Source organism: Pinus tabuliformis, chromosome Q (assembly GCF_031772625.1).
Source record: "Pinus tabuliformis cultivar Carrire ecotype Pingquan chromosome Q, CPIR1, whole genome shotgun sequence".
Taxonomy (NCBI): Eukaryota; Viridiplantae; Streptophyta; class Pinopsida; order Pinales; family Pinaceae; genus Pinus; species Pinus tabuliformis.
In genome coordinates, this window is record NC_142296.1 from 1,330,504,744 (window position 1) to 1,330,576,832 (window position 72,089).

A 72,089-nucleotide genomic window follows, 5' to 3' on the forward strand; every position below is an offset into this window, starting at 1 on the left:
ACCAAGTTAACTTTTCCCAAATCAACATTACATGCATGTTTACAACAAAGCAATCAGCCCTTCAAGTCAATCACACACACATGTTCCGAAAACAAGGAAAACATCAACATCCCTGGTTCATGCACATCATCTCATGCATGCATTTCATCCTTCAACTTTCGCTTAAGCACATTGTACTTTCGAAGCTGAAATAAAATATAATGTTGCAGCAACAAAGTGATCTTCCTACTCATTTTCTCCATTCACCTTCTTGGTAGAAACCTGCAACTTGCATTCAATTACCACAGAAATGCAAATGGATGCATCATATCCATAGGCATGCAACTTTTAATTGGATAAGAATTCTAACCATTTCTTACCAATCCATTTCAAATGTCCTTCTTTTATCTGCACATCAGCATCGACATGTGGATCATCCTAAGACACATCATTCATGGAATCTTCCTTTCCATTTCTGCCATTCTCTCCTTCCACCTTTTCCTACAGCTTTTGTGGAAGCATTGCTGGATTTAAAGTCCAACACCTTTCAGCAAGATGCCCTTGCTTATGGCAGTAAGTGCAACACATGTGCATCCTCTTGATATCATGATTTGTCTTTTCTAATGTACCTTTGGCTTTTTGCTTCTTTTCCTTCAAAAGCTTCCTACATGTGGCCATTCTCTTCCAACATCTAGAAACAACATGGTTATCCAAACCACAAAAGGAACAAGCAACTCTTTTCCCATATCTATGTGAAAATTTATAATGCTTTGCAAAATCAAAAGGACTATGGTTAGAACCAGATTTATACCTGCCTCTTTCACCTTTATTGCCTTCATGAGGAGGTGAAGCAAATGAAGAAGTAGCTCCCTTTGAAATCCCATCAATCTATTCAAGGCTATTAGAGTTTCCACAACTCTTTGGTTCAAGCAAATGATGTGTCAAGCCATTGCATTCCTCCTAAACACAATCTTCACATTCTTGAGATAGAGGACTTGCAATGAAACTCCTTGGAACGGTTTCAATGGCCTTCGTGGCAACTTTGGAACTCTCTCCATAAGATTGTCCATAGCCAAGACCCAAATACTTAGGCCTTTCCTCAATCATGATTGGTTCAATGATACCTTGTGCATTTTTTCCCAAGCCCTTTCCTTCATATCCCATCTTGGACATTAGCTTGGAACCTATGTCTTTAGTATGTTTCTCAAAAGAACCAATACAAGCATTCTCAGAAGAATTTGAAGACAAACTGGAAGGGCTTACCCCTTCTTCAAGTTGATACTTGGCTAAGGCTTCTTTGGCAACAAAGAGTTGTGAGACCCACTCATGCATCATTTTCAGGTTCATATTTGCAATATAAAGTTTCTCCTCCATTTCCTGCAATTTGTCAGCAAGCAACTGCTGCTCTTCCTTCATGGAATTTAGATACTTTCTAAGTATGCTGCTCTTCCTTCCATCCTCATACATTTCTCTCACCATATCCATCATGGTGGACAATTCTTGCTTCATGTCTTCATCAAAGAGTCTTGTGAAGAGAGCAGAATTTGAGGACCCACTTGTAGAGGTTGTCATTATGCCAATGAACAAAAAAAACTTCAACAAGATAATTAATGAGCTTATTCAGCAACATTTTGCAACAAACCTCTTGTGCTCTGAAGATTGCCTTGAGGTCCTTTGGGATAGAAGAATGCCTTTAGCCCTTCTCCTTCTTGTCCTTCCTAAACTGAGCTATCAATATCTTTCCCTTCACCCCTGCAAACTCAGAAAATAGTCAGTCTGCAAAACAAGCATACAATCAGCCTCTTGCTGTTCAAACACCTTTCAGAGAAGCAGTCTTTGCTTTGTCAATCAAGCATTCTGATATAATCCTTCGTTGAAGGTTTGGTTAATCAATCTTAAGCTTTGATACCACCTGATTTGAAAATGGGGTTCTTAGGCTTCTTGTCTAGCTTACAAGAACCTCTCCCACTTCCAAAGCTTGAATTTTCCCAAGTCTTTAATGATTAACCAATGCAGAAATAAGAAATGCTTGAAAATATAGGCATATGCTTGTTTTTATTGTTGGTTGTTATATGCTTTAAAATCTGTTGTGTATGCTAATATTTATATGTGCTTGAACATAGACATAAATGCATATAATAGTGAATAATGCAGCAAAGAATCAAACACATAAGACAACAATGTAATGTGGAGTTCACCCTAATATCTTGGGCTACGTCTCCTTGAGCTCTAATCAACTCGATTAGACTCTTTGGGATTATGGCTGAATTCTTTTTACAAGTCCTTAACTCAACTCCATATGGTTTACAAATGAACCAATGGGCTCAGAATACCATCTTACCCTCGGTTGTCCTTTAGCTACAAACAGTTCTAGGCTTCTCTGGACTAATTCTTTCAATCAGTGCTCTGAAACTCCTTTGAGCTTCTAGCTTCTCTGACTCACTCAAAATGGTTTACTGTTTCTGGAATCCTTCTTCTGTCTTCAACTCAAACAACACCAGCAACAGCTCGAGTAGTCGGTCTCTTTGTTGTCTGATACTTCATCGAAGTATTCATGCGCTGCCTCTAACCTCTGGTGGCTTCGCTCTATCAAGCGTTCTGGCACACTGAGCTTCCCAATGGGTTCCTCAGTGCTCCAACTTTGCTCACACATTCACTTCACGTTGTGGACTACCCCTTTGGCAAATTCTCAGTGTCCAAGCCCCTCTGCACTTCTGGAGCTTCCTCTTTCTCCGCACTACCTGCTTATACCTCTTAATTGTGCTCTCAGACTCCACCAGCCCCTAGTTCTATCATGGAATGACTTTTTAAGCCCATCGGCACTTGTCTATTCGTTTCAACTCTCAAGCTCTCTGGCTCCTGGTCGCTATCCCTTCACCTTCCTTCTCGGGCGTTTAACAGTCATTGATAATGTCACAATGCATGGTGGACATTTGTTTTGCATGGAAGGGCAATCGGTGCTTTAAATTCTTTTGAAATAGTCGTTCTCTGATTACACAGAGAATACTGTTAAAACAAGGGACAATCCACATAAAAACACAATTCCGGGCTTGAAATTCCCATAACTGTGCTTTATTTTCCTATCGGGTCCGCCCGTAGGTCGCTATCATAAGTCGCAATGGCTCTAAGGCCTACCCCTTTGTATTTTGTAAATATATTAAAACATGGAAAATATCGCAAAAACTTGTGGAAATGGCTTTGGTCCAGATCTGAAATATTATGTATTTATATTTCGGAACCCTTTTGGGTCCAGTTCCGATCGCAGTTGCAAGTCGCATGGCCCGGGGTCCTTCCCTTTTGGGATCGCCGACAACGATCTGTCAATATCGGCGATCATAGTCACAAGTCGCATTGGCTCGGGGTCCTTCCCTTTTGGGATCGTCAACAACAATCCACCGATATTGGCGATCGCAGTCGCATATCGCATCGGCCTCGGCCTTTGTTAATTCCTCCCATGAATCTGTGCGATGTGATAAAGCGGCAATCGCTTATCGCAATCGTTGATGGCCCAAGGTCCTTCCCTTATAAATAATTGCGATGTGATATTTCCTCTTGACCAATCAAACAAGGCCATGTGACCCAATCTCGACCTGCCACATGTCAGCTATGGATTGGCCTGTGAGCCTATACTAAAATCAAAATTTTCAATATAGTTCAAAATTTAACGAAATTGCCTCCTTTTCTAAGGACATTGGGCAATTTTCATTTTACAATAACTCCTTCATACGGAGTCCATTTTCACCCATTCAAATTGCGTTGGATTCAGAATGAAGAGATATCTGCAATGAGACTATTTCGAAGAGCAGCCTGTGATTTTCATTTTCCTCTAATTTACAAAGGATTTGTGCCATTTGGCACCTTTTACCTCTTACATGAAGTCTTTTAGACTTAGAGGTTTATCCAAGATCCATTTTTGGATCAAATCTTCGTGAAAAACGCCTTGGTGGCGCAATGGTGGTAAGACACATGTGACACGGAAATGGTAAAGGGAGATCAACAATATCCCTTTGTCTCGATGAGGGGAGATAAATTTATTATCTTAAGTCTTGGCTTGGTGGTGTAAACCAAGCACCCTTTTCTTAAGGTGTGCTTGTGTGTGCGAGTGTATTTATTGATTAAGCCCAGATCGTGTTTGTAAAAAATAAAAAAACTTGTTGAAAATAAACTAAAATTAATAACGTAAAATGAACAGCAAAACAATTAACTAAACCCCACCCAAACTGGATTTGCAAACACTATGTTGGTTGGTGGCTAAATCGACGGAAAATACACTAAAACAGTCAAGAGATCTAAATGTCGATGTGACTGGGATCAGGTGACGGTAACAGCAAAAAACCAAAGGGGAAGATCGTTGCAAAAAGATATGGAGATGGGTGTAACACTAGGGCAATCGATGGGACCCTAAGGCCAATAACCAAACAAGCTTAAATGTGAAACTATGGATGGTGACAACCTATCTAAACATATTTGAAACAGAAGGGTACAAATCTGGAAAATGTTGCTAAAAGCGCTGCAGAAACTTAGGCTACTCACTTAGCTAAACTCCTAGAAAGGTGGAAGCGTACTAGAAGTCCTAGGGGAGGCTAAATTCAAATTCGACGTGTAAATAAGAGTGGATAAATGCCTAAGTGGGATGAGATAGAGGTCAGACAACCCAGCAAATAACTCTCTGCAAAACCCAGAAACAGATCTGAGAAAAACCCTAAAACCCAAAAATTGTAGGTATTAACCTATTTCCTGTATGGATCACATTTTTTGGGCTAATAAGTGCGCTCTGGCCTCCATATCGCACTTTTTGGGCCAAAAAGTGTGATTTCTGCTTCGTGGATCCCAGTCAGCAAATCTCAGAAAAAAGTGTCGCCTTTGTTGCAGCTGGTTCCTATGACCTGCGGAAAAGACCAGAAAGCTTGCAGAAGTCAAAAATTTAACAGATCTAGGGTTAAAAAACTAATAAACATTAAGAGAATGAAAAAAGAAGAAACCCTAAGCTGAAAACTAAAGGTCACCCAGGTTTCTGGATCTGATGTATAAACCTAGTGGAGTCGCCAATTTGGTTGTAGTGTTTTCTTCTCAAAGATGTACGAAAAGAACCCACTTAAGATTGTGGATGAAAAACAATCTCAACAATATAAATGGCTCCTAACATTGTAGATTTGCAGCAACTGATAGAAACAAAAACCGCCAAAGTTCGGATCTATGCCACAATCATAGTTAAACAACAAAAAGAAAGAGTAATAACTCCAATCATCCAATGGAAACCAGATATACAAAGAATAGTTTTATTATAACACCTATGAAGGGAACAAATAAATGTTACCAGTCCCCCTCTATGGGATGGGCTCTTGGCTATCCTCAAACGTATTTAGCTTGTGTAGAGTCTCTCTCCTCTATAATGTGTAAACCCAACAAAAATATGGTGTGCGACAATGAAAATAATCAGAGTTACAACAGTGAGTGCAACAATGAAAATAATCAAAAGTGAATAATGAATGGAAACCCCTTCTATTTATAACAAAATATTGAGTTATCCTTGAATAATGAGCAATAATAAAATATTATTGATCCCATTCTTGGAATAACCACCTGCAATATTTTATTATATTTGTTTAGGAGGGATAAAGTATTTAAAATTTTATTTAGAAATAATAAATAAATAAACGATTTGTTTATCATCTCAAGGAATTAGTTAAGGAATAATAAATAAATAAGGATTTATTTAATTATTCCTAAGGGATTTAGTCAAATTTAACAAAGAATAATAGTTAATTAGTGATTAATTAATTATCCTTAGAGAAATATAAGATAATTAATTATTTACTGTTTATTTTTCATGATTGGGTCAAATATGACAAGGAATAATAATTGAACAATGGTTTAATTAATTATTCCTAGAAGAAGATCAAATAAATGATGATTTATTTAATTATTCTTCATGGGTTTAACTATAAATTACTTAACAAAGGTGGTTTATTAAGTAATTTCTCACAGTGAAAGCAATTTTACTATGGTAAAATTGGCTTTACATGGTGTACTTCGGGCCATCTAGTAAATTAGGCTAGATGATCAATTTTTTGGTGATAACAGCCACCATTAACCAGTTGAGGATTCCTAGGCCTAACGAGGCTCCACCCTCTAGGATTTACCGTATATCCTGCCATTCATCGGTCAAGGATTCATAGGCCTAACGAGAGCATACACAATCGGGATTTACTGCAATCCCGTCTTCACCAGTCCATGGATTCCTAGGCCTTGTGTTTCTCCCCTAAGACCACCCCACCCAGTGTAGAAAGGCCATCCCGCAATCCAGCTCAACCAAAATAGGAGAACCCCATCACACCATGGCTATCCAGAAATGGAAAGGCAAGGCTAAAAACCACTGTTACACTTGGAAAGTCCCATGTCAATGACAACAAGAGAACCAAAAACACACATTCATGTACCACGCATGCCAAAACTGGCAAGGAAATCTTATATGTAACTTGATACCTGCAAGTAATCTCATTGTAGTCGCTTGAACCCCGCTCTTCCTAGCTTTATCCTTGCTTCCTCTTGCTTTCTTGTCCTTCCTTTGCCTACTTTCCTCCAATGCTAGAGTGATCCAAGAATACTCTAAGTGTCCATGAGTATGAGAGAGTAAAGAAAATAGAGAGAGCTCCAAAACTTAACTAACAAAAGGTTGTGAACTAATCCTCAGAAGTATTTTTATTAATGAGGCCTCTATTTTCTTCATTTTCCATTATTTTCCTTCATTTTCCTCCTCACATGCAACCTGTGACCTTTCACGTTCATTTTCTCCTAATTTCCATTATTTTCATAAATAAAATGTCAATTATTGTCACTTTGTCTTCCAAAGCCTTTGTCATTGCCTTTTCCAATTTCCTTAGCCATAATAAACCAAATGAACACCCACACTAGGATGTTTTTCTCAACATTCAACTTGGAATATGTGTCTCATGACCTTGGTTATTATTTCTCCTTTATTAATTTTATTACATGGAATTTTGACTCGGGTTGTTACAAACTCTATTTTTTAATTTAATTATTTAATGTATATTTACACTCAATTACATTAGATTATCATATGTATAGATGAAATCATTATCGATGATGAGATGTTAGAAATGTCGACACTAGCACATATGGGGACAAAAAATCTAACCATGTTATACAATATCGTGTTAGGCTCATTATTGATAAGTTCTTCAAAGATGAAAATGTTACAGTTCAAGCTCAAATTTTGAGAGGTCCCTTAACATCGAATAAATTAAAAGAAGCTACAAAACTATTGGGCATTCGAGAATCAACAAAAGATAAAAAGATGAAGTAAATTTTATTCAAAATATAAGTAGTGCTCCAAAATCAATTGGAAAATCTAGAAAGAAAGTGATCTAGATGCATGTAGAGCAATACAAATAGCAATGGTTTCATCAACTACTAAAGAAAATTGTTTGATAAAATTTATGGCAAAAGCATTAGGGACCTCATGAAAAATATTGCACACGCATAGGATATTTTGATTGCAAATAGATGCAAATGATGAGCTTGCTTGCTAGACAGTTATTTGTAGGCAACCATACAAAGATTTACTTGGAGAAAATGTTAAAAAAAAGGATATATGAATATTGTGTGAAAAAAATCACATGTTTCACCAAAAGAAAGGGATGTGATGCAGCGAAGAATAGCACGAAACCAGTGTGAGGAATAAACACATCTTGGACACCACTCAGGTGGAGTTGTTCAATAAGCTCAAATAAGAGAATCATGGAATTAATGTCTCAATCAATACTTTTTTGCATCAAAAACCATGGTATGTTAAGCCTATCATTGTACGTGACACTTGTTTTTGTCGTTATCATGTATAATTTCAATTATATTATGACACCTTTAATTTTGGTAAAACATTTTGGAAAAAATCACCTCCCCCTTCCACTCTCCATGATTGCATATCTCAAATTCTATGTGGAAGAGAAAATCATGAATTAGTTTACCAAAATAAATGTGTTGGTGATAAAAAATGTGATCATTGTGGAAATTTGACTTTGTTTTACAACAAATATCCTATTGATATGAATTATCAATTACTTTTAAACATAAAAGTGGAATGGGAGAGATATAAATATATCCATACATTGATTGGTGCAAGTGGTAGTACAAGTGCTAGAAGGATTGATTTACAAGAAGAAGAAATTTTGTGATAGAGTTTTTGAAGAAGTATGAGACATAAATTTATAAATACACCAAGCATTCTCATAGAGCTCAATGGTAGGATCTGCAATTCAAAAAATCCCGTGAAATTTTTCCACCAGGGACTATTTTGTCGATAGTTTATTTTGCAAAAAATTACACATGAACAAAATGAAATACAAAGTGAATATTATCATTCTAACCAAGTATTTATGCTTGTCCATGTTCTATATAGAAATGTTGAGTAAAATGTTTATCATATATAAATCACCAGTGAGAATCAACATGTTATTAAATAATATCATTTTTATATCAACAATGATCATACACATGATACATGTTTTGTAAAACATTGCTTTGATAAGATTTATGATTCATTGAAAGGTCATGGATTAAAATTCAATGAATAATGGATATGGTCAAATGGATGCACATGTCAATTCAAATATTCATGATCATTTTTTTGGTTGTGGCGTCTTCATATGAAAACTAACATTAAACATTATTGGGATTTCTTTGAGACCGGACATGGAAAAGTAGAACATGATGGCGCAGGGGCATGTACAAAATGAGCACTTCAAAGATATCAAATCGACCACTCTGCAAATTGGATTGTCTCAATTGATCAAGTTGTTCAATGGTGCATGTTTCACTAAGCCATGAGACTACCCATCAAGGGAGATACACAAGTATGTACATATATATTAATTTGTATATATTTTTAATATATGATGATTTTTATTAATTTTAAAAATTTTCTAATTTTAAAAATTATAGTTTAAATAACTCATCAATGATTATCTTTGATATATGAATTGTATTTTAAATAACATATTTGAATTTACTATGGGTTCATTTAGCATATTAGAGTCCAAGATGTAGATAGATAGATTACATACGAAGCTTAAACAGTAAAAGGGACTCGAAAACTGCATTCAATTAAATCAAAAGAGTATGAAATGTGTTTGCATTTGAGAAAAGAAAAGAATGTTGTTTTTTTCATGTTTGCATAAATGACACACAATTCAATGATGTTTGTGAAAACAATATGTATGTGAAAGCTTGGCAACATATAGAACTTAATAGAAAGGGGAAAATGTTGCTTGCGATCTTCAAAGAGATGGAATTAGAGGAGACTGTAGTGTTATTTGAAGGTTATAGATTTTATTATCTTGTTAGAGAAGGTAGCATTTCAATTACTTTCAAAGGATATGTGTGTGTGTGTGTGTGTGTGTGTGTGTAAAATCATTGTGTATAAATATAGATAATAGTTAAAATATATTTCTAAATATAATAAAATCAAGTATATGTTCATAACTAATTTCTTGTTAATTATGATATGAATTTGCACTTTTTTTTATTGTGCAGTATATGTTTTTGTTGTAATTGCACCCATTAACAACATAGAAAATTTCAAGTATTATTGGATGCGATGCACTGAACGAAAGATGAAGTTATTGGAGGACTATGATGATAACAGTTTTATATATGAAAGAGGGTCTATTATATTGAAAGGACATTTTTTCCAATAAACACATCAAACTGAGAGTCATGTTTACTTTCAAGACTATTAACTTGATGCCATAATTTTTCAATATAGTCACTTGGTGTGTGCAGTGTGCATAAAGTTGGTAGAAGTTCAACCAAGAAAAAAATCCAAATTTAAAAAATGGAGAATGTCCAAAGCTAACCATGAACATATCATTGAATATGGCATTCCATTAGAGCTTTTTTAATTGAACTGGCCAACAATATCTTCTCCTTGTATTCATCTATAAGAAAGAGTTCAAATAGATTGTTAGGCAAGTTCTTTTTGTGCACTCTTAAGTTTTCCATTCTAGCTACTACTAGGTATTACAGAATTTTTTTCATTAATGTGGTGTTGTTGTTGTTAAGTTAAAAGGAAATTCAAAGATCGCAAATACTACTATAATGTAAGTATGGAGCATCATAGTCTTCTTGTTTGTTGTTGATTATACACCTATCATGTTTGTAATGCATTTTTTTATGTCATGATTGCATATTTTCAAATATTTTAAGTGTTATCTTAGTAACATTATTTACTTTATTAAAATCACATTACCATCAATTTCAAATGTTTTGTATCTTTGGTACATCTTCATAGCTCAAAAAAATGCATTTTATTATGTGTTTGTCCTATACATGCAGTGCATGCATACACCATATGTATGTGCATTACATAATCTCCATTATATTAACCTATTAAAACTAACAATGCATGCTCCACACATAATATTTAATATTTGAAGATTCTATTTACAAAGACAAAACTTATGCCCGCATTGAAATTAATGTGCAACTTTCGATATTAGTGCAACTTCAGTTGATTCAAAATTGCAATTTTTAATTCTCAATCTCTAAGCTTTCTCAAATTTCATGAAAAATACAATAGTAAGAGACTTTAAGACAAAGAAGGTACTTTAACTTTAGAATGTATGTATTTAACAAACTTAATGGAACGTCATTTTGTACAAAACACATCTTTCACATAGAAATATTGAATTGGCATTACCCCATACAATAGATCACTACACATCCTATTAACATTTTTACAATGACTTATGTTAAATGATTGAAATTGACTAGTAGTTATTTTTGCTTCTCTATGTAATTGTTTTAACTTATCCTTTTTGACTTGGTACATGCCTTTCATCTGGTTGCACACAAGTTCAGAATTGGTGAAGACTACAATTCCATTGGATCCATACTCTGTAGTTGTTCCTAAGCCTTCTATAAGTGCAATATAATTTGCGTCATTGTTTGTTGTCTTTCCAGGTACATCCCTTTTCCTTTGGACTTTGTTCGTCTCAATATTGTATGGCACATATGTAATCACTGCTTGTCCTATTTTGGGATAACAAGTAACTTCATAATTTCCATTTTTCAACCATGTTTAATGGGTTTTTTTTATCCTTGTAAAAAATAAATTCGATAAAATGAATAATATATTTATTTTTTGCAAATGTCTGGGCCATAAAAAGTTTGGTAAGAACTTTGTGGGAGAATGATGAAAAATAAATATCTAAAATCAAATTCTATCATGGAATACATTCTAAGTATTGGGTAGATGTTTAACATGGCAAGTGGGGAGGAGTCCAATTTTACTTCTTTTTCGCAGCATTACCAATTGCCCATTGTGAGGAGAGCATTATCACTCTCCCAGTAGTGAGGAGAGCATGTGGTAACATAAATTTGAAAATTGGTATTGTGAGGAGGGTTGTTGTCTAAGTATGATGAAGATGTTATTACAATATGCTAAATTTAAAATTAATAAACTAATATTTACATTAAAAAATAAAAATACTAATAACAAAATAATCAATGTCAATTATAGATGAAGTATTTCAATTTCTACTTTAATTGTATATTAAGATTTTATAGAGAGAGATAACATACTAAGAGTAAAATAATTTTAATTCACATTTTAATATGAGAGATATGTAATTCCTTCACTATTTCATATGAAGTTGACAAATGACATGTAAGAATAATATTATTGAGAGATATGTAGTTCCTTCACTATCATTTTAATATGAGAGATATGTAATTCCTTCACTATTTCATATGAAGTTGACAAATGACATGTAAGAATAATATTATTGAGAGATATGTAATTCCTTCACTATTCCATATGAAGCTGACAAATGGGATGTAAGTATAATATTATTGATAATATGTGATGTGTAATTCATTTTAACTCTAGTTCACATGTAACATTTAAGAAGACTACAATTCCAATGGATAAAAAGTTACATTGATCTAGTAGAAAATGAAAATTCAGATTTAAAACATTACTAGAAAAAGAAACAATTCCATCTCTTTAGAAGAGATACACCAAAAGTATAAACCATTAAACAAGAAAGCTATGGCTAGAAAAGAACAGAAAATGAAAAATAAAAGACTTTAATCATTTAATTATAAAAATGAAATAAACTTGACATGAAAAACATTTTAAAATCAATTATCATGATAGGGAAAAGCATTCACTAAAAAATATAGTAATATTTTTTAAATTAACAATAAAGTTACATTGATCTAGTAGAAAATGAAAATTCAGATTTAAAGCACTACTAGAAAAAGGAACAATTCCATCTCTTTAGAAGAGATAGGCCAAAAATATAAAATATTAAATAGGAGAAAGTTATGGCCAGACAAAAACAGAAAATTAAAATTAAAACACTTTAACCATTTAATTATAAGAATGAAATAAACTTCACATGAAAAACATTTTAAAATCAATTATAAGAAAAATGATAAGGAAAAGCATTCACTAGAAAAATATAGTAATAAATTTTTAAAAAATTAACAATAAAGCTACATTGATAATAGAATATGAAATTTCAAATTTAAAGCATTACTGGAAAAAGGGACAATTCCATCTCTTTAAGAGAGACAGGTCAAAAGTTTAAAATATTAAATAGCATAAAATTATGGAGAGAAAATAATAGAAAATCAAAAACAAGTGCTACATAGTAGTTGTCCCTATAGCTTGCTAGAAATATAGTGAAACTATCAATATATTAAGAGAATTAGTTACTATTCTTTGTAAATGTAGTTGTAAAATATATCTTTGGGGCTCAAGCTTGACAACGGAAATACACGTTGATATTGCATTGGTTGAAAATCGAATCACGGTAGTCCAAATTACACTACAAACAAATTGTTTTGCAATATGCTCCTATAATTTAGACAACTAACATTATTTGTTAATTTTCATATTATGTCATTCGTTATTTGATGATGTGTATGATAATTTTATAATTACCTTATGTAAATGTGAAAAATAAATATGAATTTAAAAATGAAAAATTGGTGATCTTTGAATGATGTGTATGATAATTTTATAATTACCTTATGTAAATGTGAAAAATAAATATGAATTTAAAAATGAAAAATTGGTGATCTTTGAAATTCCATTAATTAACACAATAGAAATGATTGGAATATATTAACAGAATCTCTCATTATAACCATAAAATTTAAATTTAAATTAAAAAATAATAAAATAATGTATGAAACATGATTTTCATCCAAAATTTCATATCATTAAATTGATCTTAAATCCATATGAAAAAACCATAGCTATTTTTACATTTTATTTGTGGATTAAGTGAATTTTCCAAAAAAAAAAAAATGGTAGTGGTTAAGCGAAAAAAAAATAATAAATAAATGAATGGGTTGTTGTAATCACTGTCTTTCAACTCTCGAAACGAGTGCATTTTGCCAAATTGAAATGTTAAAATTTTATTATAAAAGAGCATCTGCAAACTCAAATAGAATCATAGGATATTCAACCAGGGTTCTTTGTTTTCTTAATTTCCAATGTTTTACCGGTTGGTAGGATCTCCTCAATAGTTCTTTTTGAATATGTTATCCATTAGATCCCATCCCACCATAGAATTGAAGGGGTTTAAAAAGTTTATTTAATTGTTCACTGTTTGAATGGTGGTTAATTTTAATTTTAATGTTTTTTTTTTTTTTTAATTATTAGTTTATCACAACTATTAATTGGGGCACCCAGCGTGCATGATATGACGGCTGGGGCTGATGGTTTTCGCTCCTCCAGCCGAGTTCGAACCCTGCGGAGGTCCCCTCTTCAGCGATATGTGACGGCTTTGCCGTATCTGCCAGTTTCGGCCTTATTGTATTCTGGCTTCGGCCGTATTCTAACTGGCTTCGGCCATATTGTAATCATGAGGGCTTCGGCCATATATGAATTTTCTCTCTAAAAAAAAAAAACTATTAATTGGGAAAAAATATATTTGAAATTGAATATCATGTAGATAGATTAGTCTGAAATTATTTAACAAAACAGAGTAACTTTACTGTTCATATTTTATAAGAATGGAAAGCTTAAAACAACATTAAAAAGGGGAAAAACACTATTCTTTTTTAACAAAATATTAAGTCATATATCAAATAAATTTTCAAACTTTAAAGTAAGGACATACAACATGTTAATATTATGCGAGAGAAAGTAAGATTTTAAATTTTACAATTTATAATTACGCAGATAGGCCTTCCTTTGAAAGGGACTTTCGTCGTCCCTTTGTTCCTCATGCTGACACGTAGCGGCAGCACAATCGGGAGTTCTGCAATCTCGTGCTGACAGGCGTCCACATATTCAGCGGGAAATCCTGCAATTTCTGTTCATTGTTATGATATTGTTATGTTTGTTAATTCATGAACCTGACATCTGTCCCATTCAGTTCTGATATTTCAGTCTTCCTGTTACGCTGGTCTTACTCTTGCCAGGTCGATCCCTACACTTTTCAAGCAGATCCCTGTACCTCTCCCCAACTCCGAAACACGCCTTTCATTTCTCCCTTGGCCGTTGGCGCTCTGCAACCTCGCTCTTCTGGTGCTCGAGGTGAAACCTACACTAGCACACCACAGGTATCTTTTTCCTCCTCGGACTTAGAAGCCGTTGCAAACCCTCCTTCAGTGTTACAAATCCTCTCTCTTGAGGTTTTCACCAGGAATTCTGTTTCTGTCTTGGATAAATCTTTCCCAATTTCACTTGGATCTTAGGTTCATTTAACAAAAGCGTAATCTTAGGTTCATTCAACAAAAGCGTAAGGTCTTCCAGGAAAGTTTTTCAACATTATCGCACACTACACACCAACCCTCGCAGGTAAGGCTCTTGTTGAATATATGATGTTTCTGTTATCATAGGTCCTTTGTTTTGCATGCTCATCATCGTATACAACTTCCTTTTCCCCTTCTTTGCAGGGGAAAGCTACAGGTCTATACTGTCGATGGCTTCCACAGTGCAACCGTGGCGGCAACAATTTCTCCTCACCCCGGAACTTCATTCACATTGAAGGTTGATAAATTAAGCGTGCTCAGTTCTCCAATTTCTTGGGGAAATTTCCCATTGAATTGATTGCAGGGGATCGTAACGGTAACAAAGCTACAACAATGGAAGAAGCTAGGAGGATTAGAGCCTGAAAGTTAATTGGTATGACTGCTAAGTTTTGTGATTTGGAGAGTGGCCAGAGGCTTTCCAAATCTGCTAAGTTTTGTGATTTGTAGAGTGACCAGAGGCTTTCCAAATTGGTGCCCAAAGATTATAATAGTTATAATAGTAGACTATTAGGTTCAAGATTACAACATTCGCAGGATTGGCGGGAATCCGTTTTTTTCATTTTATCAAGGAACAAAGATAGTATTGAGACCTATTTTTCCAGGTCTTGCATTTTAGTTTGAGAGACTTTTGTTTTTCTTCATCGTAATACAATATTCTTATAATAGAAATGGCAGCTTAACTGGCATGATCGTGTAAATGAAATAATGGCAGCTTAACTGGCATGATAGTATAAATGAAATACTATGTGTGGGGAGGTTTGGTGTAACTCAGATCGGCAGGAAAAACTTATGTATACACCTAAAAGTTATAACTGTGGTGATTCAAATTGACTTTTGTGAATAAAGTACAATATTGGCTCAGTTACAAATTCCTCTGGTGGAAAAAAATAAATAAATCTGACCGAAACAGATGTAATAAATATTATGTATCCAAAACAGCAAAACCTGGCCAAAGCAGAAAGGAACGATACGTATTATATTAGATATGAGGTGTCTTTTCTTACTTTGACTTCCACTTTTGCAAATACAGCTTATACATGAAGCACAACCCTGGATTTCCCAAAGAAGAAAATGTAAATGTTGTCGATAAATTATTCCAAGAACCTAGAAGTTTCTTAAAAAGCTGATTGTATGACACATTTATATAAATTAAAGATGGTATGTCATCCAACTCTGAAGAAATTACACATCGAAGTTAATTATTTGACAAATCAAGCATTTGACTTCATACTACACACGTTAAGTTGCATGCTTATATCTCAAATGGTTATTAACTTATTTTTAATATTTATTATTTTGACAGAGAGCAATTTAAGCTACTTCAAATATTCCTAGAAATGGTCTTTCAGGCTTCTTCTCACTACCATGCAATGGTATTACCTCTCGAAAACCAGAAATGGAGTCCATACTTTTCAGGTGTATTGTTGTTTCTCTGAAGATTCGAGTCTGGCAACTTTGTCACAGTGAAAAGAGGCAGTGTAATTTATGATTAGATGCAACTTGAATATCTTGGAACAGTTATTGAGTTTATATAGTATATTCCTTGTAAATTAGTTTGAGGATAAATGCCACACATTGAGCTCTAAGAGTTTACCGAACCCATCTGGTATGGCTCTTGGGCCTGATTGTACGACATATCTAACATTGTGATGTTTCTCAATACACCAAGATTGGGAGATATGTGTCCTTCCAAGACCTTCCTTTTCATGCCCAGATTAAAAAAATCCGGTGTTTACAGAGAGACTGTTTCGTATTGTCCATTCAGATGATTATGGTTGATAATCTCTTTGTAAGGAAGGAGAACGCCCGACCTCATATGGAAAGGCCCCTTCGAAAAGGTTGACCCCAGGTTCCAACAATGTCAGCATTCCTCCTGCCTAGAGGTGAGGGGCTAATTTGCAATTCAGACGATGCCTTGTCATATCTATTACTTTTTGGCTAATCTCAAGGAATGCGAAATTTTGCAGGCTTGCAATCTAAGCAGGTATAATGTATTGCAATCTAAGCAGGTATTCTGTCACATAGGTGATTAATGTGAAAGCAGGCTGCTTTAGATGGTTTCGGTGACCAATTTCCGTTCGAACCAGTGTTAACAAGATGAAGCATTTTTAGAATTACCTATCTTAAGATATTAGTAAAGTTAATATTAGTAAAGTTTATCATAATATTAGAAGGGAAAAAGATTTGAATTACCTTCTAATATGAATGACGCATATTGTACTGTAATCACTACTCTGGAAATATTAAATAACAATTATCTATCTTAAGATAAATAGAATATAAGCAATATAGTTTTCGCCGCCTTGAGTCGGAACTACAATAAACAGTGAACTTACTACCATATAAACAAGAGGAATGGCATGCCCAACATGCAAGATTTGATTGCAAAACTGTTTCAAACCAAGTGTTTAGCCATAAAATACCAAAATGCATATATGTATACTACAAGTAACCTGTTAAACCAACAGTACAGGAAAAGGAAGAGCGAAATGTAAAACAAAAAAACTGAGTTTGGTTCCGGCCAGAGCTAAAACGCTCAACATCCATAATGATTTAAAAACCCTCAAGTCCGACAGAGAAAAGTCACTCTTCTCGAATAACCATAACATAATTTAATAATAAGTAAGCTTAGAGGAAACATAGCCACAAGAAGGTAATTCAAATCTTTTTCCCGTCTTGCTTTCTGCAGTAGCTACAATTTTTGTCTTCTAATACTCGTTTTATGAAGCCTTCCTGTAGTTGGGAGTGCCATTTACAGAATAAAGCACAGGTAAGGGGAACCCTGGTATCTAGGTAGTACCCTGCTAACCTCTACAGAGGCCTTGTATCCGTCTTTAGACCTGCTTGGTAAAAGGTGCCTCCATAAAAAAAGTGTTCAACGTCTTCTGGATTGATGCAATAGCTACAATTTCAGTCTTTCAACACTGGTTTTATGAATCCTTCCTTAGATGGGAGTGCCATTTACAGAATAAAGCAAGTACGAGGAACCCTGGTATATAGGTAGTACCCTGCTGAAAGTGACATCTACGTTTTTGATCATTGAGGTTGCATCTTCTATTAAACTCTGTTCGAGTAGAAAGTTTATGGATCATTTTCTTTTTGAAGTTTCTTGTCTTGTATGTTGCAATAGGCATTTGTTTTTTATGATCAAAATTGCTGCATTATTCGGCCAAATATTTGACTATTTTTGAAAGTTCTTTCAAAGGATTATTCTGTAATTGATGCTACCCCATTTTTTTTTCCCATATAGCTCATAGGATTTTCATTTCTCTTGCAGGGGAACTTCGATCTTGTTGGAAATAATTTTCCTGTATTCTTTGTTCGCGATGGTATGAAGTTTCCAGACATGGTTCATGCATTGAAACCAAATCCCAAAAGTCACATTCAAGAAGACTGGAGGATTCGAGATTTCTTCTCTCACCACCCAGAGAGTTTGCATATGTTCACCTTTCTCTTTGATGATCTTGGAATCCCTTTAAACTACAGGCATATGGATGGGTCTGGTGTCCACACCTTTACCCTTGTTAATAAGGCTGGGAGGCAAACCTATGTGAAGTTTCATTGGAGGCCTACTTGTGGAGTTAAGTGTCTATTGGATGATGAAGCAGTTGTAGTAGGTGGGACAAACCACAGTCATGCAACCAAGGATCTCTATGATTCTATAGCAGCAGGCAACTATCCTGAATGGAAACTTTTTATCCAGACAATGGATCCTCGGGATGAGGATAAATATGACTTTGATCCTTTAGATGTTACGAAATTTGGCCCAAGGATATCTTTCCTCTTCAAACTGTAGGACGCATGGTCTTGAACAAGAATATTGACAATTTCTTTGCTGAAAACGAGCAACTTGCATTTGCTCCTGCTCTTGTTGTTCCTGGTGTCTATTACACTGAAGATAAGCTACTCCAAACAAGGATATTCTCATACTCAGATACACAAAGGCATCGACTTGGACCCAACTATTTGATGCTGCCAGCCAATGCACCCAAGTGTGCACATCACAGTAATCATCATGAGGGATTCATGAACTTCATGCACAGGGATGAAGAGGTTGGTAAATAATTTTAATCTTTTTCTTTTTCAATACCTCTCGTATTACTTGGACATCGAGTCAATGTTCATGGAGAGATTTTATTTTTACAAAACAATTGCTGGAATTACCGGTCAACTACTTTCCATCAAGGTTCGATCCAGTTCGTCATGCTGAGAGATTTCCCATTCCTTCCCATACCCATACTGGCAAGCGGGAGAAGGTAAGATCTCACCACTTCTCCAGAATTTGGTGATAGATCTGTGATTTTTACAATATTATGATACAATGACAGTTCGTTATTGTAGTATGTATGTGGCGTAGTGGCGTTTTTCTTGATAATTTTTATTTTTGAAAATGATGTTTGTACTATTTTAGTTTGAAACTCAAAATAGTCTATTTTTGGAGACTATTAATTGCATGCTTTTTGTTTTATTCGATAGTTTTTCTCTTTGTGATTATGATGACAATGACTTAGATTATTGTTGCTTTTTCTTGGATTTGGATATATCGTCACAGTTGATGATCTAACGTTTTTCAGTTTATCATAAATTTATTTCTGTTTGTTGGTTCAGTCCACTTTGTGTCTTGGCTATTCGATGCATCTTCCCTTAATTTATAAGTTGATTTCATTTAAGTGTTAGGAAGGGCTTTGCCTTGTCATCAGTCAAATTCATCGTTTACAAATTGGGGAAGTAAAGATTGCCAAAAGAGAAATGTGCAAGTCTAAGAAATATTGGATATTTTTTGGTATTTGCAGTGCATGATAGAGAACGAGAATAATTTCAAACAACCTGGAGAGCGATATCGTTCATTTGCACCAAAACGGTAGGTTGGCTTGATTTCTAGTAGTCAATTCATTGTTTTTGTTATATGGATAGAAATTACAGTGATGATTTTAAATTGCAGGCAAGAGCGTTTTGTGAAGCGATGGGTGGCAGCTTTGTCAGATCCTAGGGTCACCCATGAAATTTGCAGTATTTGGATATCTTACTGGTCACAGGTTTGCCATTCAGACTCTCTATATTTCGTTTGAGCTTCTATGATTGTGATCCTTTTTATACATCCGTTGGAATAACCTATTATTGATACTAATTATTAATCACATGGATTGGTGCAGTGTGACAAATCATTGGGTCAGAAGATAGCAGCTCGCCTTAACATGAAAGCAAATATGTAAGAAGTTCGAACTGTAGCATGCAATGTGGGATACGACATTTTATAATAGGATGCTGCTGCTTGTTAATCTTTCTACATATATGAAGGGCAGGAGAAAGAGGAATTCTCTCTGTGAAGATAAAATTGCTTTTACTTTTGTACATAGTGCTAGTGGTTCATGAAATTGAAATTACAGCTGATGATTTATCAGTGATTGGACATCTGTTAGGTCCAGGGGATAGATACCTACTTATGAACTTTGACAGGTCTATTGTCATGATGTATTGGTATCATATATGGTCAAATTGAATAAATTCTGTTGAGAAATGTTTATGAAAGAATATCGGTTGTCAGCCTTGATAACAGGTAAAGAAATAACCTTGGATCATAGCTCCGGCAAAAAGATATTCTTTGACCAGAGCTCTTGCGAAACTACAGGTGATATTGTTGTAGACGTACCTTTTATTGTCATTTGGTTTTATGCCTTATCTCGAGGGTACCTTTTATTGTTTTTATGCCTTATCTCGATTCTCAAAGGTACTGTAGTCAAAACGAATGGGTGGGTGAGCGTTAGGGAAGTCAAGCGTCAAAATAAAGACTGATAATATTACCTATTGCTGGAGGAAACATTCTCGGCCTCATTTGTCTTGTTTTTCCCTCTGCATGGTGCAGATACAGTGACAGTCAACCTTACTGACACCTATTTTTCTCTATTTATTTTTCCCTTGGCATAGTGACAGTTAGGTTCCTTTCTTTGAGTGATTTTTCCTCATTTTCATTTTTCCCATTGCACGGTGACATTTTGGGGAAGTTTCTACCCTAACTCAATTGTGTTTGATTGCAAGGTAGTTGAGGAGTGTAATTGTGTTTGATACTTCTCATAAACAGATTTCTATTTTAATATTTATGCCCCAAGAGGCTTCCATTGACAGGTGGTCTGCTTCTCCTATACTGATACTTGCAGTTGTGTGAATTTGTTATTTTATATCAAACATCCAACTTCCACTATAGTATCTGTTCACTGTGCATGATTTTTGTTATTTTCATGGCCTTCTCATGGGGTTGGAATAACAATCAGTTGATCTTCATGAATTCATTTCTGTTTTCTCATAATGATAAAACTGGAGTTAAACTCTCATTTGTTTGCGGTGTTTTATGAATATGAACAATCTCTTTACAAATCATTAGACTTCCTCTAAAGCTTGGGTTAAACTCTTTAGTTCATTTGCCTGCATTGTTTCATGAATATGAACAACTTCTCTTTACAAATCCTAAAAATTCCTGTTGAAATGGATCCTCTTTTCGTACGTCTGTCCAGATTGAGCTCTGACACGACGTCTTCTGCATTTTGATGGGGGTTGGGAGGCTAACCAATGCTTTTTCTCTATTAACTTGTCAAACTAGAACTTTGGGTTGTATGGTTTCACTTGCACCATCAGCATATTTCTTTCATGCCATTCTTCTTGACTGGAAAGATTCAATGATGCGTTTTTATGGCAGTTGATCATGAAACTATATTGTTGCATCTTTAGAACATGGAAAGCTTCAGTGATGTCTTGATGTCTTTTCATGGCAACTGATCATGAAAGGACATTGTTGGAACATCTTAGACCAACCATGAAACATTTGTTTCTAGTCGATATTACTATGAAGTAAGAACATACATTGGTCCACTTAATTGCCAATCCTCAACTTTATCTGGTGGGGAAATAGTGAGATGGATGTGTACTAAATGAGATTCGTATCTTAATGCGTATTTTCAGTTTGTTGTGATCTACCAGCTGCTGAATCTTCAAGAGAAGCCAAACGTCATTTAGTGTCATTTCTGCCGGAGGAGCCACAAGAAGATAAAGGGGCTCAATATTTGTAGGGTATGTGTCCGTTTCCCTGATGGCCAGAGAGTGCAGAGGACGTTTCTGCACACCGATCCAATGCATTTACTTTGGTCTTTCTGTTGCTCTCAAATTCAAGAAGCAATTATTTTGGTCTTTCTGTTGCTCTCAAGTTCAAGAAGTTGCAGAGGGCCGGCCGTTTAGATTGGTATATATAGTTCCTGGTTCATCTCAAACATTAAATTATTATCATAAGAGCCTAAGCTTCGGAGATGCTGGATTTTCCAATTTGCTCATATCCATGATCTGGGAATGAGATGTGATTAATGCATCTGTAAGTAAATTGGGAAGATTTTAGCTTTCAATCAATAAGCATTTATCAGTGTTAATTGCTTTGTTCAGATAACAAGTATTTAGCAGGGTTGATTGCTTTCTTCAGTTTTGTTACAAGTTCTGATTCCTTATCTTTATTGAGAAAGAGAAAATTGAAGTGCAAATTTCTGGATAAGTTCTGATTCCTCATCTTTATTGAGAAAAAGAAAACTGAAGTGTAAATTTCTGCGTGAACCAAAATTGATTTCTTTCAATTTAACATTTCTATCGGCCTCTCTTTGCACCTTCCTTTTGGGGCAATTACTAGTAATATAAACTTTTTATAAATTCATTGATAGGTTTAGACGCTCATACACCCAAAATTCAATGGCTCACATACAAAACATTGAATTGCCCACATCAAAATTCAATGTCCATGCGGAACCTAACAACTCTGAGGCTCTTTGTGTGTCTACAGGGAACTAACCCTGTAAATTTTTCAAACTGATACCCTACAAGTTCTACAAGGAACTACCTCCCTCTGTACAAATTCTCAAAAAAAATGTTCCTCCATGTGATTACTTAGCAACTAGAAGTTCCCAGTGAGGGAACTTCTATTTAATAGCGCTAGCAACAAACAGACATGTATCCTCTTCAACAAATGATTCCATGAAGTAGACATTGTAGAGCATCGTTGAATCTGTCAGCAAAGGCAGGTTTTGATTCCTGATCACAGGTTTTGATTCCTGATCACCGTTCTCAGTACCTAAAAGAGAAGAAATCTCAAACTCAATTGCATTATTTTGCATTATTTGTGGACTAAGTGAATTCCCCCCCCCCCCAAAAAAAACTTTGTAGTGGTTAAGACAAAAACTTTTGTGTTTTTTTAATCGCCATCTTTTATCAACCTCAACCCTTGAAACGAGTGCATTTTTCCAAATTTAAATGTTAAAATTTTATTATAAAACAATACCTGCAAACTCAAATAGAATAGAGGATATTCAACTAGGCTTCTTTGTTTTCTTAATTTCCAATGTCTTAGGGGTTGGTAAGATCTCCTCAATCATTCTTTTTTAATCTGTTATCAATTAGATCCAACCATAGAATTGAAGGGGGTTTAAAATTTTTATTTAATTGTTCACTATTTGAATGGCATTTAATTGTAATTTTAATGTTTTCTTTTTTTAATTATTAGCTTCATCACAACTATTTATTTATTGGAAAAAATATATTTGAATTTGAATATCATGTAAATAGATTAGTTTGTATTTATTTAACAAAACAAAGTAATTTTACCGCTAATCTTTCATAAGAATAGCAAAGCTAAAAAAACATTAAAACAGAAAACCATTATTCTTTTTTAACAAAATATTAAGTCATATACTAAATAAATTTTCAAACTTTAATACAACATGTGTCAACTTATTAATATTAATCTTATGTGACCTGATCAGTGTGCGTAGGGCAATGGGAGCCAGAGGATATAAGGAAAGGATAGATGGAAGGAGGGCAGGACAGCAGGCAAAGAGAGACGGAAAACAGAAGACGGTTAGGGAAGCCAGAAATTGTAAGGAGATGACGGAGGACAAGAAATGGATGGGAAGTGAGTGTCTCGACTGAGGACCTCACACGAAAGAAGGGGAGGCAGATATGGAAAAGTGGCAAGTGGAGGGTACCTCAGTAACGAGAATAGGTAGGTGGGCGAGCAGTTTAGAAAAAAAGGTGGAAAGGCCGCTGGGGGAATGCATGCAACAAGTTGAGGGAGAACAAGTGGACGGAGCAACTGGTGAACGCCGAGAGAAGGGGTGCGACAACCAGCAACCGAACTTCGTCTGCAACACCTAGTATGTAATTACAGCTCCCCCTTGTGTTGATAGGGTAACAATGTCATGCAAATGGAGAAGAATTTGGAAAATAAGGAGAGAAGTATTGAATGTAATAGGAAAATGTTGGTTCTGTGCTAAGAAAAGAGTGTCTGGTCTTTTAGTCGAGAAAAGGAATGAAAAATCCCGAGTGTTCAAGTATAATTTCCTGTTAATATTGTATGGGTTTGACTTGATAGCATTCCTGGAAGGGTGGGAGGGAAAAAACGAACCCCGTAAGGGGCCTGGCTGGTCCTGGGTTAGAAAAAGACTTTCTGGTCTCATAGTTGTGGAAAGTTGTGGTAAATTTTGTGTTTTCATCTATAATTTCTTGTTGATAATGTCATGGTATAAAGGGATGGTACTCCTGGATGGGTGGGGGGGAAGGGGTCCTGTGAGAGGCCTGGGGGGGAAACTGAACCTGGGGAAAAAACTAGAATGCCTACTAGTAGGAATTGTTTCAGAATTGAGCAAAGGAAAGGCCTTGAGGCCTTTGCGAGCTCTCGGGGGAGCTATTGCCCCCTGGACCTGGGAGGGGAGAAAGCTAGGAACCGGAATTGGCAAAAAACCCAAGTGAGGATAACATTGAGTCGGGTGGGACATTCTTATCATGGGGATAGGAATATAGACCAGTGGGTTAGGAAAGGGCTAACTCCATACCAAAAGGGCAGTGCAAGGTCGGAGAAAGTGCAACCTGGGAAGACATTGGGTAGTGAGGGAATTCTATGGAAGCCGCAACACCGAAAAGCGAAGAGGGGATACATCCTGGTGGCGGAACAGCTAAAAAAGCTTAGCTCCCCTAAAGACGATAAGAAAAACTCTAGCCTGCTAGACCATAAGTGAGGAGGGGGACACCTGGGGAGACCTTGGGGAATGGGAATCAGGGGGGGTCACAGAGCTGAGGAGTGAGGCTTTAACGGAGTGGCTGCAAACTGGGGGCAATGGGGCGAATAAGAAGAAAATTGGGAGCGATAAGGCCAAAACACAAATCAAAAATCAATGGCAGAACACTAAGGTAAAATAATTATTGACTTTAATGATTTATTACTAGTTCACATTACAGGTAGTATTAATTCCAGTGTTCACCAGTCCCTGAAGCTCTGGCAATCGAAGCAAGTCTGCAGGAGTGCAGGGATTGTAGGAAATAGAAGCAGAAAAAGATGGTAAAAGAAGGCAGGAAACAGGGACGAAAAGTGAGCATAAGAGCAGGAAAAAGACCAAACAGAAAATGAAAGTCACGGAGGCGTCAACGAGCAAACCACAAAGAAAAAGGGGAAGAAGAATTGGAAAGGAGAGCATGCAGAATTTAATCAATGCCTACTATGTAGGAACCCCAACAGAGGTAAAGGTAGTAACAGCAGCATGGGAAGGTGATCCAGGTGGATGTTGTTGGCCACCCACCTATCCCACCTGGACCCCCACAACTATCTCTTTCAATTTTTCATTTTCTGTAATTGCAGCATAATTTACTATTTTTAGCAATTTTTCGGGTCTTGAACTTTCGGAGCCATTTCGAGGCCCTAAATGACGTTTTTTGGGAAATCTGGGAGTAACATGGGTCAATGGACTGATGTTTCTCTTCCCAAAGTTGTAGTGCTCAGATAGATCTTTCTAACGAGCTATTGTACGCATCAAACGAAGATCGGGTGCCAAAGTTACAACCCCGAGAAGTTGATGTACCAACTTACCCAAAATGGGGCCCATAATTTGGTGTTTCATCTTCTAGGGTTAGGTTTTGGGATGTTAAGGGTTTTCCATTGTTTCTCAACAATAAATAGGCCTTCGAGCCTCATTTTAACACGTTTCAGAGGCATGTAGCCGCCACATCTCTTCTCAGAGATAAGCTACCATCGCCCTAGCTGGTTTATTTCCATTTTTGTTTGTAAGCATATTTCAATATTTTACAGTAATGAAATGAAGTATTATTTCTGCTACATCTCTATATTTATGGTTATCTCTGTAATTTGTTGCGTTCCTGTTTAAATCCGGATCAGAAGGGGAGTTAAATGCCAATGTGGAAAATGAATAAATCCCAATAGCAGATTGGGAGCCAATAATTCAGGATCCAGGCCATACTCGAGGTCGCCAGACACTATTCAGGAAGACCATACAACAATACTGGGTAATGAAAAACCTTCTGGCCAAGGCAATGATAACTTACAAGGACAGAGAAGATCCAAAAGTGGACAGATAAGAAGAACCAAGCTTAAAATATCTCCAGAAGGAAATCCAGTCTGTACAAGTGCAACAATATCATCAAAACCTCTGCTTAAAGAGAATGGAAAAGCAGATCCAAACACTGTTGCAGAGTGAAGCACCTGGGTCAAGTGCAAAAGACCTAGCTCCAGTAGAATCATCAAATGATTGAAGTAGAGATCTAGATAGTTAAATTTTGTTATTATGTTGAATAGCATTTACTTTTCAAGCATGAAGTATATATTAGATATAGCAGCAAATGTATCCTGGATAATAAGAATTAGACTGTTTAAATTTTAGACAGTTTTTTATGCAGATTGGTGGCCAACAGACCTAGTTTCCTGCGGGCAGGTTGAGGTCACCAAAAATATTTTGATAGACATATTTTATTACCCGTTTATGGAAAATTAATAGAAAAAGGAAGTACTAAAGAAAACTAATGTGATGAATCTGGAAGATGGTCTACACAAAAGGAAGTACTACCAAGCTTACACAAAAAAATATATTAATATTATGCTAGAGAAAGTAAGATTTAAAAAAAAAATACAATTTATAATAATATAAACTTTTTATAAATTCATTGGTATGTTTGGATGCTCATACAAACGAAATTCAATGGCTCAAATACAAAACATTGAATTGTCGACATCAAAATTCAATGCCCATGCAAAACCTAACAACTTTGAGCCTATGTTTGTGTCTATAGGGAACTTCCCTATAAATTTTTCAAACTGATACCCTACATGTTCTACAAGGAACTTCCTCCTTGTGTACAAATTCTCAAACATGAAAAAAGAAAAAAAATTGTTCCTCCATGCAATTACTTAGCTAATACAAGTTCCCAGTGAGGTGCTCTGATATACTAGCCAAGGACCGAATATAGTATTTAATAGTGCTAGTAACAAACACACATGTATCCTCTTCCACGGGAATTCAATGTGTTAAACAAATGATTCCATGAAGTATACATCGTAGAGCATTGTTGAATCTATCGGTAGAGACATGTTTTGATTCTTTGTCATGGCTATTAGTACCTAAAAGAGAAGAAATATCAAAGTCAATTGCATTCTTTTGTGTGTGTGTGTGTGTGTGTGTGTATCATAGAAAATGAACCTATATTCCCTTGAAAAGTGAAATATTTTTCTATACATATTTTACAATTTATGTTGATGGCAGTTTATGTGGACTCCCTAGCGGGATCTTGTTACAATGAGGATAACTGCTACCAGGCTTCCAATGCAAAGGTTGAAAAAGTACCAGTTAAAAAAATGGGATACAGAAGGATTGGATGTATAGAAGGCAAAGAGAAATCACCTAACCAACATTAATATGTAAATGTACATCCCGAGTGTTATGATAGAATAAAATTTTGTGAGAATTTAACAAAGAAAGAAAACGGGATTAAGGGAGAATCCCCATAACGAGACGATGAAATGGAACATGAGAATTAAAAATAAAAATAAAACATAAAGTGGTGTTTATATCTGTGTTCATAGTGTCAGTGATAATCACTTCACTTTTATTCAATAAATCAGCGAGCCTTAATCACACTAAGCCTAGATTAAACAAGAAAGAAAAAAAAATTGTGCACGTTAGGCCTAGATTAAAGAAAGAAAAAAATGTGCTACTTTGACCAGAAAAATTTAAGATGAAATTTGAAGCCATGTATTTTCATTATCATGTATGTTTAAGGTTATGGTTCAAAGTTAACTTGCATCTGTGGAGGGGGGATGTGGGTTGGACATAAAGCAGTCACCCAACCAACATTAATATATGAGCGTACAGTCGTAGTGTTATGATAAAATAAAACTTTATCAGAATTAACGAAGTTAAAATTAGGTTTAAAGGAGAATCCCCATAGCGTGGAAATGAAATGGAATGGAACATAGCATCACTTCTTTATGTTGGATCTGTGTCATCAAATTGATTGGTCGCATGAGTCGATAACGAGGCTTTCACAACCCCCATTCCTATAATTACAATGTACAAGCCCATGTAGAACATGGTCGCCTACCCAACCATAGGTTGTTCACAATTTTTCCTTAATTGCTTGGTATCGCAAGGTGGAGGCATCATAGCAGACGAGGTGGTTGCAGAGAGAGCATTAACATACCTTGCATTAATTTCAAGTGAATTATGATTGTGTCTCATTATACATTGGTATATATATTTTCAAATTTGAAGTAGGACATTGGCTTAATTTATTTTGGTTTCTTTTTACATAATCTATAATTTTGGTGGGTTCTTTACATATTGAGCTAGAAGAATTTGGTTCATATTGGTCCATTTTCCTACTTCATTATCAATTGATCTTTTTAACACCCAGATTCATGGGAAAAAAACACAAACATCAACCAACCTCTAGCGCCCGAAAGAATTCCTCTAGCCAACGTCAAACTCCTCAGCATCGAACTCATCCAGAGTCGAACTCCTCGAGTGTCGATATCATCCAGCGTCCAGCTTCTCTAGCTAAGGAGACCTGCAAAACCAAAAAAAAATAACCAATTTGCAAAGAAAACTATACCAACAAATTAACATCAATGTGACATGCTAAACATCAACCTGACCTACACAAACAACATTCATAGTGCGCAAACAACATTCAGCAAAAAATATAGAGAAAAAATTTCCCATGGGCTCACGACCGAGATATATAAAAATTGTTTTTTGAAAAAAAAACTAACCGGGCAGATTCCCCCCCATCGGCCAAAAATCCTTTGCAAGTTGCTATCAACTTTAACGTTCAAATTTTCAACTGAAAGTTATGTTTAATTGTTCAACCGAAAACAAAAATAAAAAAATACTTCAGCCGAAAAACAATGCCTAATTTGGCAGAAAAATGGAATAGTTTGACTGATAAGGTGCGACGACAAATTTTCCACTGCCAATTCTCACAAAAGTGTAACCCAACTTCACATTTCTACTCAGGTGTCCCCTATCCCCTACCATTTTTTGTATTAACATTGATAAGCTAGAAGAGTGTTTGAAAATTATAGGATGTAATGGCCCCATGCTTGTTGGTATGGTCATTACTCTTCTCCATTATGTTGGCGATATCGTTCTTCTAGCCAAAAGCCATGATGATCTCAACAAGAAGTTTAGAATCCTCAATGATTACTGCTCCAAGATGGGTATGACAGTTAATACTGACAAAATTAAACTCATGATTATTAAATCTAAAAATATCAGCTACTATAATTTCATTTATGATAAAAATTACTTGGAGAAGGTTTCCTCATACAAATATTTAGGTATTGACATTCATCATTTTCTCAATTGGAATTAAATCATTGAGAAAAGAATTATAGGTGCCCAGAAAGCTTATTATGAGCATGAAAACAATTGTAAGTTGACAAATCTTTGGATGTGGAGTAAAAAAAGTTCATCTTTGAGACTCTCTCATCACCGCTATTAATTTTTGTGGATGTGGGGTTTGTTATTGCAATATATCTGGAGAATTGTGGAGGAAGATCAAATTGATCCAAAAATCAATATATAACCTACAACCTCTAGAGTAAAGGTGATTGAAGCTAGTCTTACCCCCCATTAAAAGCATGACTATGTTTAAGTATTGGATGTATAATAAGAATCTTTACAACATGGAGACAAAGAGGTTCCCCAAAATTGCTTCTAACTCTAGCCAAAACCCCCACGTCTGGTTCAAGCGTGGTCGCCATAAGGATACCTAGTCTTGGCTCAACCATTAGGGGATAAAGGAGGAGATCATTTTGGAGAATAAAGATAATATTAAAAATACTAGTATTTCCAAATTTAAGGATAAGTTGTGGGATGATAAGGAGTTTGAGGGAAAAAGGAAGCTAAGGTATTATAAGGAGCCGATCAACCCCAATCTTGCTAACCATAATTATCTTCCTCTCTTAACTGGTGCTAAGAAGAAAATGAACTTGTGAAGATAATAACTAATTCTCATAGGCTTCGGAGTGAAACTGGGCATTGGTCAATTTCTAAAACACCTTGAGACAGAAGAGTATGTCACATTTGCGATATTAAGAGGGTTGATGATGAAAAACGCTTTATTTTGGATTGTCGAGCTCTCACTCACAAATGCTCTCATTAAAACCTTTGTCACACTACCAATCTTCTTGACTTGTTAAATCAGCAAAATTGAAGTGATCTGGGAACACTTCTCTCCCTTATTTTCGATCATAGAAATAAAAAGCATAGTCTAACTTATAGACGAAATAGACATTTTCACCGGAATTTGACAAAACAATTTCAAGAAAGGATGTGATTTTTTGTTGTTTAAAATTAATTTTTGAATTCATAAATAGATTCAGCACCTTGAAAAACCCCTTAGGGAACTGAAATTCTACATATTAAACAACTTAAACTCAAGTTTTTAAAAATCTTTGCGGAATTTTGGTAGAAATTAGCCAGAAAAAAATGTTGTGAAATGTCATTTCATCTATAACTTAGACTACGCCTATAAATAGGCGTAGTCTAACTTATAGATGAAATAGACTTTTTCACCGGAATCCGATAAAACAAATTCAAGAAATAATGTGATATTTTGTTGGTTTAAATGCATTTTTGAATGCATAAATGGATTTGGCACCTTAAAAAGCTCATTGGGGGACTCCAATTCTACAAATTAAACAATTTAAACTCAAGTTTTTTTTAAAAATCGCTGAATTTTAGTAGAAATTAATGAGAAAAAAATTGTTGCGAAAAAGGTCATTTCATCTATAACTTAGACTACGTCTCATAGGCTAATTTATAGACAAAATAGACTTTCTCATAGGATAATTTATAGACAAAATAGACTTTTTCAATGGAATCTGACAAAACAATTTCAAGAAAAAATGTGATTTTTTGTTCTTTAAAATTTTAATGAATAAATGGATTTAGCCCCTTGAAAAATCCCTTGGGGAAATTGAATTCTACAGATTAAACAACTTAAACTCGAGTTTTTAAAAATCTTTGCCAAGTTTTAGTATAAATTAACCAGAAGAAATGTCGTCAAAAATGTCATTTTGTCTATGACTACGCTGTGTAGTCTAATTTATAGATGAAATATACTTTTTCATTGAAAGCCGACAAAATAATTTCAAAAAAGAATTTGATTTTTTGTTGTTTAAAATGCATAAATGGATTCAGCGCCTTGAAAAGCCCCTTCTCACACTCCAATTCTATAGATTAAACAACTTAAATTCAAGTTTTTAAAAATCTTTGTCAAATTTTGGTAGAAATTAGCAGATAAATGTGTTGTGAAAAAGGTCATTTCATCTATAACTTAGACTACACCTAGACATAGTCTAACTTACGAAATAGATTTTTTCATAGAATTTGGCAAAACAATTTCCAATTCTATAGATTAAACAGCTTAAATTCAAGTTTTAAAAATCTTTGTCAAATTTTGGTAGAAATTAAGCAGAAAAAAATGTTGTGAAAAAGGTCATTTCGTCTATAACTTAGACTACACCTAAACATAGTCTAACTTACGAAATAGATTTTTTCATAGAATTTGGCAAAACAATTTCAAGAAATAATATGAATAATTGTCACCAATATATAAAGTTAATTATTACAATGTAAAAGTTTGAGCACATTCATAAATCATGTAACTTAGAGACTACATATTTGCTTTTTAGAATTTCCTATAAAATTTTGCTAAAAATAATTGAAATATTTTATATGAATCTTTAAATTTCCATAAATTAAATATTTAAAAATAAAAATAAAAATAGAATTTATTTATATATTCTAAAGTATATCTATACTAATAAAAAAATGAATTTACTAAAAATATATATAAAATATTTGAAAATTTATAGTGAAATTTGCTTAAAAATTTGTTGGAATAACAGATTTGTTTTGTAAATTCTACACAATTTAAGTGCTTATGTTTTTCAAAACTTATATTCAAAAATACATTTTAAAAAACAAAATATCACAATGTAATTGTTTACACAAATTTTAGAAAAAAAAAAATGTTTCCTTAATATTTTAGTGTTAGGGCCAAAAATTGTCAGGGACATTAAAAATGGTCGGAATTCAGCTAAAAAATTTTCAAAAAATCTTATAGTAGCAATGTTTGAATCATGGTTTTTATGGTGGAAATGGATTCAGCACCATCAAGGTTTTTATGGTGGAAATGGATTCAGCACCATCAAAAACCTTAAGGCACCCAAAATCTTGAAGTTTAACCACTATAACCTGGATTTAAAAGATTCCTGTCATATTTTATCGAAATCTTACCCACATTTCCATAATTTTCAAAACAAATTTGCAAACTAGTTAGAATACAGCGTATTTTACTAAAGAGCATCGATGGAAGCTTCAGCTGTTAGGAAACGTTGACAATGAGGAACTCTCGCATCAGTTCCCGAAGATAACGGAAAGGACTCCCTACTTCACTGTAAATAGTCCACATTTTCCCCGACTCAAAATCGAGGACCAGAATGCAAAGGCTGGGATGCACCAACCCCTGCTGCAAAAAATTACCGTGCAAAGGAATTTTTAGCGATCACTGAGAACTAAGATCCCACCATTGGCGGAGATCCTTCCATCCCTAAAATGAAACATCGATTGCCACATGAAATTCCATTATGGAAAATGGAATTCTGTGCTTTAAAGTTGCACGTTCACGAAGATATCTCAAAGTTGTTATTCCTTCATTTCAACACTTGCGTTACAGAGAATCAATTTTGCGCTTACTGGCATCAAGTATCATGTGTTGCCACTATTAACTTTGTTGGATCGAGTTGTTATGTGGGTTTTTTTCTATATGGATAGGAAGGCCTCAAAACACTTTGTTTCATTAAAGTTTAGTTTTTGTTATACACTTCTTACACCTAATCCTTTAGTGATCTATCTAATGACATCTCTACATCCATAAAAACCTTTCTTTTGGGGAATAACTACACCTTTGCCTTGAGTCCCTTAAAGTTTATCTTATCTACAACATATTAGAACAACTTATGGTTGTTTTATGAAAAAAGTAGTGAGTACCCCATATTGGTCATTTTGTTTATCACTACATGTTATCCTATGTGTCTTTCATTTCTTAGAATTTGTGGCCCTCTTACATGGAATTTCAACCTTACACGAAACTTTATGATGTCTTCCAATGGGTCAAAGGTCATCTTCCTAGTCACCACTACCTTCATCTTCTCGTTAAGAATAGAATTCGGGATCACTACCTTGTGGTTTGATATAGGTACGTTGCTCATTGTTGAGGTCCTGAATTGTCCTATTTTTACACCCTTTTACCTTCACCTCCATTTTTTTCATGACAAATTTCCTATATTTTCAAGCTATAAGGTCACCTCATATATGCTCAGACACAATAAAAGGTATAATTCATTCATAGTTTATAATCTATAGTTTCTTTGTGAAATCTAATCGAAACATCTCTATGGCTACCGAAATGCACCGATTCTGCAAATAACCAGAGATTTTGCAGCTCAATCCATGGTTAGGTAGGTTCCAATGCATTTGAAGGAGAATAAAGCATATAAGTAGATGACAGGGTTGAATATGTGGACATCCACCTATTACACTAATCTGGAAACTCACAGGGTTCGAGTATCTTGATGGTCAATCCAAAAGTCAACTCTAGTTACAACGCTCTATCCTTGCGCAAAGTATGAAGGAAAATCGTGGCATCGTCAAGCGACCATGGGATTGAATGAGAAAAGCTTGATATTAAAGTTATGATGTATCAATTTGAAATCTTCTCATGAGTTTCTCTTCTCCTAAAAACTCATGAGAATCTTGGTTCCTATTTTGATTTAATCATTTAGTTGTCAAGTGCAAACTAGCTTCTCGGCTTGTAACTCTTCAAACCATTATTCAAAAGATATTATAAATAGCTTTGAAGCAAGGACAAAGGGACATTCTAAAAAAAATTGTAATTGTTGCTATTGGAGACCTTTATTTTCAATACAATTACTCTATTTCGTTTATGATCAAATGCATGGGTGAATAATTTGTTGATTGAAGCTCTTTCATTCTTGCACTCGACAGGAGGGCCCCTTGAAGAGTTGTAAGTTAGTATAGTTATTGATCATTATTGTTTTATGAGTAGTTTCATTTTGATTTGCAGATAGTTAGATGTTTTTTGTCAATACTTTGTTTTAGTCATAGTTGTTGCATAGGTTGAGTGCTCACTCGTAAATCCAAAATATCCCAAAATGCATTTCCTTTCTTAGTTTGCTCATTTCAAGTTTTTTGCTTAGTCTCATACTTAAGAGTTGATGCCCATATTGTTTCTAATCACAATTGCACACATTAGTAACCTATCAAAGATTGTAGTTTAGATCCTTTTGAAGTAGTTTTAGAATAGATGTGATTTCAAGCACTTAAGAGTAAGATTTACTTTCAGTTGATTAGTATAGATCTCAATTCAGTTCGTGAAATAGAATAGTTTTTCAATTCATTTCAATATAATAAAATTTTAATTATGTCAATTAGAGTGGGTTTTTTAATTCAATTCGATAGAGTAAATTTCATTTTTTTCAAATAGAACAACCTTTCAATTCAGCTCAATAGCATAAGCCTGCCATTTTGATTTTTCTTTTAAGATTAGTTTGCTTTCAGTTTGAACAAGTTTGATGGAAAGAACATGTGCATAGAATTCATATGTGTTAATCTTGATTTGGCTCAGGTTCACAATTTGCTTCAATAGATTAGGAACTACCTTTTCCATTGGAAAATTTATTCTATGATCAAAAGTATAACTCCTACCATATATTGTGCACATGAACTTCACAGGTACATGAACCTTGGTTTGACAATTTAATGACAAAATTTATAGTATCAATTAAATTACTCAACGCTCCCGACAAAGGTTGAAAAAGAACCTTGATCATGAAATTGTGGCTCAACAATCCTCTTCTTATAGATTATCCTCAATCTTATAGGTCAAAGAAATTTCCTAAGGGAATCCAAGAATCCATGTCGAATATTGCTTTTAATCTAGGATATGAAGACAACCCTTCGTTCCTCTTATAGGTCAAAGAAATCCCCTAATGTGAATCACAGTTGGAATAAGGGGATTCACAATTAATATTCCAATGCTAGATATTCTAGATCTTTAGATCTTTTCCATTGCCTAACTAGCAAGTTTCCTTCCTTCAAATATGTTGAGTATATTTCCCACTCTATGAAAGAGAAATTCTCTAACAATGTCAAAATATTCAAGTTCCCTAACTATTTTATGTACTTTCACATCTTTTACATGTCATCTTCACTCACACATTTGGGACAATCATTGCATTGGATAGCTCTCAATGGTTATGAAGCATTGCAGTGCTTATATTAATGGTTTCATGCACGATACCTTCTTTTTCATTAAGGGAAAGATGCTTGAGAAAAAGCCACTAGAGTTAAAGTCTTGTTTGCAAATAGGTAGAGAAGTGATGAAGGTATGTTGGTTCCTAAACAATTTTACACCATGTTGACGCGGGCATTGTACACCTAATTTAACAAGGGAGGAGTAGCACAGACTAAGGCTCTTTAATAGCTCAAATTGTTTGGTATGACTACCCTATATAGGCTCAATTGTCCTTGGATCATTTCCTCTTACAAAGAAGTAAATCTAGGGAAAACTAATCTTAATCTAAACTACGGTTATCCTATACTAATATAAAACTAACTCTACACTAAATTATGATTAAAATAAAATATAAATAAATTAGCGGGTTAGCTATACAAATTCAGAGAGGAAAATCAAACAACCTAAATTGATATGAGTATGAAAGCGAAAGGTTGAATGTTTCACTATTAATGAACTATGATATTCTAAGTAATTCTGATTTGTATATTTCATTTAGAAATTAGAATTAAGAAATATAACACAATAATTTTGTTACATAATCAAGCCATAATACAAAAATATGTTACAACGAATAAAATAGGCCAGAACATAACGTAATTGGCTCAAACGAAAGATGCATTGTCAATAAACTTTGCAAAACGTATTTATGAAATTAAATCAAATTTTATTTCTACATGCAACTACAAATTAAATTAAAACTAATTCTTAATGTGAGTAATGAAAGAACAAGTAATAGTAAGATACAAATTCCTTATTCTCATAGAGAAACACAGATCAACTATGTTTACTTTAGGATTTTACAGCAAGAATAAATGCAAAGACTAGGTAATATATAATAATAACTACTGCTTGGTGAAGGCAATTAGAAAGGGATAGTTGTAAATGTTATCTTTAAAATTTATTTACTTTAATCATTGTTTACCAAAACAATCAATAAAACATCAACGAAAGTAACAACATAAATGAGGAAATCATTTATAGTTAAAACATTAGCTCCATTTGTAAATAAAGAGTGGCATTTCGAGTCAACTTCAACATCTGGAATACACTTGCAGAAGTTCATATCAGCCAATTGTCTTGATCAATACTACTCTCAGGACATGAGTCACTGGAGAAGAATATCTATCGCCCCAACAATTACAAATCAAAGTAATGTTTATCAACAAAGATATGCAATATGAACAGTTGTTTCCTTAAGAAATAAAATCATCAAGCAAGCGACATTTATCCTCTAGCCTCAAAATAAATAGCAAGAGAATTAAGAAGATATTAAACATGACCATGGAACATAAAAGCGAAAGAACCAGACTAAATTCAAGCAAGCCGATAAACTTGTATTAACATTATTCCACAATCACAATTTAGCCAGCATTTCCTTGTCCAAACTCCCCCCCACCTTCTTCTCATCAAAATCAGGGGTATATATACATAGGACCTCAACCTTTTGACATCAAAATAATACTAAAATTGTCTTTAACAGTCAATTATAAAAATAAATGAAATTTTTTATATTTTTAGGCCTCTTGGCTGAATTTAAAGCTAAAATGAAATAGGTGGTAGACCCATAGGTAGCTACGAACAGACACAGTTTGGTCAAGAGTATCCTGGGTCATGAACTTCAAGATCATTGTCTTGCATACATGGAAGACCTGCCACAAACACAAACTAAAATTAAACAAACTCTTAATAATACTAAAATGAGACTGCTATAGAATTTGTGATTTTGTAGCAGCCTTTTATTCAAAAATAGAAAAACAGATAAAACAAAAGCACACCCGAAGAACTTCACACTTATAGATAAAAACAAATTCATTGTTTATCTGCATTTTATCCTTCTAATTCCTAAGAAATAGTGACTTTGAGATTCAAATATTTAATAACAATGTGGGTGTCCATTGACGGGGTTTTACCCTCAACATTAGATGACTTGTGATCTTTAGATTTGTCCTACTTGAAACGAGACTCTTAGTTGATTATTTTCATAAATTAATTGGTTGATATGATATTCCAAACTAGGAAAAGTAACCATGTATTCTTTTATCCAATACATATTGGCAGTAAATTCATATAAATGAGAAGTACCTGGGGAAGAATCATGACAATAGGTCGTCTCCCCATGATAACGAGGAGCTCTCTGAGATTGGGGCTTTTTCTTTTTCGGCGATGGCTCGAGATTGGTTTCCAAATCAACTAAGCGAACATTCACAAGGGTAATTTTGTCCCTAGTTCTTCCAAATCGTGCAATTTTCCTTTGAAGTTGCTTTTCCTTGACCATGACATGTTTATTTTCCTATGATTGACCAATTTTCCATTCTTGTGCAGATTAGATAGACTCTGGTTCAAGTCGAGGAGACTTTGCGGAAGGTTTCAAATCATGCATTTTTTCCGCGCTTCTAGTAACATGAAGAGAGGTTAATATTTTTGAGACTTCAATCTGAATATCATCAGAAAACGGTGACCTTGGTGCTTGAATATATCCCTCACACACGTCCTGTCAAAAATTATCAGCAAGTGATGGAGTTGAACTAGTAGGAGAGGGGTCAGGGACCATTATAGCAGAAGACTGAGAAGCGTTAAATGAAAAAGGATTATCATAATCGTTACGAGAAAGGAAGGAATCCCAATTATCACCTAGTTGAGCCAAATGATGTTTAATAGTATGTAGATCAAACTATAGTGGAACAAGGACCTTTTAGGGTTCTTGCAATCAGATTGATATGCCCGAGACATTTTTTTTAGGCTCCTCATCAAATAATAGGGAAAGTTTAACTTTCATCCTATCAATACCATAAAAATCTTGGTATAATACATAAACACTAAGTTATATCGCCCTTCACAAGTTATATATCGATGAATTAAGTTCAATAAATCACACCATTTGGGTTTTAAAGATGAGACATGCATACCTTTAACATGGTACTCACGGTCCTTTTTGGTGAGGAATTTCCTCCATGGAACATCTCAAACTACGAAATTCTTAAAGCAATATTCGCCTTCAAGAGAAAGGTGTGGTTGTTTGATCAAGCATTCAGTATTTAGCTCAAAAACCAATGTTCTCATAATGGCTCAAAACCTAAATGACCACGTCCATCTCGGAAAAACGATCCTAACGCAACTCGTTTCGCTGAAAACCGAGTTCGTATGAGAAAGTTAATGTGTTTTGTTCACTTTGTTAAACGGGTGAAATTTGCAAAAAAAAAAATGCCCGATCACTGCACAGTCAACAGTGCGTGCTGATGACGTGGCAAGTGACTAGGCAGGGTCAACTTGGTCAACATTCAGTCATTTCTCGACAAGTGTCACAGTGTGATTGGGTTTCAGATTGGTGTGTTGGCCCAATTCTATTGGTTTGTTTTTGGACCAATGAAATAATGCCACGTGGCAAGCCCGGAGGCCACCACGTGGCACCTCCCAACAGCCTAGGGCTCGGCATAGTTCAACAAAAATATGGTAGATGCATTGGGGTTTAACCCCACGACCTCCCATCCATAGTCCAAGCCACATACCAACTTCGCGATGTTATGACTTAATAGTTATGAAGCACCATGCATATTTAAATTTTATCGCAGTTTTGGTTGACGATTAGGGGAGGGCCAACCCTCCCCATGTGATCGCAACAAATAGTTACCGTGGACAGTTAGGGGGGTGGCTCCCCAAACAATTACCGCAATAGTCTCCGTGCACATGAACAGAACACGGTTTACACCAAACTGTTATATGACGGCAGATCCAGATAAACCATGACCCTAACAGTTAGTCATGTGAGCACACCCAATGGATACGGTGAAGGTTAACACACCTAGCAGCCAGCGCTGGAAAACCGCAGACATGTGACCCTCCGACGAAACCACTAATGGTTTCGGAGTGGTCAGTCTTATCCGCATTGTAATTAAGCGCTAATCACCTAGTTAATTGTGCTTAAATTTAATTAAGCACCAGTCTTAGTTTGGCGGTTCTAACATTTATGGTGCCAACCCCAAATTTAGCGGCCCTAATTGGAGTCATTCTAGATTTAGAGGAGCTTTTCAAGGGAAAGACTTCCTTAGTCATAGAGAGAGCAATTTTCAACCAAATTGAGCTCAGGAAGAGGTGTTCCTAGCTAATTTGGACATTCTAAACACATTGGTGTAGGTATCAGGAGCCATAGAGCTTTGTAAAATAGAATTTTTCCATATTGAGCTAATACAGAGGCCCAAGCCATGGAAGCTAGACTAAGGAGATGTAGCCCAGGTGGTGTAAACTCCTTCATCAAAACTGTGTGTTATGTGTCTATCTAATGGTTTGTTGTATTTTTATTGTTATTGTTCAATATTATTCATTTAAGTTATTTCTGCTCATGAATGTCACATTAAACTTAAGGAAATTTACCTGTTTACATACACTAACAACCTAAAGAAACCTCAGCACAAGAAGCAATAAACAATCACATGTTTATAAATCTGTAATTGATATTAGCACAACAAAACTAACATTCAATAATAGATCAAGTTGGTATCAGAGGAAAGGTTGATTTTCTTGATTGCTTGAGTTGTGTGCAATTAGGGTTTTAATGGTTGCAAAATTGTGATGCTTACAAGGTTAAAGTTGCATAAAGGAGAAGGGAAACAGTTGGTTGCAACTCCTGAGGTAATGCCCAGAAGAAGGAGAGATACAAGGCGACAATCTCCACCACCCAAATTTCCAATTCTAGTTGCACTTGAAACTCCTCAAGTTTTCCCTTCAACTGAGATTGAAGAGGTACAAGCAATACCAGTTTCTGAGCCTGAATCCACAGCCATTCTGTCTGGAGAAAGAGAGCCTGAAGGTCCTTCTTCAGAAGAGGAAGAATTCAAGAAAGATTTCTACACTTTAACTCAGATGGTTAAAGTCCTTTATGAAGAGAGGAACACTAGAATGTGTAGAAATTTTGAATAATAAACACATATTCAACAAAGATTATCCTGATCATGCACTATTGCGGAATACATGCACAATACATAAGCTCCTCTATGTTGATCATCAATTTAGCAGCATCAAAAACAATGAAACATCAATAGCATGCACACATTAACACAGTATGTAACCCGGGGAAATCTTACAGCTGAAAACCCCACACTATCTGTATATTAATGATTGAGAACATGTAACATTACATAGTACAATACTCCTCTCAAGTATCCAGCACTATCTCCACCTGTTACACACAAACCAACTCAGACCCAAACAAGTCACAAGTTCAAATCTTCACCACTGCTTTGCCTGCCTCTATTGCACAAACCTGTTGAGAATCACTCACACTGGAAATCACGTGAGCACAGGCTATTCTGCTGCGCAAATCTGCGCAATACTCATTGGCATACTCAATACTTTGCTTGTGCAAATCCTCATGCACAACTATAGTCACAACTGATAGCAATCTCAACCTCTAACACCTATCCCTGTTGAACTGTACATGCACTGACATGCAACTGAGTTAACTGTTGTATTATTTAGTTGCTTTATGAGTTAATAATTAGTTTAACAACTCATCATTAGTCTATTTGCAGTTAGACTAATTACAACTAGTTTAACCAAGTCAAACTGAACACAAATCCATCAACTCCACAATCAACTCCACCAAACTCAACTGCTTGAGTTCTAACTAGAGTCTTGCATGCAACAACTCAATTGACCCACAAAGAAAGCGTATTTCCTTCTGACAGTTGCATGTGCCACGTTTGTAGCTCAAGCTGAAGTGCTCCAAGAGAATAAGATAAAGTTTATAGTCTAAATATTATTATGAGACAATAATATTTGACTTTTCTATTTTTAGCATGGCGTCTAAAAATAGACTTTGATCACTCCTGCTGTGAACCAGAAAATAGAAGTCCATCTATTTTTCCCAACATGACCAATCATCCATAAACAACATTCTGCAGCCCATAGACCATGATCCATATGTCGACTTTGCGCCATAATTTGCCTGCGTGCCCACTTAGTGAAGGCGACTCCTTTCAACTAAGCTCCATCATCTTGTTGCATTCTCAACACTCCTTCTCAACAAGATATGGATTATCAACAACCCCTATCCTGCCTCGGTGGTATTCGAATTTGCTCCTGGTGAGCGCCTTCGTCAAGATATCAACATCGTGATCCTCCATTGGAATGTATGAAAGTAACATGATTCTCCGCTGCACACAATCTCTGATATGATGGTACCTGATGTCAATATGCTTAGATCTATCATGAAATACAGGATTAGCCGAGAGTTTAATGCAACTCTAGTTATCACAGTAAATCACAGTAGGATCCAAGTGAGAACCGAACAGGATCTTCCTCATCCATATAGCCTCGCATGCAGCCAAACTTGCTGCCATATACTCGGCCTCTGCTGAACTGAGTGCCACGGATCTCTACTTCCTGTTGTACCAAGAAACTGTTGTCGACCCAATACTGAAGACCCCTCTTGATGTGCTCTTTCTGTCTGTTGGGCTTCCTGCCCAATCTGCATCCGTGAAGGCACATAGCTTCACCTCATCCTCCTGTCTGTGCCACAAACCATATCCCGATGTTCCTCTCAAATAACGCAATACATGCTTGCCCGCCTTCCAGAAGAGCTTGGTAGGCTTAACCATAGCTTGTGAAAGCTGGTTAACTGCATAGCATATATCGGGTCGTGTATTGACCAGATACATAAGCAACCCCACCAACTGTCGATAAACAGTGGCATCCACTTCTTCTGCCGAAGTGGCATCCTCCTTCCTCCAACCTCTAGGAAGAGGAGTATCAACAGGCTTGCAGCCATGCATGTTGAGCTTCTCCAGTATCTCCCGAGCATACTTACCCTGAGAAACAAACAGTCCACCACTGTGCTGCCAAATTTCCAATCCCCGGAAATAATGAAGGAGGCCCAAGTCCTTCATCTCAAACTCCTTAGCAAGATCATCCTTGCATGAAAGTATCAACAGCTCATCACCCGTTAGAATCAAATCATCTACATATAGTACAATGATAAGCAACTTACCCTCCACCACAATCTGGTATAGGTTAGGACCCGCCTCGCTTTTGGAGAATCCAAGTTTGGTGAAATAACTGTCTATCCGTGTGTACCAAGCACGTGGTGCTTGTTTCAACCCATACAGCGCTCTCTTGAGCCTGCACACATGCGACTTGCTGTTGAAGATCTCGAAACCTTCAGGCTGCTCAATGTACACCTCCTCCTCAATGACTCCGTTGAGGAACACAGTCTTCACATCCATCTGATGAATGTTCCATCCCATCTACGCTGAGAGAGCAAGAATCGTCCGTATGGAAGAATACCTTGCGACAGGTGCAAAGGTCTCCTCATAATCGATCCCCTCTATCTGTGAAAACCCTCAGGAAACAAATCTTGCCTTGTACTTCTCCACACTCCCGTCAGCTGCCTGCTTAACTTTGTAGAGCCATCTCGAACCTACCACTGATTTCCCTTCCGGTCTAGGAACAATCTCCCATGCACTGTTTCTGACAATCGAATCATACTCTTCCACCATGGCATCTACCCATGCGGGATCCTCCACAGCTTCCTCGAAATAGGATGGCTCAGTCACAACACATTTGCTCATAAGAGCCATGTATCCAGTGTACCGATCAGGTGACTGTCTCTGCCTGCGTTGGGCTGTAGGTGATCCTACAACTTTCTCTGCATCTTGAGCCAGTCGCTCAGCTTCTTTCAAGCGCTTTCGCCCTCTGATGGTTGGCGCTGCATGAGTGGTCTCTTCCACTCCATGAACCTCGTCCTGTGGCTGATCCACGTCCTAAAGCTCACCTTTAGGAACTAATAGCTCCTCATCTGCATGCAAGTGTGGCTCCCTCTCAAGTGAACACTTCATGGCTTTCTCCTCCTGAAATTTTATATCTCGTCACACAACAATGTTACCACTCTCTGGCAAATACACACGATAGTTGTGGGGCGTATCAGTGTACCCCACAAATATCCCAACCTCTGCGGTCGGCTCCAACTTCTTCCTGGCATCCTTCGTCACATGCATGTAAACGTTAGCACCAAAAATCCTCAAATGAGAAAGATCAGGCTTCTTACCAGAATAAGCCTCCTCGTTTGTACTCATGCCAAGTATCCTATGAGGACAACGGTTTTGCACATAAACTGTTGTATTGCATGCTTCCGCCCACAAGTGAAGGGGTAGGCCCTAATCATGCAACATCGCCCGTGCAGCACCCACGATCGTTCTGTTCTTCCGCTCAGCAACCCCGTTCTGTTGTGGGTTATGGGGAGCTATGAGCTCTCTTCGAATCCCATCTGCCTTGCAGAAATCCTTGAACTCGTCAGAGATGTATTCACCACCATTATCGCTCCTAAGAGCCTTCACCTTCTTCCTCAACTCCTTTTCGACTAGTGCTTTGAACTCACAGAACTTTGAGTATGTCTCGCTCTTCTTCTGCATGAAGAAGATCCAGCACTTTCTAGAGAAATCATCAACAAAAATCATATAATACCTGTGTTTTTCTGTCGAAGCTAATGAGAAAGGTCCACACACGTCTATGTGAATTCTCTCAAGGATCTTCGTGGCGCAACTATCCTTCTCGTGAAAGGTGGCTTTCACAAACTTTCCCAAAGTACACCCCTTACACTGATCTGACTGCGCAAGAGTGCCTTTAGGAAGCCCTGTAGTGATCTACTACAGTATCTTCAAGGCTCCATGGTGAAGGTGACCCAATCTCCTGTGCCACAGCTCGCCATCATCCCGGCTCACCAATCCTTCTGCCTTGCATGCCATTGCTGTGCATCCATCTACATGCAACTGATAAAGGTTCCTCACTCGAAACCCTATCTTTCGGGTTTCTCCAGTTGTCTTGCTATGCAGGAAAGCCTTTCTCTCGCTGAAAACAACATCATATCCCTTGTCTTCTAACATTGCCACAGAGATAAGATTCTTCTTCAATCCTGGAACATGCATCACTTCCTTCAATACGAAGGGTTTACCAGAGTCCCTCTCAAAGGAAATGGTACCGATACCGGTCGCATTGTATCTACCATCATCACCCATCTCAATGTGCACTCCAAGATCTTTGTCTTCCAGATCAGAAAACAAATCTCGATCTCCTGTCATGTGAAAAGACACACCATTGTCCAAGAACCACACCGATCCCATCACACTTGAAACCAAGCATGCGATCAATGAAAAATCAAGCTCAAACTGTGAGGCTAGAGCCTCTCCTACTGCAGATCCAACAGCTTGCTTTTTCTTCTTCTTCTGCGGATAATTAGTGGCATAGTGTCCGTGCTGGTGACAATGAAAGCACTTCACCTTGGACATGTCCTGCTTCTTGCCTTTCGCACCAAATTGAGAAGCTTTCTTGCTCTTCCCCTTCTTTGCTTTGGCAGCCAAAGCGCAATTTTCTTCATTAGCTCCCTTTGATGAAGATCCATCCCTGGTATTCCACCTAATCTCCTCCTGCACAAGATCTGACCAAAGTCTCTCCCATCCTGGCAATTTCTCCCGACCATTGATAGAGTCCTGATAGGAATGCCAACTCTTTGGAAGACCAAGGAGAGCCAAGCTCACCAAGTCCTCATCATCAACAGTAACCCCCACACTTCCCAGCTCATCTCGACACTGAGTGAACTTCGTGAGATACTTGGGCATACTGTCACCCTTCTCACATTTGATGTTTCTGAGTTTATCCTTGAGCGCCAGCTTCCTTTGATCGCTCTTGCTTTGGAATAGATCTTTTAAAGCCTTCCACATCAAGTATGGAGAAGTCTTTCCATGCAGGCTGGACACAATTTGATCCTTCACGCCCTCCAACAGAATCCTTCGACACTTTGCTGTCTTCTTTTGCCAAGCATCAGCTTGAGTAGCATCAGTAGGCTTTGGGACATCAGTCTCTATGAACTCCTTTAGCCCGTTATCATCCAACACTGCCTCCATCCTGTCCTTCCATGCAATATAGTTCGAGCTGCCCTCAAGAGCATACTCCAATCGCAATACGTTGAAAGACATTGCAACGTTGACACCAAGAAAACACTGCTACAAATTCGAATTCCACCAGCTCCAAACTCAACCGCCTTGGATCTAAGATTCGTGAGAACAAAGTATTTCTTGTACAGAGATTGACTGTATGGGCTTTTACCAGATATCTCACCTTCCCAAGGAAGGATGAATCCAGAGGCTACCTGGCCCAATTACAGACTCTGCCTGAAGAAATAGAATGCAAACACTTCCTGAATAGTGGATCTGATGATCAACAGCTCTGATACCATGTAGAAATTTTGAATAATAAACACATATTCAACAGAGATTATCCTGATCATGCACTATTGCAGAATACATGCACAATACATAAGCTCCTCTACGTTGATCATCAATTTAGCAGCATCAAAAACAATGAAACATCAATAGCATGCACACATTAACACAGTATGTAACCTGGGGAAAGCTTACAGCTGAAAACCCCACACTATCTGTATATTAATGATTGAGAACATGTAACATTACATAGTACAATACTCCTCTCAAGTATCCAGCACTATCTCCACCTGTTACACACAAACCAGCTCAGACCCAAACAAGTCACAAGTTCAAATCTTCTCCACTGCTTTGCCTGCCTCTATTTCACAAACCTGCTGAGAATCACTCACACTGGAAATCATGTGAGCACAGGCTATTCTACTGTGCAAATCTGCGCAATACTCATTGGCATACTCAATACATTTCTTGTGCAAATCCTCATGCACAACTATAGTCACAACTGATAGCAATCTCAACCTCTAACACCTGTCCCTGTTGAACTGTACATGCACTGACATGCAACTGAGTTAACTGATGTATTCTTTAGTTGCTTTATGAGTTAATAATTAGTTTAACAACTCATCATTAGTCTATTTGCAGTTAGACTAATTACAACTAGTTTAACCAAGTCAAACTGAACACAACTCCATCAACTCCACAATCAACTCCACCAAACTCAACTGCTTGAGTTCTAACTGAAGTCCTGCATGCAACAACTCAACTGACCCACAAAGAAAGCATATTTCCTTCTGACAGCTGCATGTGCCACATTTGTAGCTCAAACTGAAGTGCTCCAAGAGAATAAGATAAAGTTTATAGTCTAAATATTATTATGAGACAATAATATTTGACTTTTCTATTTTTAGCCTGGCGTCTAAAAATAGACTTTGATCACTCCTGCTGTGAACCAGAAAATAGAAGTCCATCTATTTTTCCCAACATGACCAATCATCCATAAACAACATTCTGTAGCTCATAGACCATGATCCATATGTCTAAAAATAGACATAGTCTAAAAATAGACTTTGCGCCATAATTTGCCTGCGGGCCCACTTAGTGAAGGCGACTCCTTTCCACTAAGCTCCATCATCTTTTTGCATTCTCAACAGAATGGTTGGAGAGAGTTCTAAACCTCCACATGGAGAAGGATGCTCAGGAGACAAAAAAGATGATAAGAAGGATTCCAAGGGTAGTGATGGAAAGCCACCTCCATCTCCACCATCTTCTTCATCCTCATCATCTTCATCATCTCACACATCATCATCTTCCACTACCACCACTGAAACTGCCCATACTCATTCAAAAAACCCAAAAGGAAAAACTCCCTTACTCAAATTAGACATTAAATTCGAACTTCCCATGTACAATGGAGAGGTGAATGTAGAAAAGTTAGACAATTGGATTCGACAATTGGAGGTATACTGCAGAATTCATAACCTTCAAGAAGATGATATAAAGATCCAGTTGGCTTCACTGAGGCTAGAAGGAGCTACACTAGTTTGGTGGGAAGCAAAGACTCAAGAGGAAATGTGAATCCATGGTAAGATATCGATTTCTTGGGTTGAATTTGTTTCTGCAATTAAAAGACAGTTTTATCCTTTAGCCTATATGCAAAAAGCCATTATGAGTTGGCATAATTTTAGGCAGCTTAAAGGCCAAACAGTCCAAGATTATACACAGGAGTTTAGGAAAAGGGCTTTGTTGTTAGGAGTAAATTTGAATTCCCAAGATACATTGCTGAAATATATTGGGGGTTTACATTCCTATTTGAAACATATTATTCTCATGTTCAATCCAAATAACTTAGATGAGGTATGTGTGCAAGCCACACACCTTGAATCTAGAGGAAAGAACATTCAGGAAGAGGGTAGTAAGAGGAAGCCATTCAAGGGCAAGGAGAAAGAGAAGGGTGGAAAATGGAAGGGAAAGAAGAATGCAAGTGTGAAGAAAGAAGGGGAGAAAACCATATGCCAACATTGTTCCAAAGCTGGGCATGATGAAGCCCACTGTTGGAAATTACATCCCAAATTAAGGCCTAAGAAACAAAACAATAAGGGAAAATAAAAGACGACCACTACCACACAACATGACCTGGGTTCAGATTCTCGTGATGAGACCAAGATTCCAGCCATTGTCACAAAAGGGAAAGAAGTTGTTGCAAGCACCAGTTCCTCACATAGTCAAAATAACACTCCAAATGAATAATGAAGAATAGAATTGTTTCATATAAGAGTGATTTCAAAGCATACAAATATTGATACATTATTCGATAGTGGGTCACAATCAAACTTGATTTCAAAAGACTTGGTTAAAAAACTAAACCTTGAAACTGTACCTCATCATAAGCCATATCCATTGGGTTGGATAGTTAACAATGCAAACTTACAAGTTACAAGGAAGTGTTTATTCAAGTTCGCCATTACTGAAAAGTTCATTAATAAAGTTGAGTAAGATGTAGTTCCACTTGACATCTCAGGAATTATTTTGGGTAGTACTTATTTGTATGATAGGAAAGAAGTATTTTATCGACATGAAAACAAATACTTATTGCTCAAGAATGGTGTGGAGTACAGTGTGAGAGCCCATCGCAAAAAGCTGAACATTTCTTTGGTTAATGCAGGGCAGATGAAGAGACTAGTAAATGCAAGTAAAAACTTTGTGCTTCTCATGATCAAGAAAAAGAATGATATTTATTATGAATCTTTTGAAGGTTGTGATGAAAAATTGAAATCTGATTTGTTTGATGTGGTAAGAAAGCAATGTGAGATGTTTCAGGAACCAAAGGAGTTACCTCCCAAGAGGGGAATTCAGCATGAGATACAGCTGCAGCAGGATGTTCCACTTCCAAACATTGGCATGTAAGGCATGTAATTATGGAGAGAATGGAAATCAAGAAGAAAATTCAAGAATTGTTGAACAAAGGTATCATACGCCCATCTACTTCGCCATGTGGTTCACCCATTGTTTTGGTGCCAAAGAAGGATGGAACTTGGTGCATGTGTGTGGATATTTGTGCACTGAACAAAATCACGGTAAAGAATCATTATCCACTCCCAACAATTGATGATTTTCTTGATCAGTTGAGGTATGCAAATTATTTCACTAAGTTAGATTTACGAAGTGGTTATCATCAAGTTAGAATAGCTGAAGAGGACATTTGGAAAACCACATTTAAAACTAAACAAGGATTGTTTGAGTCGCTTGTTATGTATTTCAGTTTTACAAATGCTCCAGCTACTTTAATGAGAGTTTTAATGATGTATTGAGACCATTTCTAGATGATTTTTTCATTGTGTACTTAGATTATATACTCATATTCAGCAAATCCAGAGATGAACATGTCATGCATGTAAACAAATTACTTGATGTCTTGAGAAAAGAATAGTTGTTTTTAAAGATGTTGAAGTGTGAATTTGGCAAGAATTCTTTAGTGTATTTGGGACACGTTGTTGGAGGAGGTGAGTTGAAGATAGACCCCTCTAAAGTTGAGGTCATTTTGAATTGTCCCAAGCCCAATACAGTTACAAAGGTAAGAATCTTTTTAGGGGCAGCACAATATTGGAGAAATTTTATTGCTAATTTTTCTTCCATTGCAGCTCCATTACATGCATTGACAAGTGTCAAGAAAATCTTCCACTGGGGAGATGTACAGCAGAAATCATTTGATTCTTTGAAGCAAAAGATAAGTTCAACACCGGTATTGGCACTTCCGGATCTTAGACAATCATTCGAAATTCAGATGGATGTAAGTGATTATGCCATGGGAGCAGTTCTATTGTAGCATGTTAAGCCCATTTCATTTCATTATGAAATCTTTAATGGAGTTGTAACTAACTATCCCACTTATGACAAAGAACTTTACGCATTGGTACAAAGTGTTAAGAAATGGAAACACTACTTGATGGGAAAAGAGACCATTATACATACCGACCATCAACCATTGCAATACTTACAGTCACAGTCAAAGTTGCAGCAATCACGACATTTCAGATGGATGGGTTTTCTACAACAATTTCATTTGGTTATCAAATATAAAAATGGAATCTACAGTAAGGTAGCAGATATGCTTTCAAGGCCTATTGTAAATTCATCTGTTATACTCAAGCATAATTCTGTTCTGCATGAAAGTCACATTGAACAATATTCATATGATAGTGACTTTCAAGATGTGTATGTAAGCTTGAGTCAAGGAAACCAAATTGAAGAGTTGGATTATCATGTACATAATAGTTTGTTACATCATTTGGGAAATTTATGTATTCCACAAGGGGAAAGAAATAGTATCATAAGGGAGGTGCACACTTCATTGATTGATGGACACTTTGGTGTAGGCAAGACAGTAGTGAATCTCCAAAGGTATTGTTATTGGCCACGCATGTTTGATAATGTTTCTTGTTTCATAAGAAGATGTTCTTTGTGTGCAACAAGTAAGCCTAGCAATAGGAAACTTGGATTGTACAATGGATTTTGTAGGAGGTCTTCCATTGTCAAGGAAAGGTCATGATTACTTGTATGTAGTTATAGACAGGTTCAGCAAGATGTGCATAATAACACCATGTAAAAATAAAATTACAGCTGAACAAACAGCTCATCTTTGCTTCCAAAACATTTGGGTTCATTTTGGTCTTCCTACTTCTATTGTAAGTGATCGAGATTTGGGAATTTTTGGTCTAATTTGTGGGAAATTATGGACATTAAGTTGAAGAAGAGCATGGCCTTTCATCCAAAAACATATGGATAAACTAAGTTGGTAAACCGAACAGTCATTCATCTTCTTAGAGGATATTGCAGCAAACATCCCAAGTTGTGGGATGAACAGTTGCATTACATACAACATGCATACAACAGGGAAAAGCATTCTTCCACAAACACATCGCCATTTGAGGCATGTTATGGGTACTTGCCAAGATCGCCATTGGACTTCATCTTTGAGAAAGATGTCGTTATCGATGGTCATAGTGACATCGATAAGGCAAGGAAGTTCATAGAGAAAATTCAGTTGATACATCATACAGTGCAGGAACAGCTTGAGAAAAGTCAAAGCAGCTACAAGGCAAGGCATGACAAACACTGGGTTGATCACAAATTTCAAGTTGGTGACGAAGTTTGGTTATATATTAGCAAAGAGAGACTTCAAGGGGAAGGTAAAAATCTTAAGCCAATCCGTTATGGTCCTTTTAAAATTTTGGAAAAGATTGGTAACAATGCATTTAAGGTTGATTTGCCTCCTTAAATGCAAATATACTATGTTGTTAATGTTGAGAATTTGAGATTGTTTGAGCCTCATTTGATTGATGATCAAGGAGAGCATGTTTAGCTGCCATCAATAGATGATTTCTTGCCAGAATATCTAGATGAGCTTCAGCAAGATCTCATACTTGATAGATTAATCAGAACTTAGAAGAGAGGGGATGTCGAATATCTTAGAGTGGGACTCAAGGGACAAAAGCCTTCTCAAGCCAAATGGTTGCAGATCGAGAAGGTGAGGGAGTTGTACCCTCACCTTTTGAACGATTGATAGTATATTTTGGGGTTCAAAAGGCTTCTAGTGGGGAGGAATGATCAGGCACTCAGTATTTAGCTCAAAAATCAAAGTTTTCATAATGGCTTGAACCCTGAACGACCGCGTCCCTCTTGGAAAAATGATCCTAACGCAACTCGTTTCACTGAAAATTGAGTTCGTATGAGAAAGTTATTGTGTTTTGTTTGCTTTTGCTAAATAGGTGAAATTTGCAAAACACAAAATGCCCAGTCACTGCACAGTGAGCAGTTCGTACTGCTGATGTGGCAAATGACTAGGCAGGGTCAACTTGGTCAACATTCAATCATTTCTCGACAAGTGTCACAGTGTGATTGGGTTTCAAATTGGTGTGTTGGCGCAATTCTATTGGTTTGTTTTTGGACCAATGAAAGAATGCTACATGGCAAGACCAGAGGCTGCCACGTGGCACCTCCCAATGGCCTAGGGCTCGACATAGTTCAACAAAAATATGGTAGAGGCATCGGGGTTCAACCCCGCGACCTCCCCTCCGCAGTCCAAACCACATGCCAACTCCGCTACATTATGACTTAATAGTTATGAAGCACCATGCATATTTAAAGTTTATCGTAGTTTTGGTTGACGGATAGGGGAGGGCCAGCCCTCCCCACGTGATCGCAACAAACAGTTATCATGGATGGTTAACGAGGCGGCTCCCCAAACAGTTACCGCAACAGTCTCCGCACATGTGAACGGAAGACAGTTTACACCAAACTATTATATGATGGCGACTCCAGATAAACCATGACCCTAACGGTTAGTCATGTGAGCACACCCGACGGATACAGTGAAGGTTAACAAACCTAGCGACCAGTGCTAGAAAATCGCAGACATGTGACCCTCCGACGAAACCGCTAACAGTTTCGGAGCGGTCAGTCTTATCCGCGTTGTAATTAAGTGCTAATCACCCAGTTAATTACGCTTAAATTTAATTAAGCACCAGTCTTAGTTTGGTGGTTCTTAAATTTATGGCACCAACCCCAAATTTAGCGGCCCTAACTGGATTCATTCCAGATTTAGAGGAGCTTTTCAAGGGAAAGACTGTCTGAGTCATAGAGAGAGCAATTTTTGACCAAATTGAGCTCAGGAAGAGGTGTTCCTGGCTAATTTGGACATTCTGAACACATTGGTGTAGGTATTAGGAGCCATAGAGCTTTGTAAAACAACATTTTTCCATATTGAGCTAATACAGAGGCCCAAGCCATGGAAGCTGGACCAAGGAGATGTAGCCCAGGAGGGGTGAACTCCTTCATCAAAACTTTGTGTTATATGTTTATCTGATGGTTTGCTGTATTTTTACTATTAGTGTTCAGCATTATTCATTTAAGCTATTTCTGATCATGAATGTCACATTAAATTTAAAGAAAATTACCTATTTACATACACCAACAACCGAAAGAAACCTCAGCACAAGAAGTAATAAACAAGCACATGTTTATAAATCTGTAATTGATATTAGCATAGAAAAACTAGCATTCAATAACAAATCATTGTTGCTATGAACTCTAATTTGACATTAATCTCCAAGTTTCCCACAAGGGCTTTCTTCCCATTAAAAGAGGAGGCAAAGGATTTTACAACCTAGATATTGTGTCCCTGAAATACTGTAGAAAATACAACCATTCGGCTTGATGGAACAAAGCTAAATATTTATCTTATGCTTCAATCAATTCCACCCCATTAACCTCAGTTCGCACTACAGGCAACCTGTTGGGAGAAAAATACTAAAAACCAAGTTGAAACAGGGTTCATGGAAACACAACAGACCAAAAAACAAAACCCTAGGTTGTAGAGCCTTCAGGACATAACAAGAAGGAGATGAAATGGTGTTGTTTGAAGAACCCTCTCGAAAAACCCCAGTAATCAATTCAACAATTGTCAAGTACTAGCTTGGGTCAAAGCCATAATAACCTTGAGATATGGGAAATGGATGATCATTGTAAACTAGAAGTACGTATAATAGTTGGCATCACAATAAGTTGACACACAGGACTAGGAATCCAATTCAATTGATGTGCAATCCATATAACATGATCAACACAAAACATCACTCGAACCATTGTTTATCATCAGTATGAATCAAAATTTTTAAATGAAAAAGACTAACAAAAATTCGTAAGGTTTTAGCATTTAATTTAGGATCAATGAATCACTATATCGATACATATCTAAGGTGATCGTAATATAATCCAACATTTTATTATAAATGAAATGTTTTAAAAACATATAGTGCCACTAGGTATATACCTTAGGTTACCACCATTGATTCGAACATCAAAACATTTGGACTCACACATTATTATATTGGAACAAAAGGATTAACATAAGAATCATCATGATAGTTTGTGAAAATCACCCTATTAGCATTATAAACTCAGCTAGGGTTGCTACAGAATCTCTGATTTTGTAACGGCCCTTGAACTTTAAACATTTTCCTACTATTAGAAGTGATGATAGATTAAAACTAATCATAACAGTCAAAGGAAATAATCCTTACATCACCAATGAATGAAAGAATAAGCCATACAATGTAACACCCATCATGAGCAAAAGTTGAATTTACCATAGAAATCAAAATGATGATTAGAAGAAAGGATGCAGAGATCAAACCAATACCAATCCAATCAAAATAAAACAAATAGATTAGTAAAAATTTCTAGGAGGGGCCCTTTATTTATTTTTCAAAATAAAAGGGAGTAGGTTGGTCGGCCAACAATTCGCGACTTGCTCAATTGAACCAGTTTTCTCTGCCTTAAACCATAATATGAAAGGGATAAAAGTCAGACGTAATATAGCCATGTACAACATCCTGAGAAATAGTCTCTTTCAATTTAGTCTACAAAATAATATAAGTGTCCATCAATATCTTCATTAAAAAGAATCAACAACATACAGAAATTGAAGTAAAGCCCATTAAAATTTCAGAAGGATCTTTAAAGGTAACATATTCTAAAAGATAAACAACAAATTGTGAAAGTTGTCGTAACCATAAATTTAATACCACAGGTAGAGTCATTGTTTCCAGCAAGCGTCCATACCCTCGGTGGGGGTACCTTTTAATGAAATGATGTGTTTGTATCCCATCTATTAGATATAGATTCAGAGCCATTAAGAATATTTACGTCACTTAAGAATATATTTTTTGAAAATCAACTGAAAATCACTACCCTGGCTTGGTAATCAGATACTGTCAGTGCCATCCACAAGAACTAACAGAAGAAAGCATGTCAGCTTGGGATGAGACCTCTTGTCCTTCAGTCTTGGGACCAAAAGCCATTACCCTAACTTGGTGACCAGTAGTGGTAATGTCACTTCTGTTAGGACCCATGATCATGGTAGTTCGGCTTGTAATGAGACCTCCTGTCTCTCAATTAATCATTTTTTGCTAAATTAAACTTTAATTACATTTAACACTTAAATGGATTACTTAATATATTGATCTGAATCGGATCCTAAAACTCTCTAAGTTTTCATGACTGTTTCAATTATGCTAAAAGATTCAAGTCTTAAAAAAGATAGAAGCTATCAGAAGGAATCCTCATAACAAATTGTAGTTGTGGCAATGAGGACCCTCGGTCGAGCGCACAGACTATTGGCCCATGGTAAAGCGCAATGGCACAAAACTGGCAAAATTGGAGGCTAGATCAAGGAACAGAGGTGGATTCTGATACGCGATTAGCACTAAGCAGGGCGTCCCCCTTAGTGAAGGAAAGCCCCGAAGCACCCAGACCCAAAAATGCTATAAAATTCAGAAAAGTAACTATTTCGGTTCCATAGTGTGGGATTCCCCAAAACTGGCAAGATATCAGAAGGCTTCGAGGCAGTAAGCAGTTTTGACTGAGTACCGCCCGATGCAACACATCGAGCGACACGCGTCCAGCGGAAGAGAGAGAAAATCGCCCGCATCAAACGGGTAAACATCGTGCGACTTGTCTGCCCGATATGAAGGATGACCGTAGGATCTGGGGGGTCCATATCGACAGCGGAGATACATCCCGATGACTAACCAGATTTGACAAGTCGAAAAGCAAGATGACAGGGACTTGACGTCCGACGTGGATGATGAGTTGGAAAACAATTTGTGTTCGTGGGCGATCTTGAAGCAAACAGATTTAACGGCCATTCGAGTATGATTCAGGGAATCTGACACCCAGTTCATTAGCAAATAGGTGGCCACCTCCCTGCGAGGCGTTACCCAGTGATGATGACACAGAGCAGAGGAATTCAAACGGACAGAGGAAAGGAAAAAAAAAGGTCGGGAAGCGGAAACGAGCAGTCAAAGAGTAGACTGGCTTTAAAGCCATGAATTGACAAAAGCAGAACAAGAGGCAGATAGCGAAGAGACACAGAAAGCTAATAACAAAGAACAGAGAGTAGAAGCCGAGCTGATCTGAAGGCAGCATTGAACCAGACAGAGCCAGAGAGTGTTATAGAGCCTGTGTACTCCATTGAAGGCTTGAGAGGTTCAAGCAAGATCCTTGGCATAGGCCTATCATACTATTGTGACCCTCAGAGGTCGAGTTTTAGTAAGGAGAGTCTGTGCACTCCATTCCTACTGACTGCATTCTATTAGTGAGACTCAAATCGAGCTCACTGTTGTAAAAACTCTGCTTGAAAACATAATAGAGAGGCCACCACTGAAAGGCTGGACCAGGAAACATAGCCCAGGAGCATTGGGTGAACTCCTTATTAAACTTGTTTTGTATACATGTTTGACTGTTGTGTTTTCTCTAATTGCCTCAGTGTCTATGGATTCTAGCAATCTTATCGATTCGTTGCATAAGTAACATAGGCACATCCATGCACATGAGTCTCTAATATCTTTCATTCTTTATCCTGGATAAATTCCAAATCATATATGGGAAGGAAAATCTTCTCCTTAAGAGCTGCAAGGGATGGTGTGAAAAAATTACCTTTCCAACTTCATACTAATGATGTTGTTAAAAGTAATTTGTGTTTCTAAAATATGAATTCGTCTTCAATAATAGTGGACTAAGATAATTTATGTAATTGAGACAATATCTGAAGACATATTTGAACAGGAGACCTATTTTTTTAGACCAAATTGAAAGAATTGTTTCAATATTTAACGCATGAGTCAATAAATCATCTTATGAAGTTTCCTTTTAAAAGTTATTTCAAGCAGATTTTAATGTGGAATAAAAAGAAAAAGAAATATCAAAAGGAATACAAACTAAGGAAAAAACATACTCAAGATAAGAAAAAGAGCAGACTCAAAATATCAAAATCAAGAAAAATCATAACAGAAATATGTACAAAAGTCTCCCAAAGGAGTTCATGCAAAGTATCTTTTAAGAAGTTTCCCACTGACTGGGAGAGACTCAAATTGACCTTTCAAAGTTTGCAGTCGAAATGCATTGGATCTAATCTTTTCTATAACAATGAAGGGTCCCAGCCATAATTTCTGAAACTTGGTGTGTTCCCTTTTGTCCTCATGGGCTTTGTCCCATTTTGAAACCAAGTCACCAACTTCAAAATCCATGTTAGAAGAAGGCTTGTTATCAAACCATCGTTTTACCAATTGTTGGTGTTGATTTAACTTGGTTTTAGTTTTTTTGTCTTTCTTATTCAAATTTTAATAAAGCATTGATTCTATTTTCCATAGTTGATGACTTAACTTCTTTGACACTCTGGGACAATTGCAGAGAAGGGAGAAAGATGTGAGGGGGTAATATAGCTTCTCTACCATAAACGAAGAAAAAGTGAGAATTGCCAATAGTAGTTTCGTTGTGACCCTATCATGCCATAATGCATTAAAAAGTGTGGTATACCAATTTTTATGATTTTCTAAAACTATTCTTTTAAGGATTTTTAGTAGATTTTTGTTTGAAGATTCAACAAGACCATTTCCTTGCGGATAATAGTTTGTTAAATACTTAACCTTAATCCCTTTTTCTAAGGCATATGCATCTAAATCATATGAGAAATAAGATGCATTATCAAAGACTAATGACTAAGGAACACCAAAACGAGTGATAATATGTGATTCTAGAAAATTCATAACTTGATTAGCATTTACCACATGCAGAGGTGTTGCCTCAACCCATCTGGTAAAGTAATATGTATCTATTATGATGAATTTGTGTTGTTGGGATGAGGGAGTATTAACTGGTCCAATTATGTCCAAGCCCCATTGCTAAAACCAAGGTTCAACATTGACAGGCTGAAGGGGAAAGGCAGGATTTTTAAGCCTACCAGTGGTCTTTTGACAGGTTTAGCATTGTCTAATAAGGTCATGGGCGCCTTTAAACATATTGGGCTAATAATACCCAACCCTTATAACTTTGTGAGCGGTGGTATCTCTAGCAAAATGTCTGCCAGCGGGGCCAAAGTGGAGTTCACAGAGTATTTTTGAAGCATCTTCCTATTATAGACAGCGAAGTAAGACCCCATCATAATTTTTCTGAAAAAGAACATTATTGATAATTTGATAAGGTGTTGATTTTAATATTAATTCTCTTCTTTTAGTTATATTGAAGATTTTAATCCAAAGTTTCAAGTCATTAAATTGATCTTGAGTCCATATGAGGAAAACATAGCTATTTTTACATTTTATTTGTGAACTAAATGAATTTTCCCCCAAAAACTTTGTAGTGGTTAAGACAAAAACTTTTGTGTTTTTTTAATTTAAATGTTAAAATTTAATTATAAAACAACATCCGCAAACTCAAATAGAATAAAGAATATTCAACAAGGCTTCTTTGTTTTCTTAGTTTCCAATGTCTTACGAGTTGCTAAGATCTCCTCAATAATTCTTTTTGAATTTGTTATCAATTAGATCGAACCATAGAATTGAAGGGGGTTTAAAAAAAATATTTAATTGTTCATTATTTGAATGTTGGTTAATTGTAATTTTAATGCTTTCTCTTTTTTTCTAATTACTAGCTTCATTACAGCTATTTAATGGAAAAAGTATATTTGAATTTGAATATCATGTAAATAGATCAGTCTGGATTTATTTAACAAAGTAGAGAAATTTTACCACTAATCTTTCATAAGAAAGGCAAAGCTAAAAAAACATTAAAAACGAAAAAACTATTATTTTTTTTAACAAAATATTAAGTCATATACCAAATAAATTTTCAAACTTTAATACAACATGTTTCAACCTATTAATATTAATATTATGCAAGAGAAAGTAATATTTTAAAAAAATACAATTTATAATAATATAAACTTTTTTTAAATTCATTGATATGTTTGGACGCTCATACAACCGAAATTCAATGGCTCAAATACAAAACATTGAATTGTCGACATCAAAATTCAATGCCCATGCAAAACCTAACAACTCTGAGGCTCTGTTTGTGTCTACGAGTAACTACCCCTATAAATTACTAAAACTGATACCCTGCAAGTTCTACAAGGAACTACCTCCCTGTGTACAAATTCTCAAACAGGAACAAAGAAAAAAAATGTCCCTCCATGCGATTACTTAGCAACTAGAAGTTCCGAGTGAGGTGCTCTGATATACTAGCCAAGGACCGAAGATAGTATTTAATAGAGCTAGTAGCAAACAGACACGTATCCTCTTCCACGAGAATTCAATGTGTTCAACAGATGATTCCATGAAGTAGACATCGTAGAGCATCGTTGAATCTGTCGGCAAAGACATGTTTTGATTCTTGATCATGGCTATCAGTACCTAAAAGAGAAGAAATATCAAACTCAATTGCATTCTTGTGTGTGTGTATGTTATTACAGAAAATGAACTTGTATTCCCTTGAAAAGTGAAATATTTTTCTATACATATTTTACAATTTATGTTGATGGCAGTTTATGTGGACTCCCTGGAGGGATCTTGTTACGATGACTCCCTGGAGGGATCTTGTTACGATGAGGTAACTGCTACCAAGGTTCCAACGCAAACACTGAAAAAGTACCAGTTAAAAAAATGGGATACAGAAGGATTGGATGTATAGAAGGCAAAGAGCAGTCACCCAACCAACATTAGTATATAAATGTACATCCCCAGTGTTATGACAAAATAAAAGTTTGTGAGAATTTAACAAAGAAAGAAAACGGGATTAAGGGAGAATCCCCATAACGAGACGATGAAATGGAACATGAGAATTAAAAAAAGAAAAACACAAAGTGGTGTTTGTATTTGTGTTCATAGTGTCAGTGATAATCACTTCACTTTTATTCAATAAATCAACGAGCCTTAATCACGCTAAGCCTAGATTAAAGAAGAAAGAAAGAAAAAAGAATTGTGCACGCTAGGCCTAGATTAAAGAACAGAGAAAAAAAAGAATTGTGCTACTTTGACGAGAAAAATTTAAGATGAAATTTGAAGCCATGTATTTTAATTGTCATGTATGTTTAAGGTTATGGTTCAAAGTTAACTTGCATCTGTGGAAGGGGCGATGTGGGTTGGATGTAGAGCAGTCACCCAACTAACATTAATATATGAGTGTACAGTTGTTATGTTAAGATAAAATAGTTTATCAGAAATTAATGAATTAAAAACAGGTTTAAAGGAGAATCCCCATAGCGTGGCAATGAAATGGAATGGAACGTAGCATCAATATTTTATGTTGGATATGTGTCATCAAATTGATTGGCCCCATGGGCCGATAACGAGGCTTTCACAGCCCCCATTCCTACAATTACAATGTATAATCCCATGTAGAGCATGGTCGCCTACCCAACCATAGGTTGCTCACAATTTTTCCTTAATTTCTTGGTATCGCAAGGCGGAGGCGTCATAGTAGGGGATGTGGTTGCAGAGAAAGCATGAAAAGACCCTGCATATAATTGTGTCTCACTATATATTGGTATATATATTTCATATTTGAATAGGATATTGGCTTAATTGATTTTGGTTTTTTTTTTTTGGTACATAATCGATAATTTTGGTGGGTTCTTTACATGTTGAGCCATAAGAATTTGGTTCATATTGGTCCATTTTCCTACTTCATTATAAATTGATCTTTTTAACACCCAGATTCATGGGAAAAAACACAAACATCAATCAACCTCTAGCACCCAACAGAATTCCTCTAGCCAGCGTCAAACTCCTCAACGTCGGACTCATCCAGATTCGAACTCCTCGAGTGTCGATATCATCTAGCATTGAGCTTCTCCAGCCAAGGAGACCCGCAAAACCAAAAAAAATAACCAAGTTGCAAAGAAAACTATACCAACAAATTAACATCAACGTGACCTGCTAAATATCAATCTGACCTATGCAAACAATGTTCACAGCGTGGAAACAACATTCAGCAAAAAATACAGAGTAAAATTTTTCCATGGGCCGTAGATATGTATAAACAGTTTTTCGACCGAACTCTTTTTTCGGCCGAAAAACTAACTGACTGGATTTTCCCCCCATCGACCAAAAATTTGTTGCAAGTTGCCATGAATTTTAAAGTTCAAATTTTGAACTGAAATTTATGTTTAATGGTTGGACCAAAAATAATAATAATAAATAATAAATAAATAAAATATACTTCAACCAGAAAAGCAATGCCTAATTCGGCAGAAAAATGGAATAGTTCGGCCAAAAAGGCGTGACGACAAATTTTCCACTACCAATTCTCACAAAAGTGTAACCCAACTTCACATTTTTACCTGGGTGTCCCCTATCCCTTACCATTTTTGGTATTTACATTGATAAGCTAGAAGAGTGCTTGAAAATTATATGACGTATTGGCCCCAAGCTTGTTGGTATGGTCATCGCTCTTCTCCATTATGTTGGCAATATCGTTCTTCTAGCCAGAAGCCATGATGATCTCAACAAGCAGTTTAGAATCCTCAATGATTACTGCTCCAAGATGGGTATGACAATTAATACCGACAAAACTAAACTCATGATTATTAAATATAAAAAGATCAGTTACAGTGATTTCATTTATGATAAAAATTACTTGGAAAAGGTTTCTTCATACAAATATTTAGGTATTGACATTCATCATTTGCTCAATTGGAATTAAATCATTGAGAAAAGAATTATAGGTGCCAGGAAAGCTTATTATGAGCCTGAAAACAATTGTAAGTCGACAGATCTTTGTATGTGGAGTAAAAAAAGTTCATCTTTGAGACTCTCATCACCGCTATTATTTTATGTGGATGTGGGGTTTGTTATCGCAATATATCTAGAGAATCGTGGAGGAAGATCAAATTGATCCAAAAAGAAATTTATAACCTACAACCTCTAGGGTAAAGGTGATACTATCTACCTTATCATCTTGATTGAAGCTAGTCTTTCCCCACATTAAAAGCATGATTATGTTTAAATATTGGATGTATAAGAAGAATCTTTGTAACATGGAAATAAAGAGGTTCCCCAAAATTGTTTCTAACTCTAGCCAAAACCCCCACCTCTGGTTCAAGCGAGGTCACCATAAGGGTACATAGTTTTGGCTCAACCATTGGGGGATAAAGGAGCAGATCATTTTGGACAATAAAGATAATATTAAAAATACTAGTATTTGATAAGGAGTTCGAGGGAAAAAGGAAGGTAGGGTATTATAAGGAGGTGATCAACCCCAATCTTGCTAACCATAATTATCTTTTTGTCTTGACTGGTGCTAAGAAGAAAATGAACTTGTGAAGATAAGAACTAATTCTCATAAGCTTCAGAGTGAAACTGGGCATTGGTCAATTCCAAAAACACCTTGACACAGAAGAGTATGTCACCTTTGCGATATCAAGAGGGTTGACGAAGAAAAACACTTTATTTTGGATTATCGGACTCTCACTCACAAATGTTCTCATTAAACCTTTGTCATTCTACCAAACTTCTTGACTTGTTAAGTCAACAAAACTAAAGTGATCTAGGAACACTTCTCTCCCTTATTTTCTATCATAGAAATAAAAGGCGTAGTCTAACTTATAGACGAAATAGACATTTTCACCGGAATCTGGAAAAATAATTTCAAGAAAGAATGTGATTTTTTGTTGTTTAAAATGAATTTTTGAATGCATAAATGGATTTAGCACCTTAAAAAACCCCTTAGGGCACTCCAATTCTACATATTAAACAACTTAAACTCAAGTTTTTAAATATCTTCGCTGAATTTTGGTAGAAATTAACCAGAAAAAAATGTTGTGAAAAATGTCATTTCATCTATAACTTAGACTATGCCTATAAATAGGCGTAGTCTAACTTATAGATGAAATAGACTTTTTCACAAGAATCCAATAAAACAAATTCAAGAAAGAATGTGATTTTTGTTGGTTAAAATGTATTTTTGAATGCACAAATGGATTCAGCACCTTTAAAAGCCCATTGGGGCACTCCAATTCTACAGATTAGACAATTTAAACTCAAGTTCTTAAAGATCTTCGTCGAATTTTGGTTGAAATTAACTAGAAAAAAAATGTCGTGAAAAAGGTCATTTCGTCTATAACTTAGACTACATCACATAGTCTAATATATAGACAAAATAGACTTTTTCACTGGAATGTGACAAAACAATTTCAAGAAAGAATGTGATTTTTTGTTCTTTAAAATGCATTTTTGAAAGCATAAATGGATTTAGCCCCTTGAAAAACCCCTTGGGGAAATCCAATTCTATAGATTAAACAACTTAAACTCGAGTTTTTAAAAATCTTTGCCAAATTTTAGTATAAAATTAAAAATAATAATAATAATAAGTCATTTCGTCTATAACTTAGACTATGCTATGTAGTCTAATTTATAGACGAAATGTACTTTTTCACTTAAATACGACAAAACAATTTCAAGAAAAAATGTGATTTTTGTTGTTTAAAATGTGTTTTTGAATGCATAAATGGATTCAACGCATTGAAAAACCCCTTGGCACACTTCAATTCTACAAATTAAACAACTTAAACTCAAGTTTTTAAAAATCTTTACCAAATTTTCGTAGAAATTAAGTAGAAAAAATGTTGTGAAAAAGGTCATTTCGTCTATAAAAAATGTTGTGAAAAAGGTCATTTCGTCTATAACTTAAACTACACCTAAACATAGTCTAACTTATAGACGAAATAAATTTTTTCACGGGATTTGGCCAAATTTCAAGAAAGAATATGATTAGTTGCCACCAATATATAAAGTTAACTATTACAATGTAAAAGTTTAAACACGGTCATAAATCACGTAACTTCGAGACTTTACATATTTTCTTTTTAGAGTTTCTGCTAAAATTTTGCTAACAATAACTGAAATAATTTATTTGAATAGTTAAATTTCCATAAATTAAATATTTAAAAATAAAAATAGAATTTATTTATTTATTTTAAAGTATATTTAAACTAATAAAAAAATGAATTTAGCAAAAAAATATATAAAATAGTTGAAAATGTGAAGTAAAAAATTATAGTGAAATTTGCTTAAAAATTGGTTGGAATAACAAATTTGAATTGTAAATTCTACACGAAGTGTTCATCTTTTTCAAAACCTATAGTCAAAAAAGCATTTTTTTTTAAATATATCATAATATAATTGTTTATCCAAATTTCAGGGAAAAAAAAAACACTTCCTTAATATTTTAAGGCTAAGCCGAAGAATTGCCGAAAGGGTCAAAAATGTTGGAATCCAGTGAAAAAATTCAAAAAATCTTATAATAGCAATATTTGAATCATGTTTTTTTATAGTGGAAATAGATTCAGCACTATCAAAAACCTAAGAGGCGTCTAAAATCTTGAAGTTTGACCATTGTAACCTGTATTTACAAAAATCCATGTCAGATTTTATCACCAAAACTTCCATAATTTCCAAAGCAAATTTACAGACGGGTTAAACTACCACATATTTTACTAAGAAACATCAACCATCTTTTACTAAGAAACATCAACCATCTCGCTGGAATTTCCATGATTTCCAAAGCAAATTTGCAGACTGGTTAGACTACTGCATATTTTACTAAGGAACATCGACGGAGGCTTCGGCCGGCTTCAGCTGCTAGGAAACGTTGACAGTGAGGGACTCTCGCGTCAGTTCTAGAAGATAAGGGAAAGGCTCCCTACTTCACTGTAAAGAGTCCACGGGGGGTGCACCAAAAAATTACTGTGCAAAGGAATTTTTAGTGACAATTTAGAACTAAAATGAAACATCGATTGCCACACGAAACTTCATTATGGAAAATGGAATTCTTACACCATCATTATTCAAATGTTTAGATTTTATGCTTTAAAGTTGCACGTTCACGAAGATATCTCCAAGTTGTTATTCCTCCATTTCAACACTTGCCTTTCAAAGGACTCGAGTTACAGAGAATCAATTTTGCGCTTACACCAAGCTAATGGCATAAGTCTCATGTGTTGCCACCATTCACTTTTGTTGGATCCAGTTGCTATGTGGGTTATTTTTATATATGGATAGGAAGACCTCAAAACCCTTTGTTTCAATAAAGTTAAGTTTTTGTTATACACGTGGCCATGTCTAGTGTAAGGAAAAAATAACTTGACTTTGAAACCTCTTACACCTAATCCTTTAGTGATCTATTTAATGACATCTCTACATCCACGAAAACCACTTTTTTTATTATTTTTCGGATAACTACACTTTTGCATGAATTTTTTAAAGAAATTTTATCTTATCTGCGACATGTTAAAGCTACATGGCAAAGGCTTAAATAGAGAGCAATGTAGAGACATAATTTCAAGTAATGGCTATATTTGAACAATAATATTTAAATTATGATATTAATTTATTAATATATTAAAAACAAATATTATTAAACTATTAGTTTTTGAAAAAAAAAAAAAATAATGATATTATTTCATAATTTATTAAAAATATTAATATGTAACCACTATATTAAATGGTTAGTTTTTGAAAAATAATATTTAAATAATGATATTAATTTATTAATTTATTAAAAATATTAATATGTAACCGCTAGTTTTTGAAAAATAATATTTGAATTAATTTATTAAAACCAAATATTATTAGTTTTTTAAAATTAATATTTAAATTGTGATATTATTTTATTAAAAACAAATATTAATAAGTAATTGCTATATTAAACAACAAGTTTTTGAGAAATAATATTTAGATTAATTTTAAAAATAAATAAATAAAATATCAAAATTTATAAAAATGAGTCAAGACCCTAATTGAGAGAAGATCATTTGATAAGTAATTAATGAAAATAAAATAAACTAAATTAAAAATAATTAATGGAAAAATAAATAAAATAAAATAAAAATATACACAAGTCAAAAGAAATATATATATATATATATATAAAATAAAAATAAAAATATATGATGATGATGGTGGTGGTTATATATATATATATATATCTAAAGAAAAGTAACCAAAAACTAAAACGGTTCAACAATAAAATATAAAAATAAAAACATATATATATATATCCAAAGAAAAGTAATCAATAAATAAAAGGGGTATAAAATACATAATAATAAAAAAATAAAAAAATAAAACAACAACAACAACAACAACGCGGGATCAAGAAAATAATGAAGAATAAATCAACAACAAATACTATAAAAAAGACACCAATACCTACATAGATGAACAAACAATCAAAAGACTTAGAAATTGAAAAAATACCCAATAATTTGAATAGAGATGATGGTTGGAATATTAGTAGAAGTTAGGTCCTTGTCCTGTCCTCCTAGTTTTTTAGGCTTTCTTTTTTGCGATTTATTTTGTTTGTTTGTTTATCTATGTAAGTATTGGTGTCCTTTTTATAGTATTTGGTGTTGATTTATTCTTCATTAGAGTTTATTTTTTTATTTTTTTAATCATCATATTCGTTTTTAACTCCTTTTAGTATTTTTGTTATTTGTTTAATTGGCCTAAGCTCCATATTTTATTGTTGACCACATTTTATTTACTGATTACTTTTCTTTGGATATATATATGTGTGTGTGTTTTTATTTTTATTTTTTATTTTATTTTATTTATTTATTTATATACATATTTCTTTTGACTTGTGTATATTTTTATTTTATTTTATTTATTTTTCCATTAATTCTTTTTAATTTAGTTTATTTTATTTCCATTAATTATTTATCAAATGATCTTGTCTCAATTAGGTTCATGACTCGTTTTTATAATTTTTGACTCCCCTCCTTTAAAGTTTGACTTTGATTTTATTTTATTTATTTAATTAATTGATTTAAATATTGTTTCTCAAAAACTAGTTGTTTAATATAGCGGTTACTTATTAATATTTGTTTTTAATAAAGTAATAAACTAATATCACAATTTAAATATTATTTTTCAAAAACTAATAATATTTGGTTTTAATAAATTAATTTAAATATTATTTTTCAAAAACTAGTCGTTACATATTAATATTTTTAATAAATTAATAAACTAATATAATTATTTAAATATTATTTTTCGAAAACTAGTAATATTTGGTTTTAATAAATTAATTTAAATATTATTTTTCAAAAACTAGCCATTTAATATGGTCATTAGCTACTAATATTTTTAATAAATTATGAAATAATATCATTATTTAAATATATTTTTCAAAAACTAACCGTTTAATATAGCCATTATTGAACAATATTTGTTTTTAATATATTAATAAATTAATATCATAATTTGAATATTATTGTTCAAATATAGTCGTTACTTGAAATTATGTCTCTACATTGCTCTCTATTTAAGCCTTTGCCATGGGTTGCCTCTTCATCTGGTCCTGATGATGAACCACACTTGTTCATTCGAAATGCATCGGCCAAAAATTTCTCTTATGTGATTTCTACCGAAAGACTTTGCTTAATTAAGTAGTAAGTACTTTATATTAATCATTGTGTTTATCTGTAAGTTTTGTCTTTCGTGTCTTTCTTTTCTTAGAATTTGTGGCCCTCTTACATGGAATTTCAACTTTACTTAAGTTTTATGATGTCTCCCAATTGGTCAATGGTCATTTTCCTAGTCACCACTACCTTCATTATTTTCATCATTTTGTTAGGAACAGAATTCGAGATCACTACCTTGTATTTTGAAATCTAAACAAATAGGTATGTTGCTCGTTGTTGAGGTCTTGAATTATCCTCTTTTTACACTCTTTTACCTTCACCTCAGATATGCTCAGACACAATAAAAGGTATCATTCATTCATAGTTTAAAATCTATAGTTTCTTTGTGAAATCTAATCAAAACATCTCTATGGCTACCGAAATGCATTGATTGTGCAGATAACCAGAGATTTCGCAGCTCAATCTATGGTTAGGTAGGTTCCAACACGTTTGAAGGAGAATAAATCATATAGGTAGATGACAAGTGTTGAATATATGGACATCCACCTATTATACTAATCTAGCAACTCACAGGGTTCGAGTATCCTGATGGTCAAACCAGAAGTCAACTCTGGTTACAACACTCTATCCTTGCACAGAGTATGAAGGAAGATTGTGGCATCGTCAAGAGCATGGGATTGAATGAGAAAAACTTGGGATTAAAGTTTATGATGTGTCAATTTGAAATCTTCTCATGATTTTCTCTTCTCGTAGCAAATCATGAGAAGCATGGTTCCTGTTTTGATTTAATCATTTAGTTGTCAATTGCAAACTAGCTTCTCGGCTTGTAACTCTTCGAACTATTATTCGAGAGATATTATAAATAGCTTTGAAGCTAGGACAAATGGACTTTCTAAAAAAAATTGTAATCGTTGCTATTGGAGACCTTTACTTTTAATAAAATTACTATGTTCCTTTTATGATCAAATGCATGGGTGAATAGTTCGTTGATTGAAGCTCCTTCGTTCTTGCACTCAACAAGAGGGCCCCCTAAAGAGTTGTAAGTTAGTATAGTTGTTGATCATTATTGTTTTATGAGTAGTTTCATTTTGATTTGCAGATAGTTAGATGCTTTTTGTCAATTCTCTGTTTCTAGTCATAGTTTATTTAACATTGTATTGTTTGCATAGGTTGAGTGCTCACACATAAATCCAAAATATCCAAAAAAAAATATCTTTCTTAGTTTGTTCATTTCAAGTTATTTTCTTATTCTCATACTTAAGAGTTGATGTCCATATTGATTCTAACCACACTTCCGCACATTAGTAATCTACCAAAGCTTGTAGTTTAGATCCTTTTAAGCAGTTTTAAAATAGATGTGATTTCAAACACTTAGAGTAAGATTTACTTTTAGTTGATTAGTATAGATTTTCAATTCAATTCGTGAAATAGAATAGCTTTTCAATTCATTTCAATAGAATAAAATTTTAATTGTGTCGATTAGGGTAGTCTTTTTAATTCGGTTCGATAGAGTAAATTTCATTTTTTGTCAAATAGAACAACCTTTTAATTCAGCTCAATAATGTAAGCCTGCCATTTTTATTTTTCTTTTAAGATCAGTTTTCTTTCATTTTGATGGAAAGAACATGTGCGTAGAATTAATATGAGTTGATCTTGATTTGCTCAGATTCACAAATTTGCTTCAATAGATTAGGAACTACCTTTTTTATTAGAAATTTTATTCTATAATCAAAATTATAACTACTAGCATATATTGTGCACATGCGCTTCACAAGTAGACGAACCTTGGTTTGACAATTTAATGACATAATTTATAGTATCAATTAAATTACTCAACACTCCCAACAAAGGTTGAAAAAGAGCCTTGATCATGAAATTGTGGCTCAACAATCCTCTTCTTATAGATTATCCTCAATCTTATAGGTCAAATCAATATCCTAAAGGAATCCAAGAATCCATGTCGAATATTTATTTTAATCTAGAATATGTAGACAACCCTTTGTTCCTCTTATAGGTCAAAGAAATCCCCTAATGTGATTCACATTTGGAATAAGGGGATTCATAATTAATATTCCAATGCTAGCTATTCTAGATCTTTAAATATTTTCCATTACCCAACTCGCAAGTTTCCTTCTTTCAAATATGTTGAGTATATTTGCCACTCTATGAAAGAGAAATTCTCTAACAATGTCAAAGTATTTAAGTTCCCAAACTATTTTATGTACCTTTACATCTTTTACATGTCATTTTCACCCACACATTTGGGGAAATCATTACATTGGATAGATCTCAATGGTTATGAAGGATTGTAGTGCTTATATTAATGCTTTCATGCATGATACCCTCTTTGTCATTAGGGGAAAGATGCTTGAGGAAAGGCCACTAGAGTTAAAGTCTTGTTTGCAAATAGGTAGAGAACTGATGAAGGTACGTTGGCTCCTATACAATTTTACACCATGTTAACATGAGTGTTGTAAACCTAAGTCAACAAGGGATGAATAGCACAGACTGGGGCTCTCTAATAGTCCAAATTGTTTGGTATGACTACCATCGATAGGTTTATAGGCTCTGTTGGCCTTGGATCCTTTCCTCTTACGAAGAAATGAGTCCAGGGAAAAATAATCCTAATCTAAACTATGGTTATCCTATACTAATCTAAAACTAACTCTACACTAAATTATGATTAAAATAAACTATAAGTAAATTATCAGGTTAGCTATACAAATTCAGAGAGGAAAATCAAACAGCCTAAACTTGATATGAATATGAAAGCAAAAGGTTGAATGTTTCACTATTAATGAACTATGATATTCTAAGTAATTCTAATTTGTATATTTCATTTAGAAATTAGATTTAAGAAATATAACACAATAATTCTGCTACATAATTAAGCCATAATACAAAATTATGTTACAACAAATAAAATAGGCCAAAACATAACATAACTGGCTCAAACGAAAGATGCATTTTTGATCAACTTTGCAAAACGTATTTATGAAATAAAATCAATTTTTATTTGTGCAAGCAAGTAAAAACTAAATTAAAACTAATTCTTAATGTGAGTAATGAAAGAACATGTGATAGTAAGATACATATTCCTTATTCTCATAGACAAACATAGATCAACTATGTTTACTTTAGGATTTTACATCAAGAATAAATGCAAAGACTAAGTAATATATAATAATAACTATTGCTTAGCTAAGGCAAATAGAAAGGGATAGTTGTAAACTTTCTCTTTAAAAATTATTTACTTTAATCATTGTTTACCAAAACAATCAATAAACCATCAACTAAAGTAATAATATAAATGAGAAAATCATTTACAGTTAAAACATTAGCTCCATTTGTAAATAGAGAGTCACATTTTGAGTCAACTTGAACATCCGGAATACACTCGTAGAAGTTCAGATCAGACAAATGTCTTGATCAATACCACTCTCAAGACACGAGTCGCTTGAGAAGAATATCGATCACCTCAAGAATTAGAAATGAAAGTAATGTTTATCAACAAAGAAATGCAATATGAATAGTTATTTTCTTAAGAAATAAAATCATCAAGCAAATGACATTTATCCTCTAGATCTCAAAATAAATAACAGGAGAATTAAGAAAATATTAAACATGACCATGGAACATAAAAGCAAAAGAACCAAAGTAAATGCAATCAAGTCGATAAACTTGTATTAACAATATTCCACAGTCACAATTTAGCCAACATTTCCTTGTCCAAACTCCACCCCCTCCCCGCCCCTTCTTCTCATCAAAATTAGGATTATATATACATAGGACCTCAACCTTGCGACATCAAAATAATACTAAAAAATTTAATAATCAATTATAAAAATAAATGAAAATTGTTGTATTTTTAGGCCTATTGGTTGAATTTTAAAGTTGAAATGAAATAGGTGGTAGACCCATATGTAGCTACGAACAAACACATTTTGGTCAAGAGTATTGTGTGTCATGAAGTTCAAGATCATTGTCTTGCATATGTGGAAGACCCAAACACAAAATAAAATTAAAAAAACTCATAATAATACTAAAATAAGGCTCCTATAGAATTTGTGATTTTGTAGTGGCCTTTTATTCAAGAATAGATAAAACAAAAGCACACCTGAAGAACTTCACACTTATAGATAAAAACAAATTCATTATTTATCTACATTTGATCCTTCTAATTTCGAAGAAATAGTGACTTTGAGATTCTAAGATTTAATAACAATGTGGGTGTCCATTGACTGGGTTTTACCCTCAACGTTGGGCAACTTTTGATCTTTAGATTTGTCCTTTGCTTGGAATGAGGCTCTTAGTTGATTGTTTTCATAGATTAATTGGTTGATCTGATATTCCAAACGAGGAACAATAACCATGTATTGTTGTTTCCAATACATATTGGAAATAAATTCATCTAAATGAGAAGTACAAGGGAAGAATCATGACAATAGGCCATCTTGCCATGATAGCAAGGAGATCTCTCGGATCAAGACTTGTTATTTTTCGGCGATGGCTTGGAATTCATTTCCAAATCAACCAAGGGAACATTCACAAGGGGAATTTTATGCCTAGTTCTTCTAGCTCGAGCAATTCTCCTTTGAAGTTGCTTTGCCTCGACCATAACATGTTTATTTTCCTATGATTGATCAATTTTCCATTCTTGTGCAGATTGGACAAACTCTGGTTTGGGTCGAGGAGAATTTGTGGAAGGTTTCAAATCATGTGTTTTTTCCACGCTTTTGGTAACATGAAGAGATGGTAACTTTTTAGACTTCAACCTAACTATCATTAGAAAGAGGTGACCTTGGTGCTTGAAAAAATCCCTCATACTCGTCCTGTCATAAGTCATCAACAAGTGATGGAGTTGAACTAGTAGGAGAGGGACTAGGGGGCATTATAGCAGAAGACTGAGTAGGGATAAATGAAAAAGGCTTATCATAATTGTTTAGAGCAAGAAAGGAATCCCAATTATCACCCAATTGAGACAAATGATGTTTAACTAGTCTGCAAATCAAACTATGGTGGAACAAGGGCCTTTCAAGGTTCTTGTGATCATATTGATAGGCTCGAGACATTTTTTTAGGCTCCTCATCAAATAATAGGGAAAGTTTAACTTTCATCCTATGAAAACCATAAAAAGCTTGGTATTATAGATAAAT

At 35.1% G+C, this 72,089-nt stretch overlaps 1 protein-coding gene and 1 pseudogene across 1 annotated transcript; both read left to right on the forward strand.

Moving 5' to 3' along the window:
* The first annotated feature begins 16,630 nt into the window (after positions 1–16,630).
* LOC149224757 (catalase isozyme 1-like) lies at positions 16,631–19,637 on the forward strand (annotated as a pseudogene).
* A 16-nt stretch (positions 19,638–19,653) lies between these two features.
* Positions 19,654–20,304, forward strand: LOC149224758 (catalase isozyme B-like). The gene is made up of 2 exons (XM_089386244.1): positions 19,654–19,808; positions 19,926–20,304. The coding sequence occupies exons 1-2, from the start codon at positions 19,698–19,700 to the stop codon at positions 19,983–19,985; spliced, it is 171 nt and encodes a 56-aa protein (XP_089242370.1). The 5' UTR covers positions 19,654–19,697; the 3' UTR covers positions 19,986–20,304.
* The last annotated feature ends 51,785 nt before the right edge of the window (positions 20,305–72,089 follow it).

Excerpts from the sequence above, each read along its gene's own strand:
- LOC149224758 (XM_089386244.1), top strand. The coding sequence starts at position 19,698 with ATGATTTTAAATTGCAGGCAAGAGCGTTTTGTGAAGCGATGGGTGGCA. Across the intron at positions 19,809-19,925 it reads GGATATCTTACTGGTCACAG|TGTGACAAATCATTGGGTCA; the intron begins GTTTGCCATTCA and ends GGATTGGTGCAG.